Source organism: Cibotium barometz, chromosome 31 (assembly GCF_041138505.1).
Source record: "Cibotium barometz isolate CiBa-2024 chromosome 31, ASM4113850v1, whole genome shotgun sequence".
In the NCBI taxonomy this organism is placed as follows: domain Eukaryota; kingdom Viridiplantae; phylum Streptophyta; class Polypodiopsida; order Cyatheales; family Cibotiaceae; genus Cibotium; species Cibotium barometz.
The window spans coordinates 31,493,198-31,565,286 of record NC_141076.1 but is presented as its reverse complement, the minus strand read 5'-3'; the positions used below and the strand labels follow the sequence as shown (position 1 = coordinate 31,565,286).

At 40.2% G+C, this 72,089-nt stretch overlaps 1 protein-coding gene across 1 annotated transcript; it reads left to right on the top strand.

Annotated features, from left to right (window-relative positions):
• Nucleotides 1-42,414: 42,414 nt before the first annotated feature.
• On the top strand, nucleotides 42,415-44,156 carry LOC147620739 (UDP-glycosyltransferase 85A1-like). The gene is made up of 2 exons (XM_086825346.1): nucleotides 42,415-42,922; nucleotides 43,045-44,156. The coding sequence occupies exons 1-2, from the start codon at nucleotides 42,415-42,417 to the stop codon at nucleotides 43,938-43,940; spliced, it is 1,404 nt and encodes a 467-aa protein (XP_086681472.1). The 3' UTR covers nucleotides 43,941-44,156.
• Nucleotides 44,157-72,089: the final 27,933 nt, after the last annotated feature.

Sequence of the window (72,089 nt, the reverse complement as noted above, 5' to 3'; positions counted from 1 at the left end):
TTTAAGTAGAAGAGCGAAGGCTTGATGATATTCCTTGATGGTTTTGCTCCCCTGCTTCAGCTCTAAGAGTTCGTTCATTTTGGTTTCCAAAAATCTAGGGGGACAAAATCTCTTCCTTAAATAGGTAGGTCGTTCTAGGACTGAGTATTTCTGTCCAGACGGTTGGTGTCACAATGGTTCCTCCATGCCACCCTGGTTGTTTCCACTATCTTCAGCTTGGCTGCAAGAGCCATTTTGCTTCGCTCATTGTAGCGTGTGACGTCAAAATATTCTTCTATGGCTTTCACCCATTTCTCCAACCCATTTCTCCACAGCCTCGCCTAGGTTCTCCCCTTTTCCTTTGAAGGGTCCTGGCTGAGTTCTATGAAGAGCCTTGCGAACGTCAGGGTCAAGCTCATCATCTTTAGAGAGGGGGTCTGGCTAACGGCCACAAGTTCCTCGTCTCATGATTCTGCCAAAAATGATATATTATTAAATTTTTATTTTTGATATCATCCACGAGATCCTAAGCCTTAAGAGGTTTGGAAAACTATTTCTTAAACAAGACAAATGATCTTATTGGAGATTTATGACATATGTCCGATAACAGATTTTTCTTTATCAATTCGTCTATAAACAATCAATCACTTATACAGTAGGGAATTTTTCTCTGGAAAACATTTCTTTATTTATATAAAAGTTTCAATATGTACATAGAGCAGCTCGGCTCTAGAAATCAAAATCTCCTCGGGAGAGATTTTGGCTAAATATCAATTTAGTGATTTTACCAATTAAAATATCCAAAGATATTCTTTATGCCACATAATTTCTCAGCCTTAATTCATTAGGTAGAATTGTGGTGGAAATTTATCTTTTGACACTAAAATTTATTTCAAATCCATCTTTTCTTAAATATCATAAAAATTCTTCTTTTAACTAAAATATCAATACCTATTTTTTTCAATAAACTTGAAATCCTTTTTTTTCTCATTTCAATGAGTGCAATCCAATTATCATGGAAATTCCTCTTTTACCATAAATTAAATCTACTTAAAATTCTTCTTAAAGATTACATAAAAATATCCATTAATTCCATTGAGCTAAAAATTCCACTTTTCTCATTTAAACATTTGAATTCCAATATGGTGGGAATTCCTCTTTCATCATTTAATCTTATTTATACAAAAAGATAAATTTAACTAAATTTTCTCTTAAAATTTAAATAAAAATCTTCATTAATTCCTTTACACTAGGAATTACACTTTCCTCATTTAAATATTTGGATTCCAATATAGTGGGAATTCCTCTTTCATCATTAAAAAATTCATTATGCAAAAAGATATATTTAACTAAATTTTCTCTTAAAAATTTAAGTAAAAATCTTCATTAATTCCTTTACACTAGGAATTACACTTTCCTCATTTAAATATTTGGATTCCAATATAATGGGAATTCCTCTTTCATCATTTAAAATTTATCTATGCAAAAAGATAAATTTAACTAAAATCCTTCTTTGATTTTTAAATAAAATATGCATTATTTTAGCATCACAATTTTTCTCTTACTTCATTGGAGTACATGGATTTCCATTGTCATGGGGATTACTCTTTTAACATAAAAAATGGATTATTAGAAATTCCTCTTTTTTGTAATTAACTATTTATGCATAAACATAAAAATCAATTTTGCATGATTATAATGAGAATCATTCAATTAATCTAAGATGATTAATCCTAGAATATGTTAGGAAGTCCTCTTTTCATATTATGAATGAAAATGATTTATGTGTTAATTTTACAGAAATTTTACCATAGCTCCGTTGCTATTACTGGTAATTCTCAATAAATTTGAAAGAATAAAGTTTAGTATTATTCATGTGATTAGAATAACCACTAATTGGATCATTATCCAATTATGAATTGATTCTTAATTTTACCATAAATTAAATAGCATAAAAGTATTAAAAAGCTATTATTTTGGCCTCCAATTAGACAAGCATAGAAATTACTTTTAGATTAAAGAAATGCTTCATGAGAAGCTTCATTCGAATTGAGAATAGGTCATAGGAATGACCATTCTTTGGGGGAGAGAGAGAAATGCTTAAAAACTATTATAAATTAAGCATAAATAAAAATTTATGTATTTCTTCATTACAATACATTAAAGAACTTCAATAGTATTCAAAAGCGATTCAAATTAATGCTTCTCAAGCTTGAGAGGGGTTGAGAAGAGAAACATTTGGAGATTTAAGAAAAAGAAGACAATAATCTACACTTTACCTCCTAAATTACTTGATTCTTTGATCACAGTAGAGGCCCCCAACCAATCAATTGGTTTGGTATGTTGTTGGAGTCTCCAAGGAAGATTGAAGAGAGAGAGAGAAGCTCCAATCTCTTCAATTTGTAGAGGATTTTTAGAGGATAATAGAAAATAAGCTTAACTTAGAGTAATACCAGCATAGTTTAGTTCACAGATGAGAATACAAAGGAATGAGGGTCTATTTATAGGTGAGGGAGGCCACTAACTGAGTCCAACTGAGTTCTAGAATTTTCTAGCTTCAATTTGGACAAGTTTGGCTCCCTTTTTTATCTGGTTTGATCTAGGAGAGAGGAGAAATATCCACACATGTGAAATAGGTGCCTCCTTTAAGGGCCCCCTTTTCCTTACCCATGTGCCAAAAATAAATGATTACTCTAAAATATCTCATTTTTTATTAATACTTCATAATTTTTAACTAATAAACCTAGTACTTAGTCACAACTCTTCATCTTATGTGGGCATTTACTCATTTTTGGGTATTTTTTTAATTCTTTGGATTTATCTTGTCCCAACACTTGGATTAATCTTATTGGTCCATAGGAACCTTAATCCAAAATTTTCAAAAAATCTTGACCCTTAGGATAAGATCTTCTAAATCATTTTTAATTAATTCCAATTGCACCTTGGAAAATCTATTTTAATTTTCTGTTTCATGGAAACATTTTTTTGATATCTGTAGAATTTATTTATCCAAAAATATCCCAATATTGATTTACTACTCTCTAAAAATTTTTATCTCACTAGGCAAAGCAAGGAAAAATAATATTTTCTTGTATTCAAAAACATAGAATGATTACAAGGGATTGAAGTAGAGGCTTAATCAATATTGAGCTTGAGGAGGAATCTTACATTTGGTGCTGAGGTTTTCTTCTTTGTGCAAGCTTAGGGGGCTTTGTGAGATAAGCTTGGAAACCAAGCATTGGTATTTTCTTGGTAGTACCCTTGTGCTTTTGCAGTAATCTTTTTGGTACCCACACTTATTGACTTGGTGGAGTTCTTTGAGGAACTCGCATAGGCTTTTATGGACAGTGTTATGGAGTTCTTTTCTTTTTCCTTGTCCTCTGAGTGCTGCGTTAAGGAAGAGGATTTGACTATCGAGGCACCCAAATTTGATTGGCATCTTCGTAGTAGCCTTGAGCAACAAGTAGCTGCTTCTCCACCCACATCTTCATACCATTAAGATACCTTGATTTTAGTTGTCTTGGTGGAGCTTTCTTTTTGGTTGATGTGGAAGGTTTGGGGCCCTCCTTCACACTAGTTGGTGTTGGGGCCCTCCTTCACACTAGTTGGTGTTGGGGCCCTCCTTCACACTAGTTGGAAGGTTTGGGGCCCTCCTTCACACTAGTTGGTGTTGAGGCTGCAAGTTTGAGACTCATGTGCATTGTTGATGAGGTTCTGGTCTCTTGTGGAGTGGCTGTCGATGATGAGGCTTTGAGCATGTGGTTGTCTTCTTTGGTGGGGTTTGTTAATGAAGAGGAATAGGCGCCAGGGCTTTTCTTTTGAGTTCCTTGTTAGAGATAGGTGGTTGCGCTATGGGAACTTCTTTAGGAATAGCTATTGATTAGGAGGTATTGGCATCTAACTTCGTTGGTGAGAATGGGGTTGAAGGAGTAGATGCTTAATCGGAGTCAATCGTTGATGTAGATGGTAGGTTATTATGTAGAGGGGCTTTTGTGAAAGAGGCTTGTAACCTTTTGCCTTCAACATCATAGAAATCCATTAAAGTTGGATCCTCTTCTTTGCAATATGGTATTGTCAACTTTTTATCATTGACCATCATGATGACTCTATCGCTAGCAAAGCACAGTGGTTCTTGGGCATCAGTAGTCCATTTATTCCCCAAGATTAAACTTTCTTCCAACACATACTCAACCACCAAAAACTTACAAATAAGGGGGTTAGTTTCAATATACATTGTAATTGTATGTTCAAAGTACCCCAAACATGGCATGTTCAAATCTTTTGTAAAGGGAATTCTTTCAGGATGACCCATGAGGGTTGGTTGACCTAACAAATCCCATAACTCGAGGGTCATGAGATTATGTTCTCATGCTGGATAAAGATGTGCTTGAGCGCTATGGTGATTTTATTTGAAATTTCCAATCCAACCAAAATGCGAGGGATCTTTTCAGTAAGATATTTTGGAAGTTCTAGATCCTCCAAGGTCTCTTCCTCCCGTAATAGCAATTGTACATTGCTTGTAGGAGTGTTCAAGGTGATTGTTTGTATGGACTCATCTATTGAATACAATGAGTCACGTATCCAAGTTCCACCAAGGATGACATCATACTTAAGGAAATCTAGGGTAACATGGAATGTAAATTCCACATCTCTACAGATTGTTTGAGTAGCATAGCTAAAGTAATTGGGAACTTCAATGTTTTGTCCATTGGATCCTCTTGCAAGACCATTGTCTGTAGGGATAAGTTTAGGTTGTCCCAATGACACCCGTGTATATTATATTGTCATGATGTTATGTAGCTCGAAGGCTATTCAATGTGCGTTTGTGCTAAACATCTATGCATGTAGGGAAATCCAACCATATCATGATAGAATATTCTAGAGAAACCATGGATGTTTTAGTTTTGGTTTCAACTTCAGATCCTGTTTCTATTTCATATTCCCACTCACTTTCATCCTCTTTGTGGATCTCAGTTTTTTCAAGAGAACCCAATGTGTACATTGGCACACTTAGTCCTCTGACAATTCTAAATGAAATCTGTTTGAAAACTTGCGAATCCTCACAGTCCTTTTATATGGAGCTCTTTATGTCTTGGTATCACTCATGCTGAGCCCTTAATGGTGCAAGTGTTGATGTTATGCTGGCTTCACCATGAGAGAAGATCATTCCTCCAAATGAGGTTTTGAGAGGTTGCTTTAGTTTTGTAAGGGAATTATCAAGCTAAAATCCACGAGCTCCCAACGCTAAGGTATCACAAAAGAGGAGCAATTACTAATTTTTTGAGAAAAATCACATGATCCCACCAGCATGTTTATCCAAGAAATATAGGTATATTATTAAATTATAAAATTTTAACATTCTAAGAAAGAAAACTTGATATAACATGATGGATAGAAAACAAGCACAACTAAATATTAGGAGTTACATGTGAGGGTAGCATAGAGAAAGACTGGTGGATTTAAGACATGTGAATGTAGGGATATGTAAAGAAGATCATGCTCATGTAAGAGACTCCTCTCCATGCACTTAATCAACAAAAGTAGAAAGAACAAGGAGTTCATGGGTTTGTAGAGGAGATCATTCCCTAGATACATAGTAGGATAGACTTAAGTAATGTTGCTAAAAAAAGCATAAGAAATAGCTTTTAAACCTACCCAATTATAGATCTAGATCTTTATTTTTAAAAACTTTCATAGTAAATCATGTTTTGTTTGTAAGATTTAACCCATTTAATGCGCTCAAATGGCATTTTCCCTTCAATTTGAGTGGCTAGATGACATTAGATGTGAGAGTTATGGCATTTTCCCTTCGATTTGAGTGGCTGGATGACTATATTTGGACATTAGATGTGAGAGTTATGGAAAATTCAAAAAGTTATTTCCCAGTACTTTCGCTAGCGAAAGTACTTGGGCTTGCCTTCTTTCATAAGCTATCCTAAGTACTTTCTCTAGAGAAAGTACTTGGACTTGCTTTCTTTCACACCAAGTTATCCTAGTTCATGTGCATGGAGAGGAGATCTTGCTATCTTAAGTACTCCTCCTCAAGTACTTTCCCTATGGGGGAGGTAAGAGAGGAAAAGGAGGTCATGGTAATGTAATGGAGAACATAGCCATGCTACCCTAGGTACTTTCTACAAGTACATAGTGATAATATGGAGATCATGTGTGCTTGTAGAAGAGGCCATGCCAAGAAATTCTACTTAACATGTATCCCCCACTAACTCTTTTCTCTATTATATTGTATAATTTCTTGGATAAATATATGAATTAATGCATGTGGAAAACTATAGCTTAGCATTTTTAACTCGGAGGTTTTAGCTCGGTAAATGCACATATCCGTCTACATGACATGGAATTCTGTGACAGCTTGATGAGCAAGTCTTTCATAGCTCACAATTGTTGATATATGCATTTTTTTTAAACTTTAACTTCTTGGATGTAACCTGGAAATGTGTAGGAGATATTGCGTAGTGGCCGAGAATACCCACCCCACAAGTATGCATCCTGAGTCGTGGAGGGCCTTTCAAAGGGAGATGCGACTCAGGACACATTAGGATCAGCAGAAGGTATGAAATATTTACTCTCTAGCTATGTACTAATGTTTGTCTTAAATCTTACGTCTATATAAACATTATTTTTTATTCCGAACATATGTCTATAGGATGCAACATGAGCTAGGCTACAGGTTGGGCATACATCACGTCTTGGCATGATGGGCAAGAAGGGCTTTATTGTCACTTTTGTATGTTCACATTTTGTCTTAGGCGTGCATGTAGGTGCATTATTATCTTATCTTCTTTATATCAACTGATAACTCATGTGGTTGTGAGCCCACTCCTCAGGAGATAAGAATGGCCACCTATCAGGGTTATAGGTTTTTGAAGGCCGAGCAACCTCCACCAGTTTCTTTTGTAAGGAATGTAGACTAAATGTGATTCTACTTCTAATTAAAGTATTCAAACATCAACTAAATATGTTTTCTAAACCATAGGAGTTGCACGGCGATGAGGACATGACGGAGGTAGATCAACAGAGTATTATTGGGCAGAAATCTATATCAACGGAGCAGCCTACATCAGGGGACAATGATCATGAGGATGATGAGAGTACTAGAGGATCCTCCTTCTCCCTACTCTAGAAACTACTTTGCAATATGTTTTTCTTGGGGTAATTCACCCGAGGTTCACATGAGAGGGCGTCTGAATCAGTGATAGTGCACCTTGCACTCATGGCTATGTACCTACAGAGATATGCTCCCCACCGTCCAAAATGAAAGGAGACACAGATCCTCTTAATTACCAGGGTATTGGGACCTCTACTTGCTGCTTGATCTCCTCACCACGAACCAAGCTCTGATACCATTTAAAGTTTGCGAAAGAGAGGGAGGAGTATAGATTGTAGCTTCTTCACAACATACACAAGAGAGAGGACACAAGTTGTGGAGGCTGAAGCTTATCTTCACTTACTTGAAAATAGCACACAACAGCAATACAATATGAGAGGGGTGTACCCTATATGTCAAACCCTAGAATACATGGTTCATACGTGAACCCAAGACAAAACATACGAGGCAATCTAACTACGCCATGAGTACAACCAACATAGGCGGTGACATAAATGATAGTCACCCACAGGAGATACATCGGGGCTAGAGCTTGATATCTCAACAATATAGAGTGGTTCATATGAAGACACTGCTATAGAGTCATCGTGTATCTATTCCCAAGATCTAGTTATCCTTCCAAGACAATCAGGACAAGCTACAAAAGGCGACAAACCAGTACAAGATCACCATTTCCTAAGGGACTTGGTGAGAGTCTTGAGCCCTTGGTGGAAAAATAGTGACTTATGGAAGCAGAAGCTTTGGTATGAGAAAGCCAACATAGGATCAAGTAGAGACTCAAGGAGAGCATGAGATCTGACACACTGTTCACCCAAAATATTTACCCTACTCCTAGCCTAGAAAGCCACTAGTGTTTCCGGAATGAGTAGGGAAGACAAATCTTTGAATAGGTTATTTGTGCTCAATCTTGGCATGAATGTTCAAAGAGGACCCAATAATTCAAAGGGTGGAAGAAAGCAAAGAGGAAGGACACTTGTTCTTCTATGAATTTGAAGATCCTAACTGATGGGCAATGGGATATTCTAAAGGACTGAGGGACATAATAGGTGTAATTGCATTTGTGTCCGCCGAAATCAAAATGCCATAACAACATGGCTACAAGGAAGCCTGTTCCTTTGGAGTGGGAGTGGTTGAGAGATGGGATGAATGGGCAATTTCCCTCAGCTCCAGTGCTCATTGAGACCAACGTGCCTCAAGAGGTACCAGAGGATCACAATAATATAAACGCTTCATCAAAAGATAAAATCCCAAAAGGACCTATGAATAATATGGGGCACTACTTTGAGAGTGATGACTCCAATGATGTCCTACCCATATCTCTCCCATGACCATAAAGTCATAGCTACTCTGGATAGGGGAGAAAGAGTTAACATTATCACCAAGCTAGGGAAACCGCCAATAGAGGCAACCTCATTACTAAAAAACCTCACGGCTGGAGCGATGACCATACCAATAGTAATTCTAAAGCACATCAAGATAGAAACTTTCAGTTTTTCCTATAGGGTATCCTTTGTAGTACTGGATTTCCAAAGGCAAACAAATTCTTATGAGATCATCCTAGGGAGACCATTCATTAGGATCTTTGAGTTGGTACATGACCGGTGTTCCAATACCATCTACCAATAATTAAGTGGGACCAAGTACTGAGGATAGATCTACAAACATGGGAAGATCATCCCATAAGTAGACATCCATTTGCTACAAAATCCGACACAACAAATAGGAACATACCAGTAAATGCACTCCAAATTCATGGGAAGAAATGTGCATATAGAAGTCTTGAAGATTCTTACCAATATGATCCTCTTCCATAACCAAAACTATTGGATGTATTTACTAGTAATATTCAACTGGCCATCCACTATAGGTACATGAGCTACCACTCTTGAAGTGGAGTAGCAAAATGCAATGCTATCTCTAAATACTATTAGCACTGGATGCAAAGGGCGAAATGAAGATGGGTTTTGATTTATAGTTAGAATGTGTTGAAGCTACCCCTGTACATCACGAGTTCACTCGAGATAGGGGTGTGCACTGACCACTCCTATTGGCACATTAAATGTTGAAAACAATTCAACTCTAATGAAAGACAAAAATACCAAACTAAGGGGAAAGATAATCTAGTGGTTGAGGAACAGTTTCCAAATGAACATAAGGAGGAGGAGGAAATGAGAACTTGCACCAAGTACCTCTGTTTGAAAAGCGCACAGAGCTACCAGTTGAAACATCAAACACTGGATCATGGTCCACCTTTTCTTTTCCCTTGCGTAATACCTGCACAAGGTGTAACAACTGAAGGAATCCCAAGTTCCTCATCAAGGCTCATTTCAGAGCCACTTGACCCTCCATCAAGATGAGAGCTACTAGCTGAAACATCAAACACTGGATCATGGTCCACCTTTTCTTTTCCCTTGCGTAATACCTACACAACACCATTAGGATTGCCATGTGACGATTCACTAGATCTCAATCTCCCTATCCATGCATTAGATCCACTAGTAGAGGACTCTGCAGGTCCACTCAAGGCTTGAGATTGCTGCTCTACATTTGCTATAGCATTCCCATTTCCTGCATCTGCATCTGCTAACACTATAGTTGGTGCATACCAACTGCTCATTTCATCAAAAACATCTCTCCTCACTTGCATTTTGCGAGTGGAAAGGTTATAACAACAATACCCTTTAAAGATGCATTTTTCTGCCTTTGGATCCAGCTTTGTTCTTTTCTCATCAGGAACATGAACATAAGCTATGCAACCAAATACCTTCAAGTGAAAAATATCTGGTTTCTTTCCTGTATACATTTCTTTAGGCGTCATGCAATGGACAGCTACAGTGGGAGTTCTGTTCATAATATAAACAGTAGTTGCCACTGCTTCAGCCCAAAAATAGTCGGGCATACTTTTCTCATTTAGGATCGCTCGTCCCACTTCTACAATGTGCCCGTTCTTCCTTTCTGCAACCCCATTCTGCTGAGGGGTAGATCTGCATGAGTACTTCCTTTGAATTCCCTGTTCTTTCATATATTCACTGAACTCTTCTGAAAAGTACTATCCCCCTCCATCAGATCTTAGCACCTTAATATGCACACCTTTCTCTTTGAGGCTCTGCATCTGTCTGTACCTCTTTCTCCCTGTGCATTGGCTCGGCATCCGTGTGCATTGGCTCTGCATCTCTATATGTCCCTCTAACACCATATTGGGGAATATGGGAATTTCCCATAAGTTTGGGACACGTGGTCAAAACTTTGGATTTGCCATAACTTGAACACCATTACTCCAAATTATGCGCTTTAAAGCTTAATAGATCCCTCTTTTCAAGCGCTTTCCAATGATAGGTCACATGATAGGGTTTTGAGAAACTTATAGACATGTTAATCGGGTCCCACCTTTTTAGTATTACAAAAATGGGACTTGGGAGATTCCCAAACTCACGAATATGGTGTTCTCTTCCTCCTTGTGCACTATCTCTACACCTACCTCTACATCTGGTTTTGTCTCCACATTGACTTTTCCCTTGGCTTCTTCCACCTGTGGACCCACCTCTTCCTCCCTGTGCACTGTCTCTACACCTGCCTCTGCATCTGGGTTTGTCTCCACATTGACTTTGCCCTTGGCTTCTTCCACCTGTGGACCCACCTCTTCCTCCCTGTGCACTGTTTCTACACCTGCCTTTGCATCTAAGTTTGTCTTCACATTGACTTTTCCCTTGGCTTCTTCCACCTGTGGACCCACCTCTTCCTCCCTGTGCACTATCTCTACACCTTCCTCTACATCTAGGTTTGTCTCCACATTGACTTTGCCCTTGGATTCTTCCACCTATGGACCCACACCCTGTGCACTATCTTTGCACCTGCCTCTGCATCTTTGTTTGTCTCCACATTGGCTTTTTCCTTTGCATCTTTGTTTGTCTCCACATTGGCTTTTTCCTTCGCTCCTTCCACCTGTGGACCCACCTCCACATCTAAATCATCATAATTTGGCACTCTGTTTATATCATTAACACCAAAATTTGCATCTGAATTTGCCTCTTCTAAAGAAGTTGCTTGCACTTCTGAATTCAGACCATGATTTGCATCTCCCTGTGCATCTATCTGCGTATCTACGAGGGCACGTACCTGTTTAATAGTAATAGGGTCTCCTTGTGCATTTGTGATAGCACCTGCTATCAGATCTGCAACAGCACCAACCTCTGTGCCCACAGTTCTTTTACCCACTCCGATAGCGTATGTCTGATCATTTTCCATTTTTGTTTTTTTTCTCAGTGCATTTTCCCTTTCTTTCCTTTCAACATTATCCCTTTTTTTTAATGCATTTTTCCTTTACGTCTGATTAAGCATCAAACTTTACTCGAATAACTGCAAAAAAGGAAAAAAGCATCAAACTTTACTCGAATAACTGCAAAAAAGGAAAAAAGTGCTACTAAGCACAGAGGCAAAGTATACATTCAACTTAATAGGTACTTGAATGTACATATCAGATGTAAAAACAAGGAAACAAATATTTGAAGCAACACAAACTGAAACTGTATTTTTGGGACCGTGTTACAATGGGGCAAACTTGCCAACTCACGCACACTTTACATGCCTCTCTTTTTCTTTTTTAGCGCTTCTGCCACATCTAGGCAGCCCCTCTTTCTTTTTGGAAGCACAAAAGATGATAGAGGAACATCCTCATCATCTGTATCACACCCATCATCAGCATGTACAGCTTTAGTAGCATCTGTAGGACTCCTCCGAGGTGACTCGCGAGGTGTCCTCCCTTGTGCAACTTCTTCCTTAGCTCCCTCATCATGTACATCTTCAACAGCATCTACAGGCCTCCTCCGAGGTGACTTTCGAGGTGTCCTCCTCTATGAGAATTATTCGTTAGCACTCTCATCTTCATTTGGTTTCTTTGGTGTGGGGTTTCCTTTGTTGGTGAGGCTTTAGACCCTACACTACTTCCCCTCATCTTGGGCGTGAACAATAGAAACTCTACTTCATCGTCCATTGTGTTCACGTTCTGTGCCCAGCATTCTCAATCGTAACACCTTGTACATTTGCACTTGAGAATTGTTCTGGAAAGAAACAAAAAAACATTTGACAGATGAGTTGCTGGAACTGTTCATATGGAGGGAGAAATGTTCTGAAGAAACTATAAATACTAGGAAAACTAAAAAAATAGATAGTACCTTTGTCGGGTACATGCATCCCAAGCATCTTCAGTGCCCTTGGAGGAATGGCCTGCACGCAATCACCTACTAGGGCATTCTTCTTTTGCCAAACAAACATGCACAAAGCAAAAAAAATGGTACATGTGCCGACAAGGCAAAGAAAACACTTGCAGCCTTGAGACATCAAATTCAAAACCACATGCACTGCAAGTGGAACATGATCCAACAGTTATTTTATCATGGACATCAACCACCGGTGTTGCCGATTGTGGAAAAGCTGAGAAATGGACGTTGAGCTTAGCCCAATCCTTTAGCTGAGTGCAATAGTTCAAGTACTGCAAGTCCTTTTCATATGTCTGCTGCTTCTTGTCCACTTTCTCCTGCAAGACAATATAAAAGCACATGAGCACTGCTAAAATGACAATAGAAAGCCATAAAAAGCACAAAGAAAAGCCACAGAAAGCCATAAAAGGCACAAAGCAAAGCACATAAAAGGAAATCTAAGCATATACAAAAGTACTTGAAAGCACATGAGCACTGCTTTAAAGCACAATAGAAAGCAAAAAAAAGCACGAAGAAAGCACATAAAAGCGAATCTAAGCATATACAAGAAGCACATCAAAGCACAATAAAAGCACTTGAAAGCATAGTTAAAGAGAAACAAAGCACATTGAAGCACAATAGGAAGAACAATAAAAAGAATTAAAAGCATATAAAAGCACATGAGCACTGCTTTAAAGCACAATAGAAAGCATAAAAAAGCACAAAGAAAGCACATAAAAGCAAATCTAAGCATATACAAAAGCATAGTACGAAGCACATAAAAGCACTTGAAAGCATAGTTAAAGCACAACAAAGCACATTAAATCACAATAGCAAGAACAATAAAAATCATTAAAATCATAACAGCATATATAAAAGCAGAGTATGAAGCTTATCAAAACTCATAAAAGCACAACAAAAGCACATCAAAGCACATAGAAGTGCATGAAATCACACGAGCACTACTAAAAGGACAATAGAAAGCACATAAAAGCTCATCAACAAATGACATAAGGACAACTGCAAAGCACATAAAGCACGATAAAAGGCATTGTAAAAGCACATCAAAGCACATTAAAAGGCATTGTAAAAGCACATCAAATCACACAAAGCACAATAAAAGCACATCAAAGCATATAAAAGCACAGTGGGAAAAGCACATAGAAGCACAATAAAAAGCAGTAAAAGATCAATAAAAATAACCTAAAAGCACATTTAAAGCACGTCAAAGCACATGGAAGCACATAAAAGCACATGAGCATTGCTTAAAAGCACATAAGAAAGCACACAATCCTACACAAGCACGTAAAAGCACAAAGAAGCACACGAAAGAACAATAAAAAGCACTTTAAAGCACGGTAAAAGCACATAAAAGAACAATAAAAAATAGTTTAAAGCACAGTAAAAGGACATCAAAAGATGCAAACGCACAAGGTTTACAAGAAAGGACATGATTGTAAGAGAAAGCACCACAGAAAGCATATAAAAACACAATCAACCATGCATAAAAGCTGCAAAGAAAGCACATGAAAAGCTACAAAGAGATCACATGAGGATAATCGTTTTAAAGCACAAAAAAAGCATAAGGGTGCACACAATAGAGAGCACATAAAAGCACTGCATGTTGTACAAGCAAGCAAACTAGAAGCACGTGTAAGCGTATCAAATATACGACCGGAGCACACATACCTTTCCTTCGGTGAAAATGCTCCTTAGTGCAGCCAGATCTATTTGCGAGTATAGTGCATCAACCTTGCTCAAAAGCTCATCATAGGCTACAGAACTTGATTTTTGTATTTCTAGGACTGCAGCCTGAATTGCAGATATATCCTGTCCTTTAAAAGACAGCCCCTCAGTTCGGTGGAGTTCCAATGAGCTCTTGTCTAATGAATCAAATGAGAAAGCTTCTGCTTACTTCTGCTCGCTTCTGTGAAACATCAACCATGTGAATGAGCCCATGCAACTCTTCCTCACCCATGGAAACATGTGCAAAACCCATCCTTCCGGTAGTTGTCATGGAGGAAAAATGGAGGTTTGCATGCATCTGCATGGAGGTTGTTGATTTATCCTCCCGTTATAGCCCGCTTTTCAGTCTCATCTCTTTGTCCTCCGACCTGGCAATCTTAGCTTTCTGATCACCGTGTTTCACTGCAAACTCCATGGCTTGCTCCGCAAAATGCGCCCAATCAACTATTACTTGGGAAGATGCTCGCCTCTCAATTGCAAATGACTTTGAAAAAAACTGGCCGACCTCCTTGTTCTTAGGCGCATCCTGGTAGACTTTCCAATGCAATTACAGAAACTCCTCCAAAAACTCCACATCAATGCATTTCACCTTCTTGTTGCAAGGTGCTGGTCGCGGCACTTGAAGACGTGCCGCCAATCCTCTTCCAACAAGTCTTTGGAACCGGCATGAATAGTTCAAGGGTCCAATCCCTCAATTGATAGACCATTCACCGAGTTGAATTCAGCTGCAGTCCTGCAGAAAGTGCCCTGGAATGGAGGCTGGTAGTCTTGTAGATAAAGATATTTCTTCAACTTTTGTGGCATGGTTACGGGAAAGGATTTCTGTGATTGATTAAAGCAGCTGAGATGTGAGTGACAGAAGCTCGCAGAGTTGAGAATGGGGGAGCTTCAATGGCTGGCGGAAAACTGAGGGAGAGAGGAGCATTCGAAATGAAAGGGTAGTTTCAGAAAGACATGCATGCACATGCGTGGCATGGTTATGGGAAAGGATTTCTGTGACTGATGAAAGTAGCTGAGATGTGAGTGATAGAAGCTCACAGAGCTGATAAAGGGGGAGCTTCAATGGCTGGCAGAAAACTGAGGGAGAGGAGCGTTCGAAATGAAAGGGTAGTTTCAGAAAGACATGCATGCACATGCGTGGCATGGTTACGGGAAAGGATTCCTGTGACTGATGAAAGCAGCTGAGATGTGAGTGACAGAAGCTCGCAGAGTTGAGAAAGGGGGAGCTGCAATGGTTGGCAAAAAACTAAGAGAGAAAAGAGCGTTCGAAATAAAAGGTTAGTTTCATAAAGACATGCACTTGCAGGCGGGTGTAACGACATGGTCAGTTACATATTTCTACATGTAACACAATCATGAATATTCCACTAGATGCTTTCAAAAAAGTTGTTTAATTTTCATGGGATTTAAGGGCTTTACATGTGCAGGTATTCCCATATGCTGCAAAAGCACAAAAAGCATGTCACCTGCCCATGCTAAGACCCATACCACAAGATGCATCTAGCTGCATCCAAATGTGGTTTCCTTGGAGCTTGCATAAATTGACGCATCAACCCCACAACATATTTCAAGTCCGGTCTGGTGATAGTCATATAGATGAGACTTCTTACTATGCATCTGTATATAGTAATATCCTCCAATACCTCACCTGTGTCTACATTGAGCTTAACATTTTGTTCCAAAGGAATTGAAATGGGCTTGCATCTTGTCATCCCATACTTAGACAACATATCCAAACCATACTGTCTCCGCAATAGCCGTATGCCACTTGGTGATCTAATCACCTCAATGCCCAAGAAATATCATAGCTCTCCCAAATCCTTTCTCAAATTTCTACTTCAAAAGCAACTTTACATCACATATGTCTTCATCACTATGTCATGTGATAATCAAGTCATTAACATATATTACTATAAGCACAACCCCCTGTCTGTCTTTTTCACATGAAGTGAAAAATTTGCATTGGAAATCTGAAAACCAATATTGACAAGATATTGTCCAATCTTGTCTAACCAAGTGCCTGTTTTAAGCCATACAAGGATTTGCGCAACCTTCATACAAAATTGAAATGTGCATCATCCTCATAACCTTGTGGCTGCATCATATACACTTCTTCTTTGCAAATCACCATGCAAGAAAGCATTCTTTACGTCCATCTAATGCAAAGACCATCCTTTTGTTGTAGCCACATCAATCACTACTCTCACAATTTTCCTCCAGTTGCCATCCTTGCAATGGGGCTGAATGTTTCTTCATAATCAATGCCATATGTATGTGCATATCCCTTGGCAACCAGCCTTGCCTTATACCTACTTACAAACCCATTGGCATTGTGCTTCACTTTTTAAAACCACTTGCATCCAATCACCTTCTTATCATGAGGCAACGACACCAAATCCAAAGTTTGGTTTGCATCCAGAGCTGCCATCACCTCATCCATGGCTGCATCCCAATTTTTCTTCGTACTGCATCCTCAAAGCATGTAGGATTAGATTTCTATATCACCTTAGTCATGTATGCATAATGGTGGGTTGTATATCTATCATATCTCAACCTATCAATAGGATATCTCACTCATGTGGATCTACGTAACACTGGCTCACTGACAGGTGTCTTTGAAGCATCCATGCTTCTCCTTGCACCAGGGGTAACAACAGAAGGAATCCCCAACTCCTCATCAAGGATCTGTTTTGAGACAATGGATTAACCATCAACTTGTGAGTGTCCTGCAGACACATCAAACAATACGGGCTGATCCACCGTTTCTTTTTCTTTTTGTGATACGTGTGTACCACTTTTTGTACTTCCATGAGAAGGCATTCCTGATCTAAACCTCCTTCTCCATGGAGAAATGTTAGACCCATTAGAGGACTCTCTTGGTCCACTCAACACTTGTGCTACTGCTCTGCATCTTGTGCAACATTGTCATTCCTTGCATCTACATATGCTCCCATTTTCACTGGTGTATACCAGCTACTCATCTCATCAAAAACCCCAACTCTGCTCACCCGCATTTGCCAAGTAGTAGGGTTGTAACATCTGTACCAATTTTGCTCCAAAGAGTAGCCAATAAAGATGCATTTTTATGCCTTGGGGTCTAACTTAGTTCTTGTATCATCTGGAATATGCACATAGCTACTGGACTTACTTTTGGATTACCATGCATAGAGGCATACCAATGGGTACTTGGCTTCAGCAGTCAGATGGGTAGACCTTCCTTGTGTATGTGATGTCAGCTTGTAGAGGAATCAGTAGAGCCAGGAAAGTCTCCTACTTTCTCTGGCTTACCATGCATAGAGGCATACCAGTGGGTACTTGGCTTCAGCAGATGGGTAGACCTTCCTTGTGTATGCGATGTCAGCTTGCAGAGGAATCTAGCAAGCATCGTCTATGGAGGTGTCCCAGTTCTAGGGTGGTGTGGACAGGCATTTTCAGGTTGTTCTCCCATGTCACATCCGAGTCTTTCTTGATGACATGGGGGCCGCTCTTTGGGGGAGAGGATCTGGAGACTTTGCCCTCTTTGAGTCAAAGCCTGGAGACCATGGGTTCTGCATGCAGCGTCGCCAGAGATGGGGTCCCACAGAGTTCAGCATCATGGAGCCACAGGATCTGCTTCTGATACCCATCCCAGCTCAGGATTCTCTACCTACATCAGCTCTGCAGGGTCAGCCTAGGAGGTGATCTCCAGTATTACCCTATGGCGGATATGGTGTTCGAGATGCTCTTTCGTCTTGGGGGGCCATCTATGCACTAAGGCTGACATTCTAGCTTCCATTTGGGCGAAATTATCTTCACCATTAGGAGCCAGTGGGAGCGTTGTACCGGTACCTCTTCGGCAGCTCATGGTCGACTTCTATCTTTTATGAGGACATGGGACTGCTCTCTGTTTTTCCATTTGACACCTTTTGGGATGTCGTGGCATTTTAGACCACCCCCATGGCTTTTTTGTCACATTATTGAGGCCAAGGATAGAGTACTTGCTCTCCCACCTATTGTATAATTCGTTTTGAATGGAATATATCACATCTTTATTTCAAAAACCTTAAGGTGTGAAATGTATGACTTCTTCCTTGTACATGAATATCTTCTCTGAATTCCTTGATTCTACAGGTATTCACTAAACTCATCAGAGAAATATTCTCCCCCTCCATCAAAACGTAGCACCTTAATATGAATGCCCTCTTCCTTTTCCACCATTGCCTTAAAATTCTTGAAGTGGCTGAACACTTTACTTTTATGCTTCATGAAATAAACCATGCCTTCCTTGTGTGGTCATCAATAAAACTGACTTAATAATTGCAGCCTCCAATAGATGATGTCTTGATAGTCCATACATCAATGTGTATTAACTCCATGGGTCTCTTGCTTACTTCTGCGTTATGTGGGAATGCATGCCTTTCATGTTTACCCAATCGACAAGCCTCACATACTTTATGCACATCATCCACCTTAAACTTTGGCAACCATGCAACAATTCTCTGGACTTGCATTTTCTTCAGCCGTTGTATGTTGACATGGCTTATGCACTTATGCCAAATATCAATATCTGGAACAACCCCTTTGCCATGTGCAAACATTGCAACACTCATTTCTGGTATCCCTGTATCCAAAGTAAACATCCTGTCATTTCTGTTACCTTTTGCAAATAGGCAGCAATCATTCTTCATGTCTTCCACAAAGCATCCATAAGAAGTAAATCTTACTTGCAGGCCCTGCTCAACCATTTGTCCCAAAGAAACCAGATTCTCAGTTATATTTGGGACGTGAAGTACATCTCCCAAGTACTTCATTTTTCTACCTTGCATAGATAGTGGCACCTTTCCAATGTGCGCAATAGGATGTGCAGTATCATCCCTTGTTTCAACATAACCTAGTCTCTCGAGGTTCTTCATCTCTCTAAAGTTCCACTCATTATGGCTGGTCATGTGGTTAGAGTCTCCAAAATTGACATACCACACATCATTTGAAAAACTAGCATCTCCTGTCATAACTGAATTGAGCATATGTTGCATAACAAAGAATTGTTCATTTCTGTCATCACTTGATGACACATAGTTGACTTACTGCAACTTCCCACTTTTTATGTCATTCTATCTTTTGTAACAATCCTTCTTCATATGGCTTGGTTTTCCACAATAATAGCATTCAATATTGCTATTTGCATCATTATTCCTTTGCGTTCTTCCACGGCCTCTCTAGCTCCCCCTGCCTCTAGAGTTGCCTCATTCACCTCCATAATTCTGCTCATCTTGTTGATTTTGATTTTCGGACCATTCACCTAAACGGCTTGCTCTACCTCTACCTACATCTAAATAAAAGGCAGTATCATTTGAATTTGCACTTGAAGGGCTAGTTCCATTCCTCTACTCTTCAATTATCAAAAGAGCAATAAACTCTTGAAAATCAGGAAATATCTCACGGACTCCAATAGATGTCTAGAACTGATAATTACCAAGACTATTCAAGGTTATAGACACCAGGTCATCATCTTCCACTGGTGCGCGAATAGAAGTAGGAAAGTCAGTGAACTTCTTTACCTTCATGGAGTAGTCATTGATATTCATAATCCCCCTTTGCACATTGTGCAATGCCTACTTGAGCTACATCTTCTGTGCCTATGTATTTGTGCTATACATTTTGGACAATGTGTCCCATGCCTCCTTTGGCGTCCCTACCTCCTTGTGCACCAATAGAAGCAAGCAAATCTCTGAACTTCTTTACCTTCATGAAGTAGTCATTGATGTTCATATTCCCCCTTTGCACATTGTGCAACTACGACTTGAGTTGAATCTTCTATTCTTCCGTATTTGTGCTATATATTTTGGACAATGTGTCCCACGCCTCCTTTGGCATCCATGCATCTTGAATGTGCACAATCATAGCATCAAAAATATTGATCGAAATCCAGTACATAATATTTTTTGCTCTCTCATGCCAGATCTTGAGAGCCTACACTTGCGCCGCCGAGGTTGAGGAATCAGGAAGAATAGGTTCCTGTTCATGTGATGAAATCCCAACAGCCCTTACCCATGAAGAAATTTGAAATTCTGAACTTCCATGCCTAGTAGTTGTTTTTGTCCAACATCTCACTCACAATTTGTGAAGGAGTATCATATATGATCTCAATCAATTGCAACTAGAAACATGCAACTGTAAAAATAGAGATTTTACAAAGGAAAACGACATAGTTTCTACAACCTCAACCTTCTGTCACGTGGACAGCCAAAAACGCTAGTATGCAACTTATACTTGTAATCAGCAACCACCACACAATCACACCAAGTGACGTTTATGCATAGAAAGGCATCCAACGCTGCTCTGCACTTCTCAATGTCTCTTTGTCAAAGGCATAGACCAAAATCTATGCATTTGTTTCGCTCAACACAACAAATCCTTGCATACACAACCCAAATTGGCCACTCCTTCCGAGTGCCTCTCGCAACCTTGAAATGCAAAAACAAGGCCCAAAATGGCTCTGAAACATAATTTTTTGCAATAGATACTGCTATGCCATAATTCTTGCCCAAGTAATGCCCCCATGCTCTGTGACAAAGGTTGCCTCAATCTGAGACGACGCACCTTGCACTCATGGTGGCTGTGTACCTGCAGAGAATGCTCCCCAAAGTATGAATGCAAAGAGACGCAGTTCCTCTTACCAAGATGTCGTGACCTCTACTTTACTTCTTGAGCTCCTCGCTAACCATGCTCTAATACCATGAAAAGAAAGTGGGAGAGAGGGAGGAGAATTTCTTGAAACTACCTTCACAACAACACAAGAAGGGAGACACAAGAGGTGGAGGTTGAAGCTATCTTGTTCCTTACTTGAAGAATAGCACACAACAACTATACATCAATGAGGGGTATGACCAATGTCTCTAGCCCTAGAGTACATGGTCCATAGTGTGAACCCAAATCACCATACATAAATGGCAATCTAATGATGCCACAACTACCACATGCAAGAGTAGCTATCATATAACTGTTATTTGGTGGTGACGAGCCAGGCATTGATACCATAAAAAGAAAGCGGGAGAGAGGGAGGAGTCTTGCTTGCAACTACCTTCAAAACAACACAAGAGGGGAGACACAAGAGGTGGAGGCTGAAACTATCTTCTTCCTTACTTGTAGAATAGCACACAACAACTATACACTAATGAGGGGTATGCCCAATATCTCTAACCCTAGAGTACATGGTCCATAGTGTGAATCCCAACCATACATAGTGTGAATCCCAACCATACATACATGGCAATCTAACTATGCCACAACTACCACACACGAGTAGCTATCATACAACTGTTATTCAGTTGGTGATGTAACAGCCACACCTACAACCAACCATGCTAGTGACATAAATGACAATCACCTAGGCGTTACATCAGAGGTTGAGCTTGCTATCTCAATAGGCATTATGTAACCCAAACAACATCACTTTGGTAGCATAAGCTCCCCACTCAATAATAAATGTTGTCTTAGACTGATCTTCAAGTGCAAAAAATATTTGATTTTAGCCACTATAACCATCCATGAACGAGTACATCTCATGACCTCCTACCTGGTCTAGTATAAAATAGATTCCCTCCTAAAGAAGCTTTTCTTGCTTTCTTTCAACTTCGAGTTTTCTCTCTTGCATCACCACAAAACAAGCTTTTGTTGCTTGCTTCGAGCTTGCTTCCAACTTTGAGTTTTCCCACTTGCAGCACGATGGAATTTTCTTGCTTTGAGATTTGAACTATTCAAGTTTAAGCTTTAAGTTTTCCTTGGTGACCAAAAACTATTACATTGCCATGTCTGTGTAAACACTGTTATTCCCCACGACCAATATATACATGTGAGATCTTTGCAAGTTGTCTATCCATTTTGTTGAGTTTTCAAATGTTGAAGTTTTAAGTAGGATTGTTTTTTGAATGTTTTCTATTGCGACAGAAAGCCAAGACTGTGCTTGTTTGGAACATCTATTGATCACAATATTATAGATCAAGACATAGAGGTGAGTTTTTTGCTCTATTGTTGCAATGCTTCTTTGAGTTTCCACTCCATGTTCAAGTTAAAGGTTGCATTGTTTTTTGTAAGTTTTCAAAGGCGATAGGAAGTTATGATTGATTTATGAATCAAAATGACAAAGAACACAGAATACACATGAGATTTTTTCCTTATTGATTAGTTTCTTTAAGTTCTCAAGCCTTGAAAGTTTAGATTTTTTTTTCTTCAAAAGTTTTTCAATGGAACCAACAAACTATAAATGAGCTTCTATGAAACGTCAAGTATGAAGACATAAACTTAAGTTCTCCTCCTCGTCTACCCCTTCCTTCTATCTCTTCTATACAAATTTCCAATAAGGTCAATGTGGGAGGTTGCTTGCAATTAGCTATTTCAAAAGTTGAAGTTGGGCCCTTATGCAACCCAACAAAAACAGACGTAAAGAAATAGATCAAAGATATATTGGTTCATCATGTTTACATGCATAAAGAGCTTGTTTTGCAAGAATATCCAAAGTATTTTCCCCATCACAGACCAAATTGTAAGCATGTTTTCATTGAAAATTCATATTTTTAAGAAGAAATTTTTAATTTGTTCCTCACCCTCAATATCCATTTGGTTGTTCTAGATGTGTATCCTTCATCTTTCAGAGGAGTGGCAGCTTATTCAATGCATATTAGGATTCATGGATGTTATACGTGGGTCAATTGGAGAATTGCAATATTGGGATAGATCTGCCACCCAATTAGCTGAGTCTAATGTTTATTTCTATGACCATTATTATCAGCTTCTAGATAAGTGTAACACACATGGTGTGTTGAAAAAACAAGACCTCCCTCTTGGAATAGCATGGATTGTCCAATTCCTCATGGAAGAATAACAAAGACATATAGAGCCAAGCTTTTCAGTGGACCTTACAACCAAACATTGCTACAAGAATCGTGAAAATAAACATTTGCATGCCAATATCAATTTTTGAACAGCTATTTAACAAATGTGTAGTGAAAGTTTGCCATACAATGCTCTCTTATAGAGCAAATGAAGTAGGCACCATTCAAGAAATTTAGATGTTGGATGGGACAAGAAAACATCTGACAAAGTATTCTGTGAGGTCTTGCAAAACTCAATCAAAATTAAGTACATGATTGCAATGCATAGTTTTATTTGTTCTTTTTGCTATAAATGAAACTCGTTCCAATGAATCAAGATCTGGACTGGAAACTCGTTAAGTGTGATCTCTCTCAAGCAATGCTGCACACTTGCCCAATCACAGGACGACATTCACATGGAGATAGAGGGCAGTGTTTCTAAAGAATTTTCATTCTAAACACCAAGCAGGTAAACCAAGGCTCTTTTTCTAATTTGATGTTTTGTGTTAAATTATTCATTTGATTAACAAAATTTGCTAATGTTTAGGTAATGCAAAGAAGAGAGGCCACAATTCAATGCAAAGAAGAGAGGCCACAATTCAATGCAAATACATCCCAAATGGGATTATTGAGATCAATCAAAGATCCTAATTATAGACATTTTATTGATACAAAATACAAGTACAAAGAATGTATAAATTGAGAGTTCAAAAATGACATCATCTACTCGTTTGAAGTATGATCATGCTGATCCAGAGGCTAACCCTCTGTCAACATAAGATGCTCCTATTGTAAAATGAGTTATCCACAGGTTGCTATTGCTCTGGAGGTTGGTGAGAGGTTGGTGCTTAGGAGGCTATTGCTCCTTCTCTGATGACTCATCCACATATTGTTACTAAGGGAAAGGATGATCCTCATGCTTTAGATCATCCTGCACCTTCTCCTCTCTCTTCTCCTCTTTACACCTACTCCTCCTCTACCTTCTTCTCCTTTATTTCTCCTCCTCCTCATGAACATGATCCTCTTGCATTTTCTCTTGCTTGACTTGCTCCTGGATAGCAGCTGTGCTATATGTGGAACCAACCATCACAACAGGTTCCTTTTTGGGTTTCTCTTTGGGTGCCTTATGTGCATACTTCAATAATCCTTCTATTGTAAAAGCTCTAAATCCATCTAAATTGATGGATGAGTAATTATCCTCAACCTATGAGCAAAAATAAATGTATCAAAGATTTAATGACATTTTCTCTTTGTAGCATCTGTGCAAGAGAGATTGAATATATAGATATTTATGTATCCAACATGTATCGTGCATGTAGCAATGTTCTCCACCCACATGAATTAGGATCATCTTGTTGTGGTGCCTACACAAACATAACACAGTTAAGATATGATGTGTATGTAAGAGAAAACAAATATTGTTGAAAAGCCAAGTGTGCTCTTACTTTAAGGTCATAGATTTTCATAGAAAACAATACTTTTGCATTAGGAGGAAAATGATGTAATGCATCAAAAATCCCTTTTAGGCCCTGCAACATATAATCCTATAGTCAGTAATGCTTAAGTAATTTTTCCAAAGTTGACAAGGGCTATAGAGAAAGTTCGCATACATATCACCTATGGGTTCTCGATAGGGAGTTGATTCGAAAGCATTGCTTTTGTTGAAGGTCAATGCACTGTAGGCTCCAATTGTTTGCAAAAAATAGGAGACATACATCAATTTTTTTTAAATAAATGATAAAAGCTCTAAAGTAATATGGTTTGAATACTCATCACTATGAATGGAAGATAGTAACAAGATCGACACCATGGAAAATTCAGAGTGTCAGAACCACTTCACAAGTTCAACAAAAGGCACCCTTGGATTTTCAAGTATGGGAGAGAAGCAAGCATCAATGATGTGAGCTTCAAGTTGGAATGAATCCTTCAACTCTACCTTGAACATGCCAGCCAAAAAAACTTTGATCAAACCATTTTACAAATATGCTCAAGAAAGCAATATGGGAAGTTGGGCATGCCTCCAACTCACCATATCACTTTCTTGAGCAACTCATGAAAATAGAAAACCAATGATACATTATCCCATTAAACTAATTAAACACTTACCACATGTTGGTAGTTATTCCATTAAACTAATTAAACACTTACCTCAGAATTGCCAACATGATTGAACTTGTTACCCACTGACTCCTTTCAGTCTCGAGTCAGAGGAATATCTCTAAGAGCATTGACATCTTCTATATAGATAACTTTGCATCCATAGGAACTTCCATTCTAATAAGAGAGAATGTCTTCATAGCTAACATAATAACAGACACCAAAGAAGGAATTGAAATAGCAATCGTGCATGTCGAAAAGCACATTAAAAAAATCATTATTCTAAACATTTACAGGTCACCAAGAACAAATTACAAAGTTTTCCTCCAATTCCTCCAATGCATACATTACAAGGAAACAGGGCCACATATGCTACTATAGACGTGTTTTATACTTTGTTTTAAAAAATAGCGGGCGCGCCTATAATCGCGTCTACCGACACCTTGCTATAACATCGTCTATACGCGCATCTATAGTCGCGTCCGACTATAGATGCGCGTAAAGATGATGTTATAGCAAGGTGTCGGTATACCGGGCGCGCCTATAATCGCGTCTACCGACACCTTGCTATAACATCGTCTATACGCGCATCTATAGTCGCGTCCGACTATAGATGCGCGTAAAGATGATGTTATAGCAAGGTGTCGGTATACCGGGCGCGCCTATAATCGCGTCTATCGACACCTTGCTATAACATCGTCTATACGCGCATCTATAGTCGCGTCCGACTATCATATAGACGCTTTTGGAAACAACAAAAAAAAGAAGCCTATATTTAGGGTTACCATAGTACAGCTTTTACATTGAAGGAATGGAAACAAGATTACATTTTAAATGGCAACATTACCTGAGTTGCCGTTTTGGCAAAAGGGAATCTTTTACAAAAATTTTACAAATCATACTAATTTTAAAAATGTGTGATAATTTAACGTAATATAATTTTAAAATATGCTAAAATTTTAAAGAATTTGCAAAGTTTTGAGAGACTGAATTTAAATTTCTCATTAACGTACTCTTTTTTTGCATTTATCTTATATCCAAAAAGTGTAGCATTTGTTTTCTTGAAGTAAGTTATTCATAAGAAATATTATGACTATAGTAAGGCATTAATGTGAATACCTTTTATAAAAAAGATTAAAATATAGTATATTGTGAACTATATTGGTACATATTAAGAACACATTAGAAACATAGCACAAATGTACTAACATTTACGTTTTGTTGTGAAACATGAGAGTTATGGTCATTGTAAAATAGAGTTATAATAAGTATACATCAAGCAATTCATGAAGTGGTTTGGCAATGAAAAAAAAGGCTTCTTAGGAGATTCCACGTCATCCAACTATCTCATAGGTACTTTTTTCATGATGAAAGATTATAAGAAGATAATTTTAAATGCTTTTCTTGATGATACGATGGCATACATTGTTCAAATCAAATGTGATTGAATAAGGATATGATAAGGAAGTTAATAAAGTTTTATAAAGCTAAAAATAATTGACTTTATACATAAATAAGCATGATTGACCAAAGCAACCTTTTCTACATAAAATACTCCCAACAATAATTGACTTTATACATAAATAAGCATGATTGACCAAAGCAACCTTTTCTACATAAAATACTCCCAACAATAAAGTAAGTCAACTTTTACATATGTCACTTTTGGGAAAAAACTAACCACATGGGCTTGTAGACCACTGCTGTTCTGATAATTTTGAGTATAAACACGACCATGTTCTGACGTAGGATGGGAAAGTTATGGCCGTCGCAAAAATAGACCCGTGGACCACTTGGGCGATGCTAGGAACACAGTGGTATACAAGCGCATATGGTTAGTTTTTCCCAAAAGTGACGTATGTAGAAGTTGACTTACTTTTTGTCAGCATTTTCTACTGAAAAGGCTGCTTTGGTCAATCATACTTATTTATGTATCAAGTCAATTATTTTTAGCTTTATAAACTTCCTCATAAGATAATATTTGAACAATCTAAGCCATCATATCATTAAAAAAGTAATTTAAAATTGTATTCTTATAATCTCTTATCATGAAAAAAGCACCTCAAATTAACTAGTCATAACATTCGTTCTTGAAAAAATGAGCTATAAAATCCTTTCTTTCTAAAAAAAGTGTATTAAAATATAGTTTTATGATGATTTTTATGATATTATTAAAAATTTATAAAGTTTTATATAATTGTAAATAATTGATCTTATATAAATAATTAAAAGCTAATGAAAATATCTTTTACACTAAAAATGTCTCTAAAATTGTAAGTCAAACTTTACACATCATTTTTTTTAATAAAATGGCCTATGTTGAGTTGTAGATCTTTATTGCTTTGAGTATAAACCCAGCTATGTTATATTGTGAAATGTGAAAGTTATGATAGTTGCACAGATAGAGCTACAATGTATGTAAAAACTACATAGAAAAACCACCTCCTTGTAATTGGGTGATGCTAGCATCGCCTAGCCACTTCATGAAGCTTTTGTGAAGTAGTTGGGAGATGCTTGTGAAGCGCTTAGGCGATGAGCGCTTAGGCGATGCTAGCATCGCCTACTCACTTCACAAAGCTTTCGTGAAGCACTTAGGCGATGCTAGCATCGCCCAACTACTTCACAAAAGCTTTCACAATAGCTTCATGAAGTAGTTAGGTGATGCTATCATCACCTACCCACTTCACAAAAGCTTCATGAACTAGCATCACCAAGCCACTCAAGGAGGAACTTTTTCTATGTAGTTTGGTGCAGCTTTATCTTTGTAACTTCCATAGTTTTCACGTTTCACAATAGAACATAATTATGTTGATACTCAAAACCATGCCAAATGACTTCGTGCTAAGTCCATTCATATCACACATAACCCAAACCATACTTAACCCTTATTTGCTAGCTTTGCAAGCTTTCGTTGGATATCCCATTGATGCTAGCATCGCCAGGCATCCTTGTAGTTGCTTTGCAAAGCTCTCATGGTTGGGGTGCCCGATGATGCTAGCATCACCATATTCCCTACAAGATTTGCAAAGATCCCATTCCATGGGGATGACCGACAATGCTAGCATCGCTAGGCATCTCCACAAGAGCTTTTCAAAGCTAACATAGTGGAATCGTTCGGTGATGCTAGCATCGCCTAGCCACTCCATTGATGCTTTGCTAGTAGAGTTCCAAATCCTAATTCCAATAAATTCTATAATCAGACCACCAAGCATCCCCATGGGAGCTTTGCAAAGCTAATATGGAATGGTTAGGTGATGCTAGCATCATCCGGCCACTCCACGGACGCTTTGCTAGAAGAGTCCCAAATCCTAATTCCAATCAATTCTATAATCGGACTTGAATCAAGTCCTTTTCAAGTTTATTGATCACGTAGTTCACTTGATATGGAAAATATGTACAGATTGATCGTGTAGAATATTGAAATGTTTATGAATTTTTTATTCAAAAATTGAGTTGACTTTTAAAAATAGAAGGATAATTGCTCTACGCAAAAAGTGGGTTTTTTAAACATGATTTTTGAATGAGACTACGTAAATTTTAGTCATGTTCTAAATTTTCCATGTTCTTTATGAGTAGTACTACGTTGAAAACAAACATTTTATGAGAATGAGATGTTTTTTGGAAATCTTTAAAGGAATCTTTTGAAAGATGCCAAAGTGTTGCTATTTGCATGTAATTGTGCCGTTTCAAATGTAATCTTGTTTGGAATGAAGACCCAGATTGGTGTCAATTCATTTGTCATTATTTTGCGCTATTGGTTCCATTTTGCATTATTATTGTTGAGATGTGAAATGTCCAATTGTTGGGCTATCGTTATTGGTACCCTATAGGGGTATGTATGTGGGATTTATGGTAGCCACAGAGGAGGACGTGGACTACATGAATAGATGTGGGACAAGGGTCACCACAAGTTGGATGTGGATCAAAGAATGCCACATAGCAGCCTTATGCCTTGAGGCTCTCTATTTAAGAGACCCCTCATTGTATGGATAATCATCTCATTGGAATATAGTTGATTGAGTGTTGCCTATTGTTGTCTCTCTCATGGCTTATTTGGTGTGGTTCGATCCCCCATGATCTTTAGCACTAATCTTGTCCTGCCCTAGGCTTCTGGCGATCAGTCAATTTGAATGTTTTATCAATTACATGCTATTGATTGGCTATGGCCGTTATAATTGGTTCCATATTGATTTGTTTTTTCGCGCTATTAATTGGTTCCATTTTGAATTAATCCACGCTACGAGTTATCGGACGAAGCGAAGGGAAAGAATATGTCAGCCCTCTACGAAACTACAACATAAAGCATCCATGTATGAGACATTCCACGAGAAGCAAAAAACAAAGACGAGTATATATATAAAGTGACAGCCCAAAAAATACATATGTCATGAAGCCTCCTATGGCTGCTTGTAGTACAAAAAACAATACATCTGGCGTGAAGCAACCTTTGGCTTCAAGTATATAAAAAAATACATATGTCGCGAAGCAACCTATAGCTTCGTGCACGGGTCACTACTTCTATATCTAATAGGAGTCACTCTCTTCACTCTTGTCACTCACCGAGTTGTCATCGCCTTCATCTTCTTCCTCCGTTCCTTCTTCTCCACCTCCTTGTGCACCTTGGGGCTATGGTTCTTGTACACAACAGATTGATGATTAAACACGTCATTGGTACCTATAAAAACACTCATCTAAAATGAACACAAGTGTACAACATTGATAATTATTAAATGCATGCATTTAAATACCTGCTGTCTAACAGCCCGCCTGTACTGCTCTCATCAGAAACCCTTCCCTGCCCATGGATGTGCTCCCAAGTATCTCGCCGATTATGTCGACGATGGTAGGCTGTCTCGTGAGCTATAGGGTATCTACCCATGATATCGAGCTGCAAGATCAAGTTGGGATATTAGAACAAAGGAACAACCTCCTCATAAGTCACACTCTACTACAATACAAACTTATAACCTCATAATAAAAGCGATACTTACAAACTCATCCTGCCATATGATGCGACACCTCCCAATCCGAAATGCGAGGATCCATGATGTTCCATTTGGTTCCTTCGTGCCTCGGTGTGCTGCGTGCTTGGCTCCCCTTCTCTTGTAGCCTTCATTGATGCCTTCCACTCATGCTTGTGAGTAGAGTGTGGGTGGCTCTGTGGTGGATGACCTTGCGCCTGCCGGACTAACTCCTTTTGAGCTTGTCTCTTGAGCAAAGACCTCTTATTGGATAGGATCTTCTTTATTCTTGTCTTTGCCCATCTATCAGTGAAGCGGAGGTTGGGAAGATTGGGAAACCTCCCATGCACAGCGCGGAGGGTAGTAGCCAGGTCAGAGTCCTTCTGCTCCCTAAATTTCACAAAACAATCTTTGTAGTTCTTCTGAACTACAGAGCGCAAGAAGGACATTACCTCCTTCCCCCTTCCATCTTCCAAGATACCACCCTCATCATCGAGACCATAGTAGATGTTTCCATCCCCCTCCGTGGCCTCTCCCCCCTCGGAGTCCAAACCATTGTCCCTGCCAAAGCAAGCCCCGCCTAAGCAAGCCCCGCCTCCCCCGCCTGATCCCCTACTGCTACATCAGCCCGCACTACGAGTCTCACTCCCACTACCACCCACACTCCCACTCCCACTCCCTCCAACACGTACGGTGGACGGTGTACGAGATGGGGACGAAGAAGCGCATCTTGAGGGCATAGGAGATGCACCCTGCGACGTCCAAGTGTGACCCCGGGTGGTGTAACTGCCGGGGTTTGCCCACCCGCTAGTGTGAAGGAAAAAGGAGTCTGTATTCGAGACTCCGATGGGGTGGTCAAGTAATCATACACCTATTGGGGAGTGGGAGGGGTGCCCCAAGATAGCATAAAGGTTAGCCAAAACAGGATCAAAAAAAGGAGGAGGTGGATGGCTTGGACCAGAGCCTGATGATGAGCTTTGCCTCGGATTAATGATCAAGTCCTGCACGCGCACCACACAATCCCATGTTCATGCATGTTAGAGAATAGGTACACCATCGAAAGCTAAATTTGAGAGAAAACATGAACCCAAAAAAATAATTGCCATTGGAATTGATAGTAGAGCTAGATGAGCCACTTGGTGGATGTCCTAGACATGCTCGCGTCTCCAAGAAAATGCATCAACAAACGCGTCTATACTCATGCCTGATCTGTTATACACAAAGTTTGATGCGAGGTTGACCTATTTATAGACTCTCTGCTGTACCCCGAAAAGTAAAAGTCAGCCCCAACCTGTCGCCATCCGTCCAAAAAAGGGGCCAAGTACAAAAGCGACGAAGAACAAAGGACATTGCACATCTAGGGCAGGCTCCAATCATTGCTCTAGTGATGTGGGCACCAAAAATTGTAAACACAAGAAGACAAGAGAAGAGCTTGAGGAGGACTCACCTTGGAGAAAAGAAGGCATCGATGGGTAAGAGTCCTTCCTGTCGAATGTAGGTGGCTCGCTTGCTTCAGCTAGGCCGTCCCCCCTTGCTTGGATGCTCTAGTGGTTGTAGGCAGCATGAAGTTTTGTTGCGAATGTTTTGAAAATGGAGGCAGGGCGTAGGTTTTATCGTTGGGGCGCACGTCTATAGGTGCGGATATAAGCACATCTAACTTGTGTTTTCTGTCAAAATAGCCAAGGTTATAGATGCGAACTACTGTCATATAGATGCGATTATAGACGCACAACAAAGAGAAACCACAATGTTTTTATCAAGTCATCTTGGTACTTGTATTGTTTGTAGGATGTCTTCATCTTCAAGCAACAACTCCACTGAGGATGAATCCCTCCATCTTCACAATCGACAAAGATGGTTGGAGCAAAAAATCAAATGTATGTCTACGGAGAATTACAGTGAAGCACATCTCCAAAAGAGACCAGGGTAAGTGTTGAACCGTTCGATTTGATTGACATATCTATCTTGGATCAAGTCTTTGACGCTCCTTTTCTTATACGTACAAGATGCATTGCCTCACCCAAATATGTTGCCCTATGCACGTCGAGAGGAGGCAAAGTGTCGGCGAAATGAGATGGGGTCCTCAAGGGGGGCCGTTATGGAGGATTGGAGTGATGGTGGTAGTAGCCCTCCGTCATTACCTCATGAGGCCGTGGAGGAGGAGGTGTTCGATGATATGGTGCGCGATCTATTTGCCCATGATTCCACGGGGAAGGATGAAAGCATGGAGAAGGACCATCTTTTTACTGTAGCATCGACACCGGTATTTGATGGGTGCACATTCTCTATTCTACGTGTGTCCCTTGAGTTACTAAACTTGCAGACATTATGGATGGAGCAATGCAAGTTTGAATGTGCTACTCAAGTAATCTTACCATTTTGCACATCATTCTGCTTAACATGGATTAAATTACATGGTCAATACTTTTTCTCATTCATTTTCTTCACGTGCAGGCTATTGTCCAACATGCTTCCAAAGGAAAATAGATTGCCAACCTCCAAAGATATGGCGAGGCAGTATGCGACAAGTCTTGGAGGGTTGGATTATAAGCGCATCCATGCATGCATCAATGATTGTGTTTTGTTTCGTGGAGCACTGAAGGATACGCGAGAGTATCCTACTTGTGGTGAGGCATGATATAGAGCTGACCTAAAATCTTTGGATGTACCCCGTAAGGTTCTGCGACATTTTTCCATAATCCCTCGGATCCAGCATATGTTGAAGTGCAAAGCTATCACGGAACTTATGACATGGCATTCCTCCCATCATTCAGAAGATGGCAAGTAGAGAACCCCCGCAGACACCCCTGCATGGAAGAATATTGAAGACACATGGCCAAGCTTCAAGGACGAACCCAGGAACTTAAGACTTGGATTGGGTATGGATGGTGTGAACCTGTTTGGTTTCAAAAGCATCTCCTATAGTGTATGGCCAGTGGTATTGGTAAATTACAATCTTCCACCCTCTATGGCAATCAAGAAAGGACATGTTATGTTATCCCTTCTCATTCCAGGGAAACATAAAGTAAAAAACATGGATGTTTATCTGGAGCCTTTGATCGATGAGTTGGAGATACTTTGGAATGGCATGGAGGTGCATGATGTGAGCAGACCCCCTTCATCACAAGACTTTATATTGAAGGAAATCTTGATGTGGACTATGCATGACTTCCCAGGATATGGCGAGTGTTTAGGTAAGCATTGAACTTTTAATTTTGAGTATGCATTTGATATGGCATTGGGAACCCACCTTGGAGATTTGTTGTGTAGGTCTCTCTACATCTGGTTACCATGCATGCCTTGTGTGTGGTCTGTCGCTAGTTGCATCACGGCCGCTGGACTTGAAGAAGGTCATCTACAAGAACCACCACCGGTTTCTCCCACATGATCATCCTGGATATGTCGCCCCTTGGAATGGAGTCCCTCCACAATCACTCAAGGCAAAAGATTGGAAGGAGATTTGGGATGCATCAGACCCCCCCCTCCATGTGGCATGAGCCGGTATGGGTTATCAACTATTGTGTTATATATTAAATGGAAACCAATATTACATGCTCACACCATCTGTTTTTTAGGTACTCCATCTTTTATCGGCTACCATATTGGCCCCACCTCAAGATCAATCACTTGCTTGATCCCATGCATATTTTCAAGAATGTGGCGTCTAGTGTTTGGGATCATTTGACTGGAACACAAGACTCCTTGAGCATAAGGGAGGATCTGCGTAGCACAGGTAGGATGCGAGAGGCTTAGCCACAGGAGAGACCAAATGGGCGTGTCGTTTTGCCATGTGCACCATGGACATTAATAAAGAAAGAGATGGTGGAGGTGAAGCATGCTATTACCACATTTCGTACCGCCACATGATGCATGAGGAGTTTAAAGGGGACCTTCACAAAGAGTAAGAAAAGAGGTGTAGAGCAATTATATGGCTTGAAATCCCATGATTAGCACAAGATGCTCCAAGTAAGTATGACTTGACGTATTCTTTTATTCCTATTCTATTTGTATCATAAAGACAACTAATCCATCATCACGGCTACCATATATCAGTTCATATTGCCCACTAGCATTTCTCATTGTGCATCGAAGGGTTGAAGGATTTTATTTACAAGATTGGCGAGCGCATGAGGTACTACAGTCTATACAAATTTTTAATTAAGCAAATTCATTTGTAGGCGAGTTATCTAATTATTAACCCCCCGCTATTTTTCCTTTGATGTAGGTATGTCAGCTCTAAGGAAATAGATCCAACCACTCTTAAGGATGCTCGAGTTATGACTGCAGAGGTGGTTTGTTTGGTGGAGGAGACCTTTCCACGTTCTATTCTCACAAGCCAACTACATCTCATGGTGCATGAGATTGCTATATGTGGCACTGTACATGCACGATGGTTATTCTTCCTGGAGTACTTCATGAAAACCTTGAAGGACTTCGTGAGGCAAAATGCCAAGCCGGAAGGTAGCATGGCTGAGGGTTGGTTGGTATAAGAGTCACTTTATATTTTTGAATTTCTTGTCCAAGTGGATAGCTCCCTTCCACAACTATGGAGAAATGAAGAAGACCTAAGGATGACCTCTATTGTGCCTCAAGGGAAAGGACGGAGCAAAGTTATGGACAGTGAGTCGCTTAATAAACTTAATCTATGTTGTGTGCTTAATAATGATGTGATGAGAACATGGGTGACAAGATATGAGGATGCCAAGGCAAGAAGACAAAGAGAAAGGTCCATCTTTCGCACACAACATGGATCTCGTGTGCCATACCCTCCGCATCTAAGAGCTCTTCCATAGAATATTCCTATCGATTGGCTATATGAGGAAATGGAGAGAGCAGAGAGAGACGAGGGGATGCATATCACACTGGAAGAATGGGAGTATGCTCGAGGATGCATTCAAAAGGTAAGTATATTTAATGTTTAGCACTAGTTAAAGCTTTCAATGATATAGACTACGTATTCACATGATCTTTTCTTATTGTAGTGCATTATGTTCAATGCTATATGGTGTGAGGGCAAGCATTTTCAGACACAACGGATTGATGATAAGAGAAACAGACAAGATTGGAGCGTCATTGCTAGGTTTGAGGGAGTGAATGGAGCCATGGATGATTATTGTGGCATAATCCAAGATATAATAAAGCTTGACTTTCGTAGCTTCTTTATGTATGTTTTTGATGTAAAGTGATTTAAGGATATGGTGGAAAGCGGCCCTGATGCAACGATCAAACGCCATGCAAGTGGCTTTGTGATTATTGACTCCACAAAGTTTTGGCAAACCAAGAAAGACACACTAGTACTGCCCCAACAATGTGAACAGGTACTCTACACATATATGAAAATGCTCTCTTATGTATGATAACTTCGAGGCAAAGAAATTAACATGTTCATATTTGTGATTGAATAGGTTGTCTATCAACCAATGGTGGATAATAATACATGGTGGTACGTCATTCCTATTACGCCATGTTCCAAAGCAATGTATAGTACGTTTACTAATATGGAGCATATGGAGGATGTTCATGGTAATGGAGGTGATGAGGGTGATACCAGAGACGAGGATGATCATGAGATAGGAGCTACAGATATTCAGACCATTACTCCACGAGGAGGAGCTTGCCATTGGTGATGATGACTTAGATGATGACCAACGTAGTGCAAGTAGTAATGGGTCTATGAAGATCTCCACATTAGTAATATGGACATTGAAGTAGATAGCTTGGCAAGAGTTGATCTCATTGAAGATGAGATCAAACCCTAGTCCATCATTGTATCATTCTAAAACATTACCGTTTGAAAAAATCATTTTATATATCGTAATTTGTACTCACGTCAATAATTTTATTTATGTATATGTGTTCATTACAAAAACTAAAGCATCTTCTATTGACCTGCAAGCTGGTGTATGATTTGAGGTTTGATATAGGCTATTATTTTGGGATTAGTTATTGTTTTTACATCACTCTGTGTTTTGCGTGTATGTAAGCGTCTATGTATGTGGGTATTTGATAGTATTTATACGTGTATGTATGCATCTATGTACGTGTGTATTTGATAGGATTTACGTGAGAATAGACGCGCTTATACACACGCCCATAATGTACACTGCACTGTCACATCTATAGATGTGCCCGTCGTTAAACGCATCTACAAGGCGCGTCTGGGGAGCCTTTCCGTTGTTGTGATATTGCAAACTGTGCCCGATATCGAGAATGAAGTTGTCATCATGGGGGCTTCAACATTGATATGTCAAGAGAAAACAATCATAAGCACAAAGAAATTATGGGCAATTTTCAATACCTCTTACAATTCAAAGAAACAACGAGTTTGTATGGAAGTTATTTAGACCACATATGGAAAACTATAGCAATCCAAAGCACAACATTAGGAAGTGCATACGCTTATTGGATGGATCACTCTATAACATGCATATTCACATAAATTAAAAGGATGAGGGCAAGGCATGTTTAGATTCTCCACCTTGTTTAATACTGAGGTGTTTATATTATTAGCTTACCAAATAAAGTTGTTATTAGCTGACGATCCAACAGTTCAAATTTATGCTACATGGTGTGCACGTGATTTCAGCACTTCAAAAAAATAACCTTGTGTTGGCCAAGTAAAAAAATCATCTAATTGAAGAATGTTATAAGTATAAATTACTAATAATCAATAGGGTAGAATGAGTCCAAGAAAGTCCTATTTTTTTCCCCAAAAAAATTCCACACAGAGACGGTATATATAGAGGATAGACAGTATATTCCATGGTATCTACGATGGTATACTTTTTCTTACATTCATGGTATGTGATATGGAATACCCGATGCTACATGTGACAGATAATCGTTGAATATAACGTTGTGCATACCCTCATATATATCGTCGACTATACCTGCGTCTTTATCTCGTCAGAGTTATAGCACCATATATACATAATTAGATACCGAGAAAAGAAGATGTTAAAAATAATCTAGTTTAGTCGAATTGTCATCAGTATGCTAATACATATGTAATAATGGTAGATGGAATTATTATGTGATTTCCATTATAGAAATTACCATGTGATTTCCATTATAGAAATGCATGAACTTATGCAAGGAAACGTAGCACCATATTTGAAATGGCAAAATGTGGACAATCACATTTAAATGAAATGTAGATTGTAGACACACATTCTTTGCTACACTACAAAAAGGAAGCAATTCACTTGAAGATATAAATTGTGAAATGAAATTGAGAGTGCAACTATAATCCCCCAAGAAGAAACTGAGTACGGAGAATTCCAAGAAACGGAACTAATCACAATGAAGAAACATAACAACATTTAAGAAGGTGCACAAGTCTGCCCTAAAAGAACATAAAAGTATAAAAGCAATTTGGGATATGTAAAGACCATAAAAGAATAAAAGGAATTCAAGACTATTTCAAGAGACCATAAACCAAATTTAATGCCACTTCCTCCACTTTCCAAGGGGAGGGCACCTTTCCCACTGCGTCCTTTATTGGAAAGCACTAACAAAGAGCAATGTGGTCTTAATATTACTCTAAACCTTAATATTACCTTTAATCTTCAAGGTTTAAACAAGGTGGCAAAACCACTACGGCCCTGCTTTCAATCAAAAGATTTTCCCTTATGGAAAAGAAGTCCCCTTTGTTTTTTAATGTAGTGGTCAGCATCATGAAACTTCTTGTAAACTAATGAAGGTAAGAGTAGTTGGGGTAGCAAGTGAATGTTTAATATCTAATAAGGCATTATTCAACATTATTCAATAAGTGCTTTGTTAAGTGGGTCAATGTGACGAGAAGCAAAGGAAATAAGTCGTCATAAAAAGATAAAGTGTAAAGCAATAAAAATCAACAATAAAACACAATCTTTTAACATGTAAAAGGAAAAGACCACATGAGTAAATTAGCAATTACACCAACCATCGAAGAGAAGATCTACCCCTGCGATGACCTTATTTTTGATCCTGATGAAGGGTTGACACTGAAGCAACTTATCCGCATGTACTTTAGGGTGCGCAATTTTCATACTCATCATATACACAACTTTGAAGACATGCATGATACATTTTTTTAGAATTCACACAAAGTTTTTGTAGCATTTCCTTTAGGTCTCTTGATCGACACAAAGTCATCAAGACGGCACAGTCCTCCAACATTTTGCAGTCCAATTGATCCAGAGGACTGGATCAACATCAACAAGGGGGGCATGTTAAGTCATTGACAGATCAATCGAGACCCCGCCATTTTTGTACAATATGTATAATGATTTTTTCCTAATTGGCCATGTAAATATATAGCTTAAATGAAAAGGAGGGAAGAGAGAGCAAGAGTGGTCACATTTTGCACCACCAGCAATGCGAAAAGGGAGAGATAGAGAGTAAAAAAGGAGCTAGGTTTAGCCCTCCCTTGAAAAGGTGCCATGTATAAAAGCTAAGACCACTGACTTTGGTCTTCACTTCTTGTGTGCCAAGTTGAAGGAATAGAGCTCCAAGCTTCCCTCCTCCCTTGTGTCGTGTCGATTCTTGTTTGTTTCCATTTCTTATTGGACTTTCACGATTGCTATGCCTAAGATTCCCCTTCTCATCGTGCTCACGATACGCTTCCTCTCTTTCCCAATTTCCCCTTCTTTTCCTCTTCTTCACCTCTTGTGGAATTGTGATTGCAACAAGCCAAGGGACTACGAGAGTGACACTCACAGAATGACTGTTTGATTTGCTCCTACTTGGAAGTAGCGTGGAGAAGAGCACTCCACCGGCGCCCTTGGCAGATCCCCAATGTCACTATCGAGGAGGACTTAACACAAAGGTGTGGAGGTCGATTGGTCCAAGGGTGGGCCTAGCTTGGACGAGGATGCATCTAAGGCGGAGTCAGAGCAATTGTAGATATATTATGAGTATTCTTTTTTGGCATGTTGGCCATGTACATTTTTTGCCGTGTTGGCCATGTACATTTTTTGCCGTGTTGGCCACATACTCTTTTGCATTTGGGCCTCGTACTTGACATGGTGTATTTTTTAATAGGCTTATTGAGTGCCGTTTTTGTTGCACATTGTAGCTCTATTATAATAAGGCATCTATTTTGTCTCTTTCATCTTCATTTGAGGCGTTTTTAAAATCAACATTCTTTCATGTAATTGGATTGAATTGGATCATAGAATGTCTACTTATTATTTTTAAAATGGGTAGAATGGTGTTGTAATCCCACTTTGCCCCCCAAAAAATTATCCTACACAGAGTCATTATACTCGATGGTAAATATCCTAGATAGAGTTGGTATATGCTATGGGTGCTTAATGGCATAACCGTACGGCTAACTGTGGCATATATTGTTGTTTTGACCAAATCAATCAAGGTTTTGGTAGCACCATATACAGGCCGTATAGGCGGCGCGATAAACTCACTAGGTGACCTTAGGATATATCATCGAGTATATTGACTATTCAATACCATCACCTACTTCGATGACTATACCATTGTCTCGGGAGTTAGTCAAAAATCTGGTTCAATGTTACTATCGTGATATCTACAATAGAAAAGGGCCCATATATAGTAGTGTAGAAAAAGATATAGTCCTATAGTTGGAGTGCTATGTTGCACTTTTGCACACATTTCCAAGAAAATTAGATGATCTATAATAATTCTACCCTAGGGTTTGCGAGCATATACGAGGGGCTTTCCAACGAGTACTTACTTGCATGTGTGTAGAGGAAACTTTTAATGATTTCAATAAGTCCTATGTAAAATATAGTCTAGCACTCTTTCCTCACTAGATTAGATTCAAGGAGGCAATTATGTGTTGTTTGGTCCTAGACTAAGATTTGGTGTAAGTTGGTTTAAAAAGCAAGTTTACTATATTTTTATAAATAATGTGTGATTTATGTTCCCTCCAAGTTACTCATACCAAACATATTCACAACATGTCACCAAAAGATGGCTACACTCAAGGTCATTTTGACCTAGCTTTACATTTGGGTTCAAGGTTCGTTTTGAAAGAGATTATAATTTAGGGTATGATTTTGGAGCGACTTTGAAATGAGTAAAGATCAATGATTATGTCCTAATCTAAAACCAATCAAGAGCCTAGCATAACAGTTTTTTGTAATAAGGCTAATAGCTTTGGAAAATGGTTACTTGTTAAAAATCTTAGTATGTTTAAGAGGTTTGCTTTTAATTACCGGAACTAGTTTTCTTGCATTTTAGTAACTCTGGTGTTTGGTGTGAGTCTTCTTATGATGGTACGGGATCTACATTGTGAACATTTGTGGCGATGCAAATTCCATGGAACACGCATAAATTAAATTGCAAGGCACGCCATATGGGAGAACTTTTAAAATTAGATGACATACAACAAAATGATTACCTTTTTGTATTTGAATCTCAATTCATGGTACTAAAGATTAAGGTACATGGGTATCTTCTAAAACAACAAGATATTTATTGAAAATATCTTAGGTTTCATATAAATTTCAATTCGACCTATGTAATGAGCAAGGAGAAACTGGGGGAGAATAATCACTAATTGGCTATTTTACAAGATTCTTATGAACCTTGGCTAATTCTATATGGGATTTTGAACCCAAAATTATTACACTCACCCAATTTGAGATCTCTTCATCAAAAGACATGTCAAATTTCCCCACATTGCATGAAATGTAAGGGCATAAATTCTAAAAACTCTAAATGCAAGAAATGTAATGGCATATTCTAAAAATTCTAAAACATTTTCCTTGCTTTCAAAATCCCTAAGGACATGGTGCAAAAAAGGCTTTTTTTAGGAAAAACTAATTTCCCACGTTAGATATCATAATGTTTGTGTGGGTTTCATGTCACTTTCAACCCTCAAATGATTCATAAATTCTAAAATTTTCCCACTAAATGTTTGTGGGGAAAGAATGTGAAAAAGAGGTAGGGTACCACATGCCATCTTGCACCTTTGCATTAAGCTTTCCATTTTCCCACAAAACTACCACCATGTGATAAGGCCTTAGTACTCCATCACTAGAAGAAAGAAAGATTTTAAAACCCTCCTAATCTTCCTACAAACTAAAATTATGGTGGCATTTGCTATCACAAGATGCCTGTGTGACATTTCCTTGCCCCTTTCCCCTCCCTCCAAGGCTTCCACATCATGCACTTCTCCACCCGAGGCACCGCGCACCTATCTAGGTGTCAGAAGCTCATAATGCCATGTTAACGTGGGAATGTGTTGAAAACTTCTTGTGTATATAGGGAAACTCAAGTAAGGGAAACTCGTATCCTCCTTTTTGTAGGTTAAATGCACAAACTATTTAATTTTTTTTAAAAAAATACACATGGAAATTCACACATGGAGATTCACTATGGCACTCCCTCCAAGGAGGTAGTGTTAAAAATAGTTTGCATGAGGTTCAAGGCATTCACCACTATGCCTAGGACCAAACGAGAGACTAGTAAACTAGTAGCACAAAAGATTTTGAATATTGGTGCGTGAGAAGATGTCCTAATGAGGGAATACCATGCACACATATTCATAGTTATAAGAGTATTTTTCACTTTTTTGAAGTACTAGTGCAATTGAGGTTAAAGGTGGGTTTTGATCGGAATGCATTCATTCTAGGGGGAGTACGGGCATGAGGGGACTAGAAATAGGGTATTTCATTACCATGGAGAATGCATGCATTTAAAGGGGGCACTTTTTAAAACACTAGGGTCCCCATCTACCTGCTTTTCTATTCATCCACCTATTATTGTGTACGTGTGAGATGCATAGCCATAACTTTCTATCCATCACATTCACTTATAACTCTCACGACATTGAACTCCCAACAAGCTTACTACGTGGGCAAAAAGAACCCAAGTACTTTCGGGTCCCACCCACCCCTCTAGCTCACTAAGAATGGACGACTTTCAATCCGAGCAATACATATTACTTTTCTATTCATCCACCTATTGTTGTGTATGTGTGAGGATCCATAGCCATAACTTTCTATCCATCACATTCACATATAATTCTGATGACATTGAACTCCCAAAACAAGCTTATTACATTGGCAAAAGGAACCCAAGTACATCCGAGTCCCATCCACCCCTCTAGCTCACTTACAATTGATGATGTTCAATCCCAGCAAGCTTACTACGTGGACTCAAGGAATCTAAGCACTCATGAGTCCCATGCACCCCTCTAGCTCTTTAGCTTTATTTGTTTCAACCTTTCTTATTTGACACTTGTTACTCATGATGGGCTCGTACATGTTAAAATAAGAGGCGTGGGGTGGTGATGATGTAGTCACGAGAATGAGCTCATGATGGGCTCGTACATGTAAAAATAAGAGGCGTGGGGTGGTGATGATGTAGTCACGAGAATGAGCCTTGAAGTTAGAAGCAATATGAAGGAAGTAAAGAGGCAAGTGCCAATAAATAGAGAAGCAAGAGAGGTCAAGCTTGCAAACAACAACTTGTGTCTTACCAAGGAATCAATGAGCATGGCTACGCCCCAAGCTCATGCTCTCTTCCTACCATGGCTAGCTCAAGGCCACCTCAACCCCCTCACCCAAATTGCTCGTAACCTTACCTCCCTCGACCCCCACCTCCTCGTCTCCATTGTCTACTCTGCCCGTGCCCACTTCTACATGACTCGTAACAACAAGCCTCAGAGCTTCCCACCTTCTCAAAACCACCATGCCATCCGCACCGAAATCATCTCTGATGGCTTCCCTGCTGATGGCTCCCATGATATCATCCTCTCCCCCTCCGAAACTCTCGTCGCTGTGCGAGAAATGAGAAAAGGTTTTGAAGAGCTCATTGCCAAGATCAGTGCGCAGGGGCAGCTGCCTCCTGTGACGTGCATTGTCTGTGATAATCATTTCCTTTCGGCGCAAGATGTGGCTGATCGGTTTGGGATCCCTCGACTGGAGTTCACCCCTGTGAACGCAACTGCTTACTGGTTGTGTCGGCGGATTCCTCTTCTCATTTCCGAGCGACTGAACGGAAGTTAGGATTCCTGTCAATTCCTCTTAGCTAGAAGCTGTTAATTATATGATGAAGGCAAGGATAGGATTTCTAGTTAGTCCTCTCCCTCGCTTAACGCTGTCGGGGCTTAATTATATGTGCAGATGACGAGAGCGCGATGCTCACTCATGTACCTGGAGTTCCTTCGATGCATGTCTCGGATGTATTTCCCACAGGAGCAGCGGACCCTCATTTCCAATTCATTGGTCAGATATTCCAGCGAGGAAGGGAAGCGAAAATGTTGCTGTTAAACACTACCTACGAGCTCGAAAGCAGTGCAGTGGACGCTCTCCGCGAAGAAGGAGTTCCAGTGTACCCGGTTGGTCCGTTGCTTCAAACACCAGGCCTTCGTAACAGTTTCCACGTAGAGGACGACAAGTGTTTGCAATGGCTTGATACCCAGAAGGCTTCTTCCGTCTTATATGTGGCGTTTGGAAGCAACTGGTTCTGGACAGCGGAGGAAATCACAGCTCTGGCAGAGGGTCTGGAGGCGAGCGAGCAACCGTTCATGTGGATCCTTCGATCGGATCTACTGAAAGGAAGCAACAACAGCACCGACGCGTTGCCAGAGGGTTTTCTGGATCGAGTGAAGGGGCGGAGCTACTTTGCGAGTTGGGTTCCTCAGCTGTCGGTGTTGCAGCATCCATCGGTGGGAGGTTTCTTGAGCCACTGCGGTTGGAGCTCGATCATGGAGGCCATGTGGACGGGAGTGCCCATGATCGGGTGGCCAAAGATGGCAGATCAGTTCATCAATCACAGAATGGTCACCGCCGACAACTTCAACGTGTGCCTCAGCATTGAAGCCCATGCAGAAGGAGAATATGGAGATCCAGTGGCAATACAGAAGGCAGTGAGGGCCTTGATGCAAGGAGAAGAAGGGAAAGCGGCCAAGAAGAAAACTATGGAACTACACGAGTCCATCAAAAGGGCTGTCTCTCATGGGGGAAGCTCACAAAGAAACATGGCCACCCTTTTAGAAGCAATCAAAACATGTCCTTAACAGAACACATCCATGCTAAGACAGCATTGCTCACCGAAAACACTTTTTGGCCCTCTAAGGGTCTATGGAGAGGGGGTGTCATTTTTGTTCCAGTTAGGGAGACTATGGAAAGGTGCTGAAAATTTTGCTAATCAGGCCAGGGCAGATGGGTTTGATTCTAGTGTTGTGGGTCAAATTTGACTTGATTAGTGTGGTGTTTATGATGTTAATGAGAAGTTTAAGGTTTGGGTGGGCTTTTATTGAAAGTATGACATCTACTTTTATTAAAAGCATGTGATGTTATTAAAAGCTATGACAAAGGTCTCCCCTCATGTCTCACCTTACGTTTATGCTCTTCTACCTCTCTCCTCTTTTTTCACCGATCTTCCTTTCTCTATATGTATTCAGCTTAGCCTAGTTCTCCCTCTCCCTCATCTTTCAATTTACACCAATCCTCTTTCTCCTTTACACATAATATCTATCACATTACTCTTTTCTAAAACAGGGAATTAGTGGTTGTGCCACCTTGTTGCTACTGAAGGGCCGATGTTAGAAAACTAGTTTAAAAAGTCATGCTGACTTTCTTAATGTTGGTTATTGTTAGTTTAAATTTAGGTTGGTGGCAGCTTAGGATGAAGTTTTTGGGGGTAGTTAATTTATTTTATCTTTTAGTTGTATGAGAGAGATTATTTAAATGAGGGTCTCCACTCATGTCCCCACTCATATTTAATGGTCCATCCCCTCTTTCACCTCTCCCCTCTCCTCTCTTTTCACTCATCTACCTTTCCCCACATTTATTCACCTTCACTTACTTTTTTATGCATTCCTTTCCTTTGAGTTTACACCTTTCCTTTCCATGTTACAAGTTATTGGAAATTTTTATTGTAATATTTATATGAGCTTGTTAAAATAGGGCCATAGTGGTTTAACCACCTTGTTCATCTAGTCAAGGCCTTATGACATTCATTTTAGGAAAAATGGGAAATTTGATGCCAAGGTGGCATGTGGTCCCCCATCTTTTCACAGGGTTTTGTGGGAAAAAGGAATTTTGTGAAGCATTTGAGGGTTGAAAATGACATGAAGTCCATATTTTTACCAAACATCAACATGAAAAATGAACTTTTCCCACTAGAATCCATTTCCCACCATGTCATTAGGGCTGCACTAATTTTTGGCTAATCAGGGCCGATAGCCCTTTTCATGAGTGGGTCAAGCTGACCCTATTAAAAGTGGCTTAGACTAAGTGATCATACATAAGGTTTATTTCCTGTGTATTTAGTGTTAATGTTACCTTTATTAGCATTGCCTATCTCCTAGAGGGCTTATTTAACCCAAGTGTCAGCATTTGTTCTGAAGTTGAAACTTCAAATTATGACATCATCATCATCTTATAGAAATTCACTTGGATTTTTCTTTTTTTCTTTTTTTTTCTGGAATTGGTTTTTGTTTGATTTGGATCCTTTATTCTTGACTTGATCTCCCTTTTTGGCATAAACTTTCATTCGACATCCAAGAAAAGCAAAATTGACGTGGGCAATGCTACCATGGCTGATGCGCCTCTTGTTAAATGTATAGCACATGCACTTCATTAAAAGCATGAGAGGCTATTTAAATGTGCTCAATTTAGAGGTCCCAAGATTTATTAGTCCTTCTACCTCTCTCCTCTACTCTCCCTTTCATTCATCTTACGTATCACCCTTCACTTGCTTTTTTTATTTCTCCTCTCCTCCCAATTTACTCCTCCATTCTTCTTCTTTTACCAACTATTGGATATCTATTATTTAAGCTACTTTACATGTTGTCTTAAACGAGGACGTTGTGTCGCCTTGTGTTAATTAGGACCGATGCCCTCAAAACTTGAGTAATTGGTCAAGCTTACCTACTTAAGAATGTGGTTAGAAAGTTATTTTGCATTAAGAGGTAATCGTTTTTAAGCATTTATGTCGTATCTCAACCACATTAAAAGCAATTGGGATCAAGCTGAGCCACTTAAGAGAGTGGTTAGGGAATAATGCCATGCTAAGAGTTAATTGTTTTTAAGCATTTATATGGTATCTCAACTACTCTTACCTTCATTAAAAGCAAGAAAGGCCATATTGGTTTGGGTCAAGTTGACCCTAGGAAAAGTGGTTTAGACTACCGTAATTATACTCAAGGTTCATTTAGTATTTAATGTTTCCTTTAGCACAAGAGGTCAAGGTTATTTAAAATATGAGATTTGTTGGCCATTCCCCCTTTTCACCTCTCTCCTCCTCCCTTTTCATTCATCTTCCTCTCCCATATGTATTTTACCTTCACCATAAGATCCACCATTTGTATACCCGAGCTTCTTAATCTTTCAGTCCATCTGTTCAAATTTGAAATATCCTGGATGTCCTAATAGGAGAATTAAACCTGGCAGAACGTTGTAGAGGAGAAATGTGGATTGCTAATATCAATGTCATTCTCCGCTACTGCAGGAAAGAACTCGACTAAGTTGTGATTGAGCCGTGTCTAGAAGCTGCTACTATGTGAGCTCAAGGATGGGTATGAGGAGGTCTCCCCCGAGTGGTACATCGTTTGATTGAGCGGTTGTTGGCTTGTGGGTTCGGTGCTAGAAGGTGGTGGGGGTGGTGGTGTAGATGAGGGAAGTGAAGGATAGGTATGGACATCGGGCCTACAAAGGGTTTTTGGACTAGGCTCAGGGGGATCATGGGTAGAAAAGAAAGGAATATTGCGGTTTCCAGTTCTTCGTTTTCCTCCGTCATTGTTTTTGGATAAGTGACATGTTCAGTTGTGTAAATGTTGGCTTGTGTGGTACACGTAGCCATTAGCGGCTTCAAAGATACGATTGTACAAACGTAGGATTCTAGTGGGAGGGTATTGAATAATGCCTCGGTTTTTTATATATTGATAGGTTCCATTCACCTCTTGCCACCCCCTATATTGGAACCATATGTGGTTTTCTACCAAAACGGTCATTGGAAGGGGGTAGTTAGGTAAGTCTTCTGGTTTAGCTAGATCTAATGTTGGGTCGCTAGGGGGGGAAATGGAGGATTCTTGGATTACAAGACACCATGATCGAAAATTGAGGACAATTGGGTGAAGGGGGAGGTGATAGATGTCGGTTAATTCTTCTAAGGAAAAAGACCCATTGTAGTAGGCCATGGCAAAAAATAGGATGTGTGTAGTAGGAGTGTTTCTGTAAGAGTGTGAGGATCTGCTATGGAGGAAGTGGTGTGGTGAGATCAATGTTTTTTTTTGAATAGAGGATGCGGTGATAGAGGTGAAGTGATAATGTAGTGTTTGATCTACAATACGTGGGTGAAGAGCAAGGGTTTCCAAGTTAGTCATTGGGACCAACAACCGCTCATGTTCCAATTCATACAATGTATCCACTTCTGGGGATAAGGTGGGAGCCGTCCTTGCGGCCTCTATGACAAGCCTCTAGTGCTTGTCATAGCTGGAGGAGTTCATGATCCTTCTTGTTGATATGTTCATGCAGTTGTTTGGTGAATACATGCAGGTCCTTCGTATGTTGCTCCGCTGCATGAGTGAACTTTTCGAAGTGCTTCCTCCACTTCTTAGTGTTCCCTCAATTCTTGCTCCACTTTAGCTTTAACTTCTTACAAGTCCTTGTCTTTTCTCTTCAATTTGTTGTGATTGAGTTTGGATTGTCTCTTCAAGTTGTTGCAGCTTCTCTTGAAGTTGTCATTTCGATTCCTATAACCTATGAACTTTCGCTTCTAATGTCTCTTTGGCCTCATGAACTTGCTATAACTCCTGTTTGACCTATTCTCGTTGATTGTACAAAATGAGTACTTGTTCCTTTGTGTTAACCTGCTCTTCCTCCTTTCTATTGTAAATTTCCAAGGCAAGCTTGTGCAGGTTGACTAAGGCTATCATGAAGTCATACTCTTTCTGCTCAACTTTGTCACCCTCATGCATCTTATACTCCTTACATGACTTGTGGGAGGAGTAATTCTCGCTAGAGTAGGGTGCTACTGCCTCCAGAGATTCAAAGGGATGTTGTAGGTTGCCGGTGTCTTGGTGCCCTTTACTCTTCCCCTTTATGGTGGTGAGCATGGCTCCAACCAATGCTTCCTTACTTACAAACGGCTTATTTGGGCTAGACATATCTTGTGTATCATCGATATTATCAATGTCTTGTGCCTTCAAGTCCTCTTGCCTTTTTCGTTCTTCTTCTTCTTGTTGTGATTTCTTAGCTTTTGCTTCTTGTTGTGCCTTCCGTGCTTTTTCCTTCTTTTTTGATCTTCTTTTAGCGGAAATTTTTATACCCATTGTCGTTGAGCTTCGTATGCCTTCTTTGCTTTTAGTTTTGCCTCTTTACTTGACTCCCTTAGCTCTTTTGACCCCTTGGCTCTACTTCTAGTTTGCATCATCTCTGTTTTGGGCCTCTTGTCTAGGACATCCTCTTCAATCACGCGCCTTGACTTGTTAGCATATCCAAAATTGGTGCGTTCTAGCTGCCAAGCTCCCTAGTATGATAGATCAATGACATGAAGATCATTGGGTTTATCATTTTGTCTTGGTGCATAGTGAATCCTGTCCTAAGCTCTTGACAAAAGTAATCGACCCAATTGGTGACATATTGCCATGGTTGGCACAACCTTGCGAGGAAGCTAGGGGCTAAGATGTTATGATGATTGGCCGGCTTGATCCTTGTAAGGAGCCTCAGAACTCGGGTAGGTTTAACTAACGTATGAATGTCATTAATGTCATTAAAGGGCATGCCCCCATGGTGCTTCTTCCTATCATACCTTACCATTCCATCAAATGCTTTATCAAGGTTCATGAGATGACAGAATGTCTTAGGAACTACATCAAAATTGTAGGCATTTTGAACCGCGTCGATCTCCACTGTGAACTCCTTCACTTGCCCCTCTGGCCCTTCAATGTGAGTCTAATTAGTGAGGTTGTTGTAGTTGTGAATGAATTGCACGACCATCTTCATGTCAATATAGAAGGGGAGTTTATGTTGAAGTGTCGCGAGGCCAAACTTCCCTCTGACATTTCCAGCTGAAAAGTGAGGGTTTGGCAGTGTTTAGGGAGCAATAAAACTAATTTGGGATGAAAGGGGGAATTTTGATAGGGTTTTGTTAAAACTATGATAGAAGCATCCTGGTGTTGGGGTTCTTTATAGGGGTATTGTAGCTATAGCACCACGCTGCTTTGCTATTATAGCAACACATCTCTTTATGGTATAGCACCATGCTGCCTTAATCTTGTATGTTTGACCCAATTGCTAAGGTTGTTTTTGTGAGTTTTTTAGAGATGATGGAGCTTTTGGTGGGTTTCCTTCTCCGGATTACAACCACTTCTTTGTGTAAGGGGGCTGCCTTAGCAGCTACACCAGTATGGTGTGTGGATGGAGCACCCGGGAGGTGCTTTTGTTGAACCCCATCACTTGGTCCCTTTTCTTGATGATAATTCATGTTGGAGGACCCTTAGTTGCATGAGAACTGACATCTGGAGTGGCCTTACCAGACAGGGTGTAACTTTAGGTCTAAAGCAGTGCCCCAGCAGCGCAATGTTCAATTTGGGCCCCTGGATCTGAAATTGTGCACAAGTGATGATGTGGATGTCTTATTGATGTCATGTACAGAAGGCATAGGCCCTGGATGCAGGCCCTGGATGCACTGCAATTGATACCCCTATACTTGTTTTCTACTGGCAGGACTGCTTTAGCTAAAGCAACGTGTTGGTGTGTTTGGCCCTGTAACACTACTTTGACTTCACATAGATGCTTCCAGTAGCATATTTAGTTGACCTGGGGGTTAGAGAGTGAAAGTGGATGGTAGCTGTGCCTGTTGCTTTAGTTGAGTGCCTTACTAATGCTGAATGTGACTAAGATTTGGTGTACATCCTCTGTGGAATAGAAACAGACTACTTTGAAGTTCTGGTGGTATTTGGAGCTAGCAAGTGTCTTCTAGTATGACTAATGCTATAGCCCCTATGGCAACAGTGTTTCAATTTTTATTGTTATGAGGTTGAGTGGACCCTAGTGTTGTGCTTAGGTTCACAAAGGTGTGCTCAAACCCTTGGATGACTCCAATTGATGCACATAAGACACTTTTTGGGTTGGTTGCCGCTTTACAATTTTAGTAGCAAACTCTATGACTCGGCTTATGAAGTGATTGAAATGTATAACTTTTGACCTCAAACCTCACTGTCATAATGAAAACAGGCCATAACAACATGACTGACACTTAGGTGAGAGATTTACGACTTGATTTCACGTGGGTGCTGCCATAGGGTGCTATGGTTAAGTGACCTATGGGACCCTAGAAATGGCAAACTCTTCTTGTAATGCCTACCCTAAGATAACTCATGACCTATCTAAGACCGAAATGTACCTCAAACATGACTCAAACAATTGAATTATCCCTTGAAGATAGCCATGAAGAGTACCTCTGAAAGGTGTCCTTGACTTGATGCTTTACTCAACCTTGAGTTGTTGGTGGGAAGAAGTTGTCATCAAAGTCCATGACCAGTTTCCCTTTCACCTAAGTATGTTCTATGTGGGATGGTGCATCCTTGCGAGCCGATCTTTCTCCTTGTGTGGCAGGTTCTTGTGGTACTATCCTTGTATTTAGGATAGGTTCTTGTGTATTTGCCGTACTACTATATGGTCTGGTTTATTGAGTTGGAGGCCCTTGTGTTGGTGTATCATGCGCTTAATGGGGTTTTCTTTCAGTTGGCAAGATGCAACCTCAAAGGTAGGTTCTTGTGTAACTACCTTTGAAGTTTTGGCATTGGTCGTATTTGTAGAAACAACATGTCCTTGTGGTTCTATCCTTGTATTTAGGATAGGTTCTTGTGTATCTGCCATCATCCCGTCCTTTTGTTGTATCATCTTCGCCCACCATACCCTCTTCTGGAACTCAGATTGTTGAGGAAGAAGTTTAGATGGTTTTGGGGGGAAGTGTCTTGAAACATTGTTAACTATGGGTACCCATATAGAAGTATTGCCTTGATAGTATCCTTGGGCTTTAAGAAGGTCCTTGGACACCCACAACATCCTTGCTTTCTATGGCCTTGGAGGGGTTCTCCTTTGTTGCAACTTAGGCTTCTTGGTGCGACTGCGAAGCTGGCTTGGATGACAAAGTCCACATGGTAGCCACACCTTATCATTGCCTTAATAATAACCTTGACTGTTTAGTAGGCTCCTTTGGACCCAAACCTTTCAAGTGTTGACACCGTATTAGTCGGCGGTATAGCAAGGGTTGTTGTCTTGCTATGTTGGTATCAGTGATTTTTTGCGGGTGATGGAGTGTTATCTTTCTATAATGCAATCACTGACGTCCTCCATTGTTGGTGAGGGTAGCCATTTGGGCTCGCCAATCCACTTGGCAGTTGACTTGGTAACACCAAGTTCGACCAAGTACGATGTTTTCTTCTAGTACCTGCGGGCATAACATAAAATTTACAAGTAAGCACATGCTTGTTAACTCAAACGGGTTAAACAATCAAACCAAGGGTTTCAATTATATTGCCATTAACGGAACGTATTGGAGTTGAGGTGAGGGTGAGGTTTACCCGGGGGAAGCTTTCCCAAACCTCTTGTGATATGAAGATGTTGCTTGCTCTTGGATCGATTAGAGCATCGAGGATGATGAACGAAGTGTTTGAAACCTATAGCTCAACCATTAATCATGTATGGTCAATAATAGGCTCTTCGGTTACGTCATTGTACTCTATGGTTCCTTTGTAATTGGTCATATGTTTGGAACATTGTTTTTTGGCCATTCTTTGTTTAGCCTCCTCTTGAGCTTTTTGTTTAAGAAGTTTTTCCTCTTTCTTCTTTTCTTGATAACTATGAATTTTCGATAAGGCCGGTAGCATGAGTGGACCATAGAATCGTTTCAATTTACTACCGTTGATATATCCGTCCATCACTACCCCCTCCAGGGTGGCAATTCAAACGGCACCTTGTGGAGTGATCTCCACGACCTTGTAGGGTCCCATGCCTTGTTATTTCAATTTTTGTTTGGTGTTACACATGCTAAACAACAAGGCAAGGTTGGTGTTACACATGCTAAACAACAAGGTAAGGTCTCCTTCTTGAAGATCCTTGTTTTAAGGTTAGGGTCAAACCATCGCTTGTGGCATAATTTTTCCACTCTCATTCCGTCCATTGCTTGCAAAGCGGGCTTCCTCTAATTGCTACAGGTCAGCTACTAGTATCTTCGCTAGGTCTTTGTTTTGGTAAGGCGCTCTTGCACTGCAACTCTCAAGCTAGGAATTAGGTATTCCATGGGCATCACCGCTTCAACTCTCAAGCTAGGAATTAGGTATTCCATGGGCATCACCACTTCAACTCCAAAGGCTAGGCTGGAGGGAGTGCAATTAGTTGCGAATTTGTATGTGGTTCTATAGGCCCAGATAGAAGCAGTTAATTTGTTCTCCCAATCGTTTCGATGGGCTTCAACGGTCTTCGTAAGAGCAGGGTGAAGGGGAAGGGACAAGAACAACTAAATGTAGGACTTTCCATGCTTCATACTTCTCAGGTTGATGCACTAACAAATCACCATCCTCATTCTTTGGGGGAGAAAGAAACTTTCTTGCCTCCGTGCCACCAAAACATGGTTTACATGGTAGATTCCCTATTTCCTAACTTCTTGAGATCCTTCTTTATTTCTACTTGCCCTCCATGTATAATCCAACTTTTGATAACACATATTCTACCTTCTTACATGTTGCTATTGAATATGTTAATGGCTACATCTTCTAAGAAAAACATACATATTCATAAAGTAACTTCTCTATCAATCCCACCACTACATGTAAAGTGCAAAAGTAGACCTCTTTAGTGGAATGGAGAGTAGTGTGAAAATTTTGGAGGCCAATATGAGGAGGATGTAGAAACTTCTTAAGAACCAAACTTCATTAGGCCCATGTGAGCATGTGCAAGAGATAAATTCCATGGATCATTTGGTTGTAGGAAGTGGACAATGGAAGCATAGAATCAGAGCATGCAAAAACATGCAAATGATGTTCCTCAATTCTTCAAACAATGAATTTGACTCCTGAATTGCAAAGGTGATGTCAAAGGACATGATAAAGTTTGCACTCCAATCCTCAAAGTTCAAATCAATAACTAAGGACATCATAATTTGTTGTTTCAAGGAAGTTAGTAAGTCATTTATAGCCAATGATGCACGTTGGATTTAGTGGTAAATCATATGCCATGATCTACAAGCAATTAAACAAAGGGTTCAAGTCAATCATAAGAAAGAAAAGGTTTTTTCCTCTTCCACAACCATTCCATGTCTTGAAAGCATGAGTAATTCTCAATTCAAAGATATTGGAGCTTATTGAGGAGCCAATGCACTTCAACCACACACATGTATGCAAGTCAATTTCTAAGGAGGTGCTTCTCAAGCTGCACACGAATAATAACTTTGTCTTGGATGTGTCTAAAGTGCAATCAGCACAATGGTAAAGTTTTACAACATGACCCATGAACAATGAAATGGTAAGCTTCAATTTGTATTATAGTTGGATGAAAGTGAGTTCATCAAGTTTCAAAATCTAGAATGAGTGAGCCTTACACTAATGTGAATAGAGCATTGAGAGGTGACACATCAAAGGATCACCCAAATTATTTAGTGTGCAATCATAAAATGATATTTGGTGGCTTGCTACATTTGAGGTGCCCAAAGAAGACCATGAAATATTGAATGCTTTCTTCAACTTGACGGACATCTCAAAAGTTATTAGACGTCAATCTAGTGGTGAGGTCTTAAGTGTTCTTGAATATGGAGATTATCGTCTAGTATGGCACCTTGCAAGTGATTTGAAGAACTTCAAATGCTACAATAATGTTAGCCTTGGCAACGTTTCTTAGGTTGGATAAGCCACCTTCCCCAAAAATAGCCTTGTTCTTGTTACACCATAGCTAGGTTAAAACAACAGCCTTGATCACCTAGAAGAGGGCCAATTTTTGAGGTAATGGCGTCCAAGTTGGAGTAAAATGTGTAGCTTTTATTTATTGGCTCATTGCCAGTCCTCTTCCTCGCCCGGGGCATATGCAGTATCTTTCTTCCTTATAATAAATATCCACTCTAATTTTACAAAAAAAAAGACCTTGAAATGCATGTATGGTGTATCAAATGAAGCCAATGCAAAATTCCCTTGTCTTTATTTTATGTCTTTTAGAAAGAATGGCAGTACTAGGAAAAAAATGGATTGTAGAAACAATCCAAATGGTTTCTCGACCTGCGATCAACTTGTATGTCATGACGGTAACATGGTGGCAATGGATCCAAACTGGGATCCCATACTTCCTAGTTCAACATTCCTTATCTATTGAGCGTGCACTGCATCTTGTAAAATGCTAGTTTGTTTTTTGTTTTGGATTACCAAATTGGGTAGTTGCTAGATTTGTTGTTCCTTGCTATTCAAAATGTGGAGTCGAAACATAAACACTATGAGCTTGGTTTGCAAGTCATTTAGTATACCCAAGTAGACCAGCATTACCTTCACATGCATAATAAATAATGTAAACCCTGAAAATTGAGGAGAAAAGAGTGTCCTCTTATTTCACTATTCTTTTAAGAATATTTGTGTAATATATGCTTAGAGAGAAAGCCCTTACAAGGCCTATTTTGCATCCTTATTTTTTCTAATGTCTTTCTTGTTACCAAGAAGGCCATGCACACATTATCATCACTATCTATTGATTGAGTTAAGGATTAAACACTTAAACAGATATGTTTAGTGTAACATCTTTAAAGAATACATTTGTTTTTCCTTGTATAAGCCTCTTTGTTAGTCCAAAACTCTTGTACACATCTACATTGGAGTCTTTCCATTTACATTAAACTTAGGAGCATTTATTGTACTAGCTGGATCCTTCATGAGGGAATCATTGAAGAGCAAAGTTAAGTTGGATTCACTTCCTACAATGATCTTTTTAGCATGGTGCTATTGGCATTTTATGTTACATGAAATAGAGAGCATTCTTGAGATAATGCACATGTTTGTGTGGTCTTGCAAATCTTGCAAACAAGTAAATCCAAGATAAAAATATTTTCTACTATATTGATTATGGTTCAATCATTTTACACTCAAATTAAAGACTTACCAATTCAATTAGAAAAATAGAAAGCATCCTTGAGCTAATGCATGTCTGTGTGGTCTTGCAAATCTTGCTACTATAGATGTAAGTATTATTTCATGACAATTTTTTATGATTCTCCAAAAAGAGAATTATCTATTTCCTAAGGGGAAATCTAAAGACTTTAAATAATGTAATTTTTTCTTATTCATGGTTTACAATCAAAGTTAAAAAATTGAATTCTTAAGGTTGAATTGAGGAGAAGAGTATAAATCCAAGGCATTCTTGGTTGACTCAAAAAATTAAATAGAATAACAAGCTCTCCCCCACTCCTCAGTAAAATGGAGTAAAAGGATGAGTAGGACTCTTATTTCAAAAGCCAAAATTTCACCCACGGATCAGAGAGCTTGAGGACATCATCACCTTATAATCTTGTCTAATTCATGGTTGGTAGAGTGAGGGTGAGAACCTCATTGGAACCTTTAAGATCTCCATATGATAGATATGCAAGGTAGGAATATCTTTGTAACATTTTTTGCATTACTACTAGGGAGTAGGAGAATGCTTTTTCCTTGAACCTCTTTCTTTTGTTACTATCTACTTGCTCTCCACCTTGTAGGAAACTTGGACATTAATGGTAGATGGTAGGATACGTAAAGTATAGGTGTTTGGAGCATGAAAATTGTGATTTTTGAACTTGTAGGTGACAAATCAAGCTAGGAATGGTTGAAGGGAAGGACCTTAGTATTGCTAAACTTGATGAAAAATAGAAAAAAGTGTTATTTTTTGTTGTAGGTTGGTAGATTAGATCATCCCGCATCACCCTAGCTAATCGAGGAATTTGAAAAAGAATACTTGGGTGAAAAACCATGAAAAGAAACCACTAAACATCAAATGATCTTTGACTAAAGATCTTTGTGGAACTATCAAACACAATCAAGGATTCCATAAAAGTAAAAAACAACTCCAGTCAACCTACTCATGGAACTAGAGCTTCACATTCAAAATTGACAAATTCATAAATCCACATGAAAATTAGAGAAACCTACTTAGAGTAAAAAAATGCCACTTGTGGAACTGACTTTAATTTGTTGAAGTCTAAATTAACATAATCATAAAACCATCTCAAAATCCCAAAAATTCACTTGAAGATAAAAAATAACTCATGGAAATCAAGGTCAATGCACTAAACTTACATTCAATGCGTTGAAGAATGAAAGTATCAAAAATACATAAAATAATTTTATCCTTGTCTAGTAGTCTGAAATGACCTTTACATGCACCTCAAATCATGAGGAAAAAACATAGAAGCTGACCATGCACCCAAGGAAAGTGCATGGCACATCAATCTATCAAGATATAATTTATTTTTTGTCTCAAAAATTAGTAGATGTCATGCCAAATCATGCTCAAAATTCAGTTGATACTGAAAGGATTCATTTGGTCAAGAGCATACTTGAGTTCGAGCCTTGACTCAAATATGAAACCCACTCACCGCCTAGGGACACCACGTCTCTTGAAGCTACTAAAGATTTATAATCCTCACTAATCCAATATACAACAAATCAATTGGTAGCTTGGTAACCCAAAGTATTTCCACATCAATAAAGTCAACACCAAGACCTGCAACACCTATAGAGGACCCTGAACTAGTGAATCCCTTCATATGAAGGAGTCACCCATAGGGTCTATATGTCAACCCAATTACTCCTCAATCTAGAAGACCTTTGGAGGGTGATGGAAGATAGGGATGCATCTCTAAGAGGGAGCAATAACACAACAAGCTACTGGGTTCATATCAGCCCACAGGATGATAGTAGTGACATTTCAATTGCCACACCCACTTAAACCTTGCCCTTGGATCCTATTCAATCGTACTCATACTCTTTTCCACCACCTTTATCACAAAATGAATTCTCACAAGATCCCCCGGACTAAGCAAGAACGGAAACCTATAGCCATAGAACCCTCTATGCCTTCCTATACTTATGAAGGTGAATATAGTGGTGGATCTTGAACCCACATGATCAACCCACAGATCTACCTACAGATCAATATTCCCATTGTATTTACTCCTAGGACAAACTAGAAGAGACAAAGGAGGGAAGTACTAGAAATCAAACCAACCTCTATATATCAAGAGGAGCCACACTCCTCTCCAACTTTTGTTTGCAAGGACATTAAACCTAGGAGAAGGTAGCACCATTCCTATTATTCATCCAGCAATACCACCAGTATACCTTCCTAGCCATACATCAGCTCCACAAATTGCAAATGCAATAGTCTTTCTTGGACATTATGGACCATACATCTCCCCACAAGATTTTCATCGAGGTCCACCTAGACCCATACCAAGTATAGAGGTCCAAGGAGTTTATTGTATGCCATCGTCATTACCCCCCATATTATAACCACTCACCCCACCTAAAATATGCATATGGTCTACCACATGATATATGTATAGACCACCCAAATTATATAACTTACAATGTGACCACAACCACACACTTCAATCACCTATACTTATGGTCCGCCACAACCAATACCACCTCAAATATCTCCCCCTTCATTCATAGAGGACAAACTCAAATATCTCCCCCTTCATTCATAGAGGACAAACTCAAAGACATAAAGCAAATGGTGAAGAAAGCCAGAGAAATGGGAAGAGGAGTGGTTGAGGATACCTTCTTAGGAAGAGGCCACGCACCTAGAACAAGGCATCACCACATCTCCAAGCTATTAAGTAGATTTGTTGGACATTATGAAAAATATGGACTCAAAAGAATAGCAAAATAAAATGACTCTAATTTAAAATCTGTAAGACCACTTTTTGACTAGTTGATAGTAAACTTACCCATTTTTAATATAAGATGGTACCTACCAAAATCTGACACAAATCTCAGGAGCATATAAAATGTTAAAATATATCTGTCAAAATCTAATGAAAATCTCATGAGCATATAAAAAGGTTAAAAAGTAGTTCTCCAAAAATGTGTGTCCTTACAAACATGACTCTCATAACTTCTTAACAACTTTTCAGCACCAAATTCCATGTCTTATTATGCATTCCCGGCATGAGAAAAGTGGAAATTTTAAATTTTCATTTTACCTAAGTGTCAAGCTAGCCTGCTACTTACCTTTTGAGATAATGGGAGTGCCATTGTGCCTAACGCAGTCACATAAAAAAGTGCACAAATTGAGCAATTTCCAATCTAAGTGGAGGTTGCAGGAATGCTTTTGGAGTGAGGTCATTGAGAAAAATAGTGGTAGAACAAAATTGTAGAGTAGAGTAGTGGTGGGGTGACGTAGAATTCAAATTGTTTTCCTCTCTTAAAACATAATGGTAGAAGATGCATGGCTCAAAATAATTTTCCTTTCTAATTTACCTCCATGAATGTAAATCTTAGAGGGTAAGGAAGGATGGGGGATTAGTCGACTAGACCCTCTAGCCACTGGTCCAACTTCCTGTAGTTCTTGTAACTTTCCTTGACTACCGGCAAGTTGTAAGCATTCCTTACGGCATCAATATTCAAGTGTAGTTTTCTCTTCTCCCCCTGAACATCTTCAATGTAAGTTTCATTGGTGGTTCGGTTGTAATTCTTTACAAACTGTGTCACTGCCTTGATGTCCAGATAGCAAGGTAATTTGTGTAATACTGTCCCAAGGCCAACCGCTTGTAAGTAGGGTTTGACCTCCGGATCCTCCAAGGCTTTGTAACAATTAGTGCTATGGTAGTAAACTTTGAAGTCTTCATGCGGTGCTACCCTGTATTTGCTATGAATGACCACTCCGTCCAGCTCATCTACCCACTGCTTCCCAAGGGGTGAGTGGTTCAATACAATTAAAATGTGCTCAGTATCCACTGTAGGGCCCTCTTCCTGTCTCTGCCTCTTGGTGCCTTGCCTTTTGGATGATGAAGCTTGTGCCGTATGCCCTGATGGCTTGCGGGGAATTTCTTCGACATCTTCCATCTCTGCAAGGGTAATTGGGTCGGGAAGGGAGACTGTAGGGGTACGGGAAGAGCTAGGTTGGGTGCGGGGTGAGGTCCTAAAGTGGCTTCATCAACGAGATGCGAGTAAGCAAACATCTCGTTGAAAAAGTCCAGCTGTTCGGGTTCATCTGGGGAAGACATTGTGTGGAATTTGAGGGTATTTTGACGGTTTGGAAATGGTGAATTTTGGAGAAAATTCCAGCAGCATTAGTTGCAAGAACTATTTCCAACGGGGGGGCCTTATATGTAACTATTTCAGCGGTCTGCTGAAATGTTTTCAGCACGCTGAATTAATGCCCCGTGGAGAGAGCAGTCGGTATTTCAGTGCGCTGAATTAGCTACCCGTCGAAATAGAAAGTCTTTATTTCAGCGCATTGAATTACGGGTCCGTGGAATTAACAGGCCGGTTTTCAGCGCGCCGAATTAGGGGTCCGTGGAGATAGTGGGGGGTTATTTCAGTGCGCTGAATTAGAGGCCCACTGAAATATTCGGGGCTAATTCAGCGGTCCGCTAAAATAGCTCCTGAATGAAAAAATGAAGTTTTTTTCTAATTTTTTATGTGCACTCTGTGATACCGAAATCAGGTGTTGTAGCATGAATTATGACAGGGAAACCTATGGTGGTGAAGCAAAATACCTCTGTCCCCCTCACCGGTGTGAGTACCGAATTAGTGCCTATGTGCCAGTGATGGAATGGGTGCAGTGCCTATGTGAGTGGTGGGTGCAGAGAATATCATCCAAAAACAAGGAAACAATTGGAGAGTTCAGAGGTTGAGTATAGCCGAATACCGCGCAGTGAGCCATGTCGAATATGAATGAATGGCTTCTTGTACGCGGTTGGACACTTCATCTCTTTTATTGGGTGGTACCAAGGTTGTCGTCAGCTTGGCGGAGATATCCCTTGGACACGTAGATGGTGATGAAGAGCAAGGCTCTACCCTTTTGTTAGGAGTAGGTTCTTGTGGTGCCTTGAGTCGATAGTCAAATGATGGGAGAACAGGTTCTTGTGTTACTCTTCTCCTTGCTAATGTAGATGCCATTGAAAGTTGGGATTGGGTAGGTTCTTGTGGTACCACCTTGGTGTTGAAGGTGGTTTCTTGTGTATCTACTCGCCATGAAGTGAATGTTGAGATAGGAAGTTTTTCCTTCCCTTGAGCTGCTCGGACAGGTTCTTGTGGCACTCCTTTTTTAATAGGAGGTTCTTGTGTTGCTGTCCTCCCTATCGGCACAGAGGTAGGAATCCATTGTGGATGGACGAGGATGGTAGCATCGTGATGTTGTCGGTTCTGTAGGGTTTGTCGATTCTGGGGGTGTGGTTGTTGATGGTGAGGCTGCTTAGGTATCCAAATATGAGTTTCTCCTTCATAATACCCTTGTGCCCTCAGAAGAGCTTTGGACACCCATCGAGCTTGTCGAGTCGATGTAGAGGATCTCTTAACCTGGTTAGTTCTCCTTGGGCGACGCTTTGAAAATGTTTTGTAATGTGGATGAGGGGGACCCATACATGTCGCTCTCCTTGGTAAAAACCTTGAGCTTTGAGTACATCTTTTCGTACCCATCTTGATTTTGTCGAGAGTGATTGAAGCTCCTTGCGGATTGTTCCCGTCCTTGGGTGATGTGTTGATGGAGTTGGAGGGATAACTTGGTGTGACAGTGGAATGAGAACTCTGGAAGTGTTCAATGGTGTAACTGAGTTCCTTCCTCCGCTCGTTAAGGTTGCAGTGTGTTCCCTCCAGTCTATTTGGCAGTTAATCGAGTAACACTAAGATCTTCCTAGGATTACCTGTTCGTCCATGGTACCTATAGGCATAACAAAAAACCTTTCCTCCACCTTGTGGTTAGCAACCGTTATTGATGTGTCAAGATACTCGATGGTTGAGATTTCTTGTCCATTAACGGCCCTTACTTTTGCAGAAGATGGTAGTAATGCACCTGTTTTGCAGGGTCTTCCATACCTCCTGTGATAAAAAGTTATGGCTTGCACCTGGATCGATCAATGCTTCAAGCTTGTTGAGACCTGCTATCTTGCAAAATCATATCCACTTTAGCGGGTTCAATTTCACATTCCTCATCCTGGTTTGCAAAGGTGATAAGGGTCGCCTTGTAGATTGTAGGATTTGTCCTACTTTTTAATTTAGCATTTTGAGTTTTGGCTTCCTCCTTGGCTTGTTGTTGCATTCTCTTCTCTGCTTTCTTGCGTTCTTTTTCACCATGGATAGCCTGAAGAGTTTGAAGGGTAAGAGGTCCATAGTACCTCTTAAGTTTACTGCCGTTAACGTAACTCTCCATTTCAGTGCCATCTAAGGTGGCAATGCGAGCATTTCCTTGAGGCGTTAGCTCAACCACTCGATAGGGTCCCATGCCTCTATATTTAAGTTTCCTTTTTGTATTCCTTACGCTATATAATAATGTAAGGTCACCCTCTGCAAGGTCTTTGTTTTTAAGGTTGTAGTCAAACCATCTCAACCTTAAGGCAGAAGGCTGACCTGCCCTAAGTTGAGTCTCTTCAAGATTCTCAAGGTCAATTAACCTTTCTGCTAGAGGCTTTTTGGTTAACCTCTCCTTTACAGTAACGCGAAGACTTGGTACTACAAATTCCATTGGCATTACCGCTTCCATTCCGAAGGCTTAGCTAAATGGTGTGCAGTTTGTTGCTACCTTGTAAGCCGTACGGTATGCCCTGTGAGCTTATGCTCCCCTTCTACAATGCATGTGATGATATTATAGAAGGTCTTGTTGGAACTCTTTGCTAGGCCATTAGCCTATGGGTAGTAAGGGGTTGATTTTATGTGAATGATCATGAATTCACTCAACAGAATGGTTATGGTTTCATTGATGAAGTGTGTACCCCTATCACTCACTATCTGTAAGGGGCATCCAAACCGCGTAATGACTTGCTCATACAAAAATTTAGCAATGGATAGCCCATCATTCTTCTTGGTTGCCCCCGCCGCTTCGACCACTTGGTGAAATAATATGTAGCAGCGATGATATATCGAGCTTGTGTGTGTCAAGCCACTAGGCTAATCTGTTCGATGAAGTCGATTCCCCACTTTTCGAATTGCTGGTTTGCTAGAAATCCCCAAACAAGGTAGGCCACCATAGGCCGACTTGTAGTACTTTTCTAGATGTTATTTCTACTGCAAAGTGACCACCGGCCATCCCTAAATGTGCCTCTTCTAGAACTTCTACAATTTCGTGTTCGTGGACACATCTCCTTAGAATACCGTCTTTTCCCAATCTATAGAGTTGACCTGCAATTAATTGATAAGGAGCAGCATCTTTCATGAGCTTGCGAGCTCTCTCCCTATTTAGGGGTTTGTCCTGAGGGAGTCCATTGGTCAAGTAGTGTCCGACCTCCTCTGCCCATTCGGGAATTAAATCGACTTGGAACAAAGGGGCATCCGAGAGATCATCATGTGCTCCTGTTTGCTGGCCCTCTGTTTGGAATTCTCGACATGTGATTTGCAAGGATATGGGTAGTGCCTTTACGTACTACGACTGTGAAGTTGAATTCTAAAAGAGTTAGCATCCACCGCGTGATCCTTTCTATCATGCAAGGTTTGTTCACTACGTAGAGGAGGGCTTGATGGTCCACAAAGAACACAAACTTGTTAGCTAACAAGTAGTGTATGAACTTCTTTACGGCATATACCATTGCAAGTCCCCCCTCTTTCTGTTGTGGTGTAGTTCATCTTAGCTTCGTTGAGCTGTCTACTCGTGAAATATATTGGATGATCACATTTGTGGTCTCCTGGTTGTGCTAACACACATCCTATAGCAAAGTTTGAAGCATCAATGTGGACATGGAATATTAGATTCCAGTCTAGAGCCTTAAGGATTGGCGCGGAGACCAAAGGTTGCCATAAAGCATCAAACGACTGTTGACACTCTTCAGTCCAATTGAATTCTACCAACAATTTGTATAGCAGGCGAGCAATTGTCGCGTACAACATGACGAATCTTCTATAATACCCCATATGCCGAGTCAATCTTTGTACACCCTTAGGGTTTGTTGGTGGTGGGAGCTCTAGAATGAGTTTAATTTTGTTGAAATCCGTGGCCAAACCATTTTAAGACACTACCTGTCCTAAAATGATACCATGCTTGACCCAAAACTGGCATTTTAGAGGATTAAGAGAGATGCGATACAGTCGGCAATGTTTGAATACCAATTTTAGATATTTGAGATGGTTATCCCAATCTGTATTCACACAAAGGTCATCTAAGAAGACTTCAAGGAAGTCTCTTAGGAAGTCCTTCAATGCAGTGCTCATTAACCTTTGGAATGTCGTTGGCGCGTTGATTAGCCCGAAAGGCATCACCCTATATGCTTGAGTTGGTCCTTCATATCCTCCCCTGTGGTCAACGGTACCAAGGTTGTGGATAGCTGAAGACATTCCTTGGAGCTCTGGATGATGTTGAGGGGTGAGGATCTACATTGTTTTTGGGGTGTAGGTTCTTGTGGTGCCTTTGTTGTAGATTGGCATGATAGTTTGATGGCCTTAGGAACAGGTTCTTGTGTGACTGTTCCTTGTGTCGATAATGATGCAACCAGTCGTAGTGGATCCTTCATAATAATCCTAGGCCCTTAGTAGAGCAACCGGTATCCATTGTTGTCTCATTGATAGTTTTGGTACCTTCTTTGTTGAATGGTGGAGGGGTGGTCGAGTTGATAGAGGTGGTTGTTGTTGGTGAGGCTTTTTAGGAACCCATATTTGAGTGTGGCCCTCATAGTATCCTTGGGCTATGAGAGTTTCTTCGACACCCACATAAATGTCCGTGGCATTGTTGAAGATGTCTTAGTTTGGTTTGTTCGCCTTGGATGATGTCATGTGGTGGTGGTCTTTGGTTGTTGACTGTATGGCATGCATGGAGTCCACACATGCTCTTCCCCCTCGTAATAGCCTTGGGTTGCTAGGAGGTGCTTGCATACCCAATGTGGCTTCATTTGTGGTGGGGGTACCTTAGGGATTTTGTTTGTCTTCATGGGAGTTGACGATGGTACGGTAGGTGGAGTCGTGATTGGTGGTGAGGAAGTTTGTTTGGTGGTTCCTAGCTCAATGATCCAGGTTCGTTCTCCACTAGTCATTGCTAGTGTGAATTCTCAACAGTAAATTTGGCAATTGACATTCCAACACCACGATCTTCCAAGTATAACCTGCTTGTCTAGTGTACCTGCTGTGAGCATTAACAAGAAAAAGAGGTGGAGTGAATCAAGGAGAAATCAGTGGGATTAGATGCTTGGATGTAAACTCTATAAATTGAGGCATTGTCTAGTGTACCTGTGAGCATTAACAAGAAAAAGAGGTGGAGTAAATCAAGGAGAAATCAGTGGGATTAGATGCTTGGATGTAAACTCTATAAATTGAGCATTGGCCTAATGAGAATTTGTTGGTTTTTGACTATCCATGCCTACATTAAGCTATTAGTTAATTTTTCACTAATTGCATCTTAATTATCATCTAATCACTTTGTTAATGATGTTGATTCTAGCATTTGATCCACCATAGCTCATCACATTGCTGTAATTTTAACATGGTGTGCTTAGCAACTGTAATCGGCATGTTTATATAATCGAGGGTTTCTAACATTTGATCGTTAACCGCTTTGATGCTTGTAGATGAGGGGAGAAGAGTTCCTTGATCCATCATTTCCCATACCTCCTGGGTGATGAAGTTGTGGCTCGCTCCTGGATCGATTAAGGCCTTCAAGATTTTTGTAGTTCCTTGACCTTGAAAAATCACTTCAACATTAGCCAGCTCAATTACATTTTCCTCATCTACCGTGTCTAGGTTGACAAGGGTTGCCTTGTATAATGTTGGTTATGTCCAACTATTTAGTTTTGTGTTTCTTGCATTCGCTTCACCCCTAGCTTATTTATGCATTCCCTTCTCTGCCTTTCTATGCTCTTGCTCACCATGGATGGTTTGGAGAGTTTAAAGGGCGAAAGGTCCATAGGACTTCTTCAACTTGATACCGTTGATGTAGCTCTCCATTTCCATGCCATCTAAGGTGGCGATTCGAGTTGTGCCTTGTGATGTGGTTTCCACCACTCTGTAAGGTCCCATACCTCTATACTTGAGCTTATGCTTCGTGTTTCTTATGCTATACAATAGCACAAGGTCTCCTTCTCGAGGTCTTCATGTCGTGCAAGTTCCCTTAGTGTGAGAGGCTTGAGAGAGCTTGTGTGCTTGATGATTGGGCTAAGGATCTTCACATGGTGTTGCACATCCTTGTGTGTGGGTTAGAGTAGAAGGGTGTGTTGTATTCATGCTGGTGGCATTCCTTTCTCCTTCTTCTTGATGTTCATCATGTGTAGCGCTGCACATGGGTGGCATACCATTCCCCCTTCATGGAGATTTGATCTACCCCATTCTGTACGTGCTTGCATGGCTAGAGTTTGTGTGGTTAGGATGGACACCCCATATGACACCCATGTCTTGTGCATGGTAGGGTGGAAGCATAGGTGTTAGAGAGAAGGGTGAGAGCAAGAGAGTTGTGAGTTGTTATCATTTGTTGTGTTGTCATTTTAGTTTTGCGTTTCTTACATTGGATTCATCCTTGGCTTGTTTCCGCATTCTTTTCTTTGCCTTTCTACACTCTTGCTCACCATGGATGGTCTGGAGAGTTTGAAGGGTGAAGGGTGAGAGCAAGAGAGTTGTGAGTTGTTATCATTTGTTGTGTTGTCTTTCCGCATTCTTTTCTTTGCCTTTCTACACTCTTGCTCACCATGGATGGTCTGGAGAGTTTGAAGGGTGAGAGGTATATAGTCACTCTTCAACTTGCTACCGTTGATGTAGCTCTCCATTTTCGTGATATCTAAGGTGGTGATTTAAGTTATGCCTTGTGATGTAATTTCTACCACTCTATAAGGTCCCATACCTCTATACTTGAGCTTATGCTTCGTGTTTCTTATGCTATACAATAGCGCAAGGTCTCCTCCTTTGAGGTCTTTGTTTTTGAGGTTGCAGTTAAACCACCTCTTTCTTTTCAGTTTTTTGGCTTTTAGGCACAAAGCCACCCTTAACCGTGTTTCCTCTAGATTGTTGAGCTCGACTAGCCTCTCAACGAGAGCCTCTTCTGTGAGTCTCTCTTGCACTGTGATGCGCAGACTTGGCACTACATACTCCATTGGCATCACTGCCTCCATACTGAATGCAAGGCTAAAAGGTGTGTAGCAACCTTGTACGCAGTGCAATAGGCCCAAAGGGCTACAATCAGCTTGTGCTCCCAGTCATTTTGATTGGCCTCTACGGTATAGGTCAACATGTTACATTATTAAGACTTTGTTAGTGCTATCGGCTTTCCCATTTGCTCGTGGGTAGTAGGAGGCCGATTTCCTGTGAATGATGAGAAACTCACTCAACAGGGTGGCAATGGTTTTGTTAATGAAATGTGATCCCCTATCACTCACCAATTGAAGTGGGCATCCAAACCGCATGATGACTTGTTCATATAAGAATTTTGTGGTGGATCTAGCATCAGCCTTCCTTGTTGCTGGTGCTTCTACCCATTTTGTGAAATAGTCCATGGCCACAATGATATACCTTGCTTGTGTATATTTGGCCGCTAGATTGATTGGACCGATGAAGTCAATCCCCCATTTTTTGAATGGTTGGTCTGCTAGTACCCCTATCAGTGGCATCCTATATTTTTGGTGTGGAATTGCTTCCCGCTAACATGGATCACACTGTGTAACAAATTCGCCGGCATACCCAAAGAGCATTGGCCACCATAGGCCTTCTTGTAGCACCTTCCTAGATGTTATGTCAGCCGCAAAGTGACCACCGGCCACCCCAGAATGGGCTTCTTCCAATACATCTAAGAACTCGTGTTTGTAGACACAATGTCTTAAGACAGCAACCTTTCCCATCCTATATAATTGTCTCACAATCAGTTGGTAGGGAGCGGCATCTTTTACAAGATTTCTAGCCCTCTCTTTGTTAAGGGGCTTGTCTTGTGGGAATCCGTTTGTGAGGAAGTGTCTGATTTCCTCCACCCACTCGTGTATCAAGTCCACTAGGAACCAAGGGGCATAGGGTAGGTTACATTTACTCCCGTTGGTGCTTCTTCGTTGAGTATTCTGGACATATGATCGGCCAACACATGGGCGGTTCCCTTGCATACGGTGACTGTAAAATCAAATTCAAGCAAGGTTAGTATCCATCTTGTGATACGGCCTGTCATGCATGGTTTATTCACTAGGTAAAGGAGTGCTTGATGGACTACAAAAATACAAACTTGTTGCCTAACAAGTAATGTCAAAACTTGTTCACTGTATAAACCATCACTAATCCTTCCCTTTCGGTGGTAGTGTAGTTCATCTCTGCTTCATTGAGCTGGAGGCTCATGAAGTAGATGGGATGATCATATTTATTTTCATTGGGTTGGGCCAACACATCCTATGGCATAATTTGAAGCATCAATATGAACATGGAATATTAAATCCTAGTTCGGTGCCCCAAGGATGGGGGCGAAAACCAATGCTTGTTTGAGAGCATCAAACACTTGTTGACACTCTTTTGTCTAGTTAGATTCAACTAGTAGTTTATACAAAGGGTTGGCTATTATCGCGTAAGACATGATGAATCTTCTATAATAACCCAAGTGCCCTGTGAATCTCTATACACCCTTTGGGTTTGTTGGTGGGGGTAGCTCCAAAATGAGATTGATCTTATTAAAGTCAATAGCCAATCCATTTTTGGACACTACATGTCCGAGGATAACTTTGTGTTTTACCCAGAACTAGCATTTCAAGGGATTAAGGTGTCCAAAGATTCATGGGACACACCGGCTACTATAGGAGATTCGTCTTGGATTACGCCAAGAGAATACATAGAAGTTCACTTTACGGAGGACACCTCTAGGGATGCAATAATGATTGACTGTGTTTAGTATGTGAATGAAAATGATATCCAAACAACAACTAACTAGGCATAAAAGTTGAGCAAAGAACTAAGCAAGGTGCCAAACAATAAAAAGTCGAAGGACATTATGTGCCCCATTTTGTCACCTTAACCCATATTCACCCCATATACTCAAAAATGGGTAATCTTGACACACCAAATGTCTGGGGGAGGGGGGTTTGTCAAATTTTCATTTTTTTGCAAAAAGTTCAAAAATGTGGCAATTTATTTTATTTTTTATTTTTTCCCAAAAATACCCCCCCCCCACCCCTCAAGATGTGGCGACCGCCATACCTTGGGGAGGGGGGGGCAAGGTATGGCGGCCGCCATACCTTAGGGGGGGGCAAGTTTTGGTTTTTTTAGTAATTTGAGTTTTTTTTAGCAATTTGAGCCGCCAGGAGAGGCCAACGGCGAGGAGGGCGGGCAAGGCAGGAGGGGAGCAGGGCGCCAGGGGAGGTGAGGTCGCGGGGGAGGCAGCGGGAGGAGGGAGCCAAGCAACAGCTACCCTGAAAAATCTATGTTGTGTTAGGTAGGTGGTAGGTGGATAAGGCTGGATGACTTGGTCGATAGGAGGGGTTGATGTGGCTTCCCTCCTTTTAGGTAGGTGGTAGGTGGATAAGGCTGGATGACTTGGTCGATATGATGTGGCTTCCCTCCTTTTAGAGGGGTTGACCTTGAATGGTGGGCTGTCCCTAGATTCAAGGGTGACCCCTTGACTTTGTGGATGGCCCCGTCCTTCAATTGTGGGCTGCCCCCTAGATTCAGGGGTGACTTTGTAAATGGCCCCCCTTCAATTGTGGGCTGCCCCTAGATTCAAGGGTGGCCCCTTGACTTTGTAGGGTGCCTCCTTGAATTGTGGGTGCCCCTTTGACTTGCAGGCAGCCTCTTAGGTGGCACTTGCCCATTCAACACGTGGAGCCCTTGAATTGTGGCTCGGTTGTTTTATTTATCTTTTCGTGCATTAATCCTATCCTAGGTTGAACCTATCTATTATATTGCATAGTTCTAACTTCTCCAGTGTGTACAAGGAAGGGACTGACACTTAAGGCTCAGAGAATGGCCTCATGCCTGACGCGTCCCTGGACTAGGGCTCACAACGTGGCAACTACATACGATAAAATGTCCTAATTGGGTGCTACTTCTGTACATTGTCTGCACTTTGTGATGCCAGTGTGTCACCATGCACCCAAGTGCAGGTGACAACCAGGGGTGGCGAAATAGGGCTGCAGAGGACCAAGAGCAGGGGCGCACCAAGAGAGCGCGGCAAGGCTGCAAGAGGGCTGAGGCAGGAGCGTGAGGCAAGGCTGCAAGAGGCCGAGGGCTGAGGCGCACCAGCTGGAGGAGTTGGGTGAAGAATGAGGAGGGGGAGGCTCCCTATAAATAGCAGAGGGGGACTGGCCTCCTAAAGGGCCGACTATCCTAGTAGGTGGTCGGCCTGGAGAGGTCGGCCACCTCTCTTGTGGGCCGACCCCCCAATTGTGGGTTGCCCAGAGGGGCTCCTGTGTCCTGGCACCAAAATCAGCCTGAGACGACGTTGCACAAGGCCATACCAAGGCAGCAACAAAACCGTAACTGACTGACCACCCTCACGTTGGGCGGGCACACCCACGACAGAGGTCCGTTGGTTTGCGACGATTTTCCTGCACCAACCTTTGGTCCTTAGCTTCCCACTTGTGCAAGTGTCTGGTCATCCATCCTCCGTGGTAGCAATCTTTTCGTCTTGCACTTGGTTCTTGCAGTGGTCTGGAAGGGTGGTCGTGGTTTGGAAGGTTCGTTAGGCAGGCAGCATTTGTGGGATGAAATGGAAAATCTAAACTTCTGCGTAGAGAGCTACCTTCTTTCTCAAGTATCCTTTTAAAGCATGTCAATAATTCAAGCCTTAAGGCAGCTACTTGTTTCACGGGATTCAACATCCTTCATGTGTCTAGTAGTGTTTTGAACTTCATCGCTCTTAGCTCCAGTCTCTGATGAACAATAGTCAGGATCAAATAAACCACTATCTCTATAATCTACTCCACGATTTCTTGTATTTTTGATGCGTTTTGTATGCTATAATTCTTTATTTTTTGTGGTTTTGTAGCCGATCTTTTGGCTCAGAGTCTTCATCGGAGATGTCCTTGTAGCATTGATTTGAACCTTTCAAGTACTTGTGATTTTTTACTTGTTGACCCTTAAATTCTATTGATATATAAGTACTTGTTAATTTTTCACTTTTAAATTTCATTGGTATATGGATAATTATTTCTTCTTCAATTTTTAATTTATAGGATGCTAACATGAAAAGTAGGAGAAAAAAAAAACAAACTTACTATCTTTTTTTTATAAATCAATGAAAAAACATAGATCAATGAGTGAATCAATGTTTTCGACTGCTATTTATGTTGATCTCTTTGGGGAGAATGAAAATGATTGCATAGATGAATTGGTGGAGACATATGTCAAAAATATGGAGAATGAGAACATGTTCAAAGAAGAAAAATATTATGAGAAGATATAAAAATGAATGACGGTTATATTATCCTTGGGTGTCAAAGTTAATATGGGTGGAAAATATTACTTGAATGTGAATATTGCACAAAGTTTTGAAACGAAAATACATATACAAAGGAAGTAGCTCAAAGTCCGAGCATCAGAGACAAGGTGCATATGTTTGCAAGTGAGAGCAAGTAGTCTTATAAGGGAAAGTGTCTCTATTATACATGATAAAGCACAGTTATAATTGATTGTCCTTAATATGAAGATAATTTGTTTTTTTTCTTGTCATAATAGTCTTATAAAAGTATTTCGATTTAATAAAATTTTACATACATATGGGGATACCAAATGTTTCTTTGATAAATGAGTATTTTACATATAGCAATTTAATATTTGAAAAAGAGTTTTTATTGACAATTAAAGCATATTTTTGGAATCAAACAAGGAAAAAACTTGAAAGTCTTTATTTCTCATTGCTTATAGATGAGAGTACTAATTGCATCTTGGAGCAACATCATTTAATTGTTTATATTTGCTTTCTCAAATTAAATCAATAGATTTACAAACTTCATTCGATTATAGCTTCTCGCTAAAGGTGATGCGGTAATTTTTTAACATTAATGTAATTCTTGAATAAAATGGATCTTGATATGAAGAAGATGTAGCAATCACAATTGATGGAGCTAGCAATCGCAATTGATGGAGCAAGTGTCATGAGGTGACAAGGGTTAAGATTGGTATTGTAGCTTGTAGCAATCGCAATTGATGGGACAAGTGTCGTGACATGGGTTAAGATTGGTATTGTAACTTGCTTTTAAAGAAGGTTTTTTAGAATTATTGGCATTTATTGCATTGCTCATAGAGATGCAAAAGCAAAATCAGGGACGTAAGTAAGCAATTTTGACAATTTGATGTTGTCGATATATTAACAAAGTTTGTTAGAAAGATACACAATTTGATATGGTAAGTTTCATAACCTTTCAAATGTATTTATTGGACGATCTTAAGGTATTGTAATATCACACTATTCGGTGGTTTTCTCGTTGTTTCGTGAACTTTTAAATGCATAGCAAGTTGCATTGAAGACAAGTGAGATTGGATGGTTACATAGATTAAGAGGCTTTCCAAACCCATTGGGAGAGAGTAGATGTCTCTCTTGAGCACAATGTGGTATGTAGGTGGCGTAGAAGATAGAAATTTGTGAAACTTAACATGTTAAACTATGGATCTTCTTGATCAATATACACATTTGTTGCTAATTTGTTGACATAAAATTGTCAATCAGTTACTTGCATTCTTAATGGCTAATGTCTCTGTGTGACCAATACAATGAATGTCCATAATTTTAAAAAAAACTTCTTTGAAAGTGAGATACAACACTATTCTTTATCCACATCATGAGACTTGTCCCATCAGTTGTTGTAATGCTACTATCTTCTTTATATCAAGGTTCATCTTATTTAAGAATTGCATCAATGTTTTCCAAAAACAGGCCGATGAATTATGAAAAGAGGAGGGGCAAATTTACAACAAATACAACCACGTGTCCTCCATGCGTAAACACATGGCGCATGACCTACGCGTGGTCACAGTGCATGTTTCTGCACGTGTCCATGCATGAGAAAAAAAAACCTATCGGCTACCAGTCTTTTTCGGGTTCGTCGTCTTCATCCCTGGTGGCGCCCAAGATCGGGTGATGGTAGCCTCTCCCAGCGGCTAGAAACCTTCATCTTC

Bases quoted from the DNA above. Each gene is read 5' to 3' on its own strand.
- LOC147620739 (XM_086825346.1), top strand. From the start codon at position 42,415: ATGGCTACGCCCCAAGCTCATGCTCTCTTCCTACCATGGCTAGCTCAA. The intron at 42,923-43,044 runs GTTAGGATTCCT...TTATATGTGCAG, and splicing joins TTCCGAGCGACTGAACGGAA to ATGACGAGAGCGCGATGCTC.